At 43.4% G+C, this 72089-nt stretch overlaps 1 protein-coding gene across 1 annotated transcript; it reads right to left on the bottom strand.

Moving 5' to 3' along the window:
- Positions 1-27047: 27047 nt before the first annotated feature.
- On the bottom strand, positions 27048-31025 carry LOC103646919 (uncharacterized). Its single transcript, XM_020549318.3, has 3 exons — positions 30268-31025; positions 30083-30178; positions 27048-27194 (listed from the first exon to the last, which is right to left on the bottom strand). The coding sequence occupies exons 1-3, from the start codon at positions 30893-30895 to the stop codon at positions 27097-27099; spliced, it is 822 nt and encodes a 273-aa protein (XP_020404907.1). The 5' UTR covers positions 30896-31025; the 3' UTR covers positions 27048-27096.
- Between the last annotated feature and the right edge of the window lie 41064 nt (positions 31026-72089).

Genomic DNA, 72089 nt, shown 5'->3' with positions numbered 1-72089 from the left:
AGCTGAACTATCCCCGCCACCGGAGCCGTACGATCCCCTAGCTGATCCAGAAATGAAGGAAGCACTGGATATTAAAAGCATGGCAGACTCCACTATCGACGAAGTCTTCGATAAACTTTTGAACGAAGTTGCAGAAAAAGTCCTTAGAGAAGAATATATTTTTATTGTAATAATATTTTGAAATGCTTTATGTACGGAACAATTTAATGAAGATTAGGCTTCTATTGTAACAAAACTATGTAACATTTGATGTATGTAACATTGAATCGAATATGTAAATTGTTGTAATTTATTTCTTTGCGAAGCATGAAACATACACACATACTGGTTTTTGAGCCTTCGGCAAAAAACACCTTCCCTTCTTTTCATACTTCGTAAAGAAAGGAACCCCTCCTAGGGTAGATCTGATAGAACTGTCACCTGAAGCTTGTCTCGTGCCTTAGCACATTTTCATTCAACGAAGTATTCCCAAAGATTTGCTTCATGTTCGATTTTTCTGTTGATGCGGTATGATGTATGATGTGATGCTATACTAAATGATGCGATGATATGATGCAATATGATGATGTGTTAACACCCACACATACACCCATGCCCACACAGGTACACTAAAGACTCTGCATCCCCTTAGGAACGTCTTTTGAGTCTAAGCTCTGCATCCCCTTAGGAACGACTTTTGAGCTTCTTCACCTTCTATTTCGGTGGTATAAGTTCTGCATCCCCTTATGAATGACTTTTGAACTTCTTCGCCTTATATTTCGGCGGTATTTGGCTCTGCATTCCCTTTGGAACGACTTTTGAGCAGAAAACTTACACTGCGCTCCCTTAGGAATGACTTCTTTGTAGCTTCATCAATCTTGGCTCTGCATTCCCTTAGGAACGACTTTTGAGCAGAAAACTTACACTGCGCTCCCTTAGGAACGACTTTTGTAACTTCGTCAATTTTGGCTCTGCATTCCCTTAGGAAAGACTTTCGAGCTTCGAAAGTTTACTCCATTTTCTTAGAGCTTCGTAAAGGTATGAAGAAGATATATTTCACTCTGGTGCGAGCATGATTATTACAAAAATTGAAATTAAGCTCTTCATTATTTGTTTCTCACACAGAAAATAAAATGGCATAAAAGATAAAAATGCTTCAAAAGTAGGATATTCCTCAGTATATGTGCTTTGACTCTGGTACAGTGCTATTTACTTTACGAGCTTCAGACTCCTCCCTGAAGTCACGTTGTTGTTGAGGGTGTTAGGGCCCTTCTGGCTGCTGGCTTCGGGTATGAATAGGTTGCAATGGTGGTGGCGGTGGGAGCTGAGGCCAGGAAGCTTGTGAATGGCTTGCCGAAGCAACAGAAGCTGCAGGTTGATTGCCCACATATTCTGGTATGTAAGGGGAGTAACACGAAGCAGTATGTAAAATCTGCTTCGGCTGATTCTGCCGGGCTTCTGCTTCGGCAATCTCTTTTTGCTTCTGAATGGTAATCTGGCTCGTTCTTGTAGTGTGGCCCTTGTCCGCACCACAGAATAAGCAATAGATTTTCCTAGGCTGATTCCCATATCTTCCTCCGAAGCTCCTGCCGCCTCTGCCCCTTGGAGCTGGTGGTCTGAAGGAGCTTTGCTGCTGCCCTGAAGACTGTGAGCTGTGATGTGGCCTCTGGAACTGGCTTCCTTTGTCATCACTCTGATTGGAGCTGTGAATTGATCTGACGTGCCTAGGGTGGATTCTTCCTCCGAAGCCCCTAGTCATCTCAGAAAACCTATAAGCTTCTTCCCTTCTTTGGCAGAAATCTTTATCAGCCCCAATGTACTCTGCCATTTTTTGAAACAGCTTCTCCAGAGTCTGAAGGGGTTTCCTGGCGAAGTATTGAGCCGTAGGTCCTGGTCGAAGATGTAACACCTCAGGTGTTACCATGGCTAGAGCACACCTTGGTACTAAGGACTATGATCACATGTGGTAGAAACTTAAGGAGAACATAAGAACCTTGGAGACCATGTGTTAATCAAGATTGTTAATGACCTAAGAGCATCACTCAAGCTTTTGTGCACTTACTACCTTGGGCAAGAGGAGGGAAAACCCTAGACCCCTCTTGAACCCTATCTCCCAAAGCCATGGTTCAGAGGGGGGAGAGAATAAGCAAATGTGCAAACCATGAGTTAATCTTTAACCAAACTTTAAGTAACTTTATAACCAGCAATTGTGGGAAGGAAATATTGCAAAAAGACCCCTGGAGAAACCCCAAATCCATTCCCTAAGTAGAGAGAGAGCTAGAGCTCTCTAATTCTCTCTAAGTCAAAAACTACAACTACACTAAAGATCAACCGTGTTCACCTTGAAGATGGCACCAAAACCACCTATGTTCTATACCAAAAATGTGGCATACCACCTAGGGCACCCACTGGAAAAAGCTGAGCCCGAGACCTTGAAGTTTGACATGCCTTGGCATGGCTTTTGTCGCGAGGTGGGCAGAGTGACATACCTGATTTGGCGACCGAAGATCTCCCTACCTAGGCCATATCTGCAATGGCAACTCACGGATGAGAGACAACCCTAGGTGCCTAGAAAAGACTCGCGCCGGATTTTTGCCAAGATTCACACGTTTGCGACTTGGACGAGCTGTGGAACACGGGCAGAAGAAAAGCTCCACGTGTTCGACGAGCTCTGTGCACGCCAGAGCACGCCCGCGCGCGCCCCGCGTCGCGCCAACGGCCAGCCGACGCCATGACCCGCGCCCGCGCCTATAAAGCCCACTCAGGCGTCGATCACACTCTTCCGCGCACACTCAAACCTCACCGGAGCTCAACTCACCGCCGTTTGCCCGGGCACGGCGTATCCGCGGCCACCCGCGCCCCTGCCGCCGTAGACCGGCCAGCCCAGCCCTTCCCAACCCCGTCCAACCCTCGGAGACGAGTGAGCACACCTCGGTGAAGCTCCCCGAGCGAGGAATCCAAGTATGCTTCGCCGGAGAAGCCAGTCCATGGTCGCCGGAGTTCGCAACCCCGCCGGAATGCGTGGACCGGGTAATCCACTGAACCATTTTCCGATTCCTTGTGCACACAGTCTCTACGTCACCCCGTGAAGCTCACCGTGCCATTGGATTGAACCAGATCGTCCTGTTTTGGCCGGCACACCCGCCGCCGACGAGGACCCTCGCCTGCGCACGTGGACCGAGCGATTCCGGCCATCCCCGCCGTCGAGCCGTATATCGCTGTGACCGCCAGAGCCTCCCCGAGCCAACCCCGCCCCTTGCCGGACCTATCTCGCCGTCGGTAAGCCGCGCCACCCTTTTCTTTCTTGCGGGTACTGTTTAAACCTAGGGAAGGACCGCGGGGGAGAAGGAAAGAAGTCTGGGGGTTTTGTGAAATGTCAGAGACTCAAATGAATAGTAATGCGGGGGTATAACTGAGAGAGTTAGTTTGGAAATAACCCAGGGTCCTCGGTGTAAACTGCTTTTCCTGAAAACCTTTACTAAATCTGATTTTAAATTTGAACAGAAACTTTAATAATTCATAACTTCTGTTTAGTTCATCCAAATTTGGTCAAACCAATTTTGTCAGACTTTAAATATAGTAAACTGCTTAGGAAAAATATAAAACCCTTAAGTACTAAAGAAAACTATAAGGTTCTGATTTAATTATTGTTTTGGCCAAAAGCTAAATAATAGGGCTAAAAATAGTTGCATTATTTAACTAGGGTTAGAAAAATTTGGAGAAGTTTATATCCACCTACTGACCTGTTTAAAAATGCTAAACATCTCTGTCCAACCCATTAAGTTAGCTTTTGCCATTTAATTTACAATATGCTTAAGGTTAAGGAAAATAGAAAAGGTGATTTAAATAATGAACCAGAGGGCACCCCTATTTTTGTTAGAATATTTGTTCAATGTAGTTCCCTAGAAAAATCTATTATACCCTGGTTTAGTATGAAATAAGTAGGATCCCTTTTATTTTAAGAAAACAAGGAAAACTTAGAAAAACCCTACAAAAATAACCCCAAGGTGAAAGCACCCCAACCCTTGGGATAATTAAAGTTTTGTTATTAAGAACTTAGAAAAAATATGAAATATGTTGTTTGACATTTTTCAAATGATAATGTAGTAGAAAGTGCCTTTTTGGCATTTAACTTTAGAAAATCATAACTAAATGACCACCCCGTAGCTTTCTGTGATTTTTGGCACAGAAGCCTATTATTACTGTTAGATACCAACAAAAATAACCCTTAGGGCAGAACTCACCTCTAATTAAGAGATGTAGTGCAAAGTGGCCCATTTTACACAACTTTTGTTATTTTTGTCTAAAGCATAGTATTTTTATTTTAAACCTCAAATTTCTAGAACAGGTTATAATGACCAATGGCAACCCACTGTAATTTTTACAGAATTTTTGGAAAATATTTAACCACTGTCGTAGTTCAAACATACACTAGAAACCATAAATAGAAAATAAAGAAAGGGAAATATGAATAATAGAAAATTAGTGTCATCCTAAAACTCTTTATAACTTGTCCACTGAAATATATAAAGGCAATACCAATTACCTATGCTTATCCCTAGCAAAACCTAAACTTAGAAGTGATAAGCATAAACCATTAAAAGCCACGTATGACCCGGAAATCCTAAGTTACTCATTAACTTAGTTTTTCTTCTCTTAACATAATGTTATTAAATCCTGCATAATCATGACATACATGTTCATTGCATTCCGATAGACTGTAACCTTGCTGACGGAGAGAACGTCCTCGTGCCGGAGCAAGGAGCTGCTCAGTAGGTAGCCCCGGATCCAGCACCCGAGCTTGCACCAGAGGATCTACCTGCCACAGCCTTGGAAGGCAAGCCCCGGTTTATGCATAACCTGTTATTTATGCTATTTTACTATACTTAATGATTGTAGGATTGAATGTGCACTTAGGTGTAGGAGTTGTTTGAAACCCTAGTTGCATGATCTCAGGAATCCTTTTGAGATGGATACTAGTATGCTAGGTCGAGTAGTTGCTTTATTTAATTAGGATCTCGGTAGAAGACGAGTGCTTTTTCTAGCACTCGCGCGAGGTCAGGAATTGGATGTACCCACTTTCATATCATAATGATGTTGGTCTGTGGACAACAATCCATGGCGATTGGTTGTCTACGAGATGGAAAATTTGAATAAGGATTAACGTGCGGATACCTGTGTCAAGCGTTTGAACGTACTAAACACATACCGAGAAATATGGTAAATCGGTAAGCCTAGTACCTGAGTGAACCTGCCCGCAGACATATCCCCTCACGCGACCTGAGACGTGGTCTCCCATTCCGGTTATGGTGGGTACAAGTGCGGTCGCTGCACGACAGCAGTCGGGGTCAGTGAGGCATTGTATGCCAAGGCGGTGAGCCCTGATCTATTGCCAGGGAATCGATGGGGACGGTTGATGTGTGTGGGGACGGAGTGCCCCTGCATGTCGTGTGTTTAGGTTTTCCTTGCAAGGATAAAAACTCGATTCGAATCGTCTGCTTCTCGCAGCTAATGAGACTGCTTGATCCATTGTACTGCATTGAGTAACAAGTGGAAATATGACGAGTTGATATAAGACGTTGATTGCTAAAAATGTTTGCTACTATGTATGAGTAGATAGTACACATTTAGCCTTAAGAGAGTCACACTTAAATTGGCAAAGTTAAAACTTGACTTGGAAACTCAGCTAGTGCTTTTGGCAACCAAACCCCACAGCCAAATAGCTGCATATCTAGAGGTAGAGGAGTAGACTCCTCACACCGGGTAAGTCTAGCTGAGTATTAGTATACTCAGCCTTGCTTGTGGCATAATTTTACAGGTTCTCTGGAGGACATGGTTGCTGGAGTGACTTGGCCGTCCATCTTGCCACCGGGTTGGACTGTCGAGTGGGACCCCACCTCGGCTGAGGAGGAGCATGAGGAGTGATGGGACAGGCTTCCCCATCTCTCTGTTTATTTACCGTTAGTTTTATTCCGCTGCACTTCAAACAATGATGGTTACTTTTGCAAAAACTCCGATGATGATGTAATAATTTAATACTCTTACATGCATGGTTTTATGCTTTATTGTATTTGCTCTGTGACTCACCATCGAGTGAGATTGTGGTACTTGATCCTGTCAGTGGCTGTGTCGGACTAGATCCGAGGGATTGACGGGTTATTCCCATTTAAGTGTGGTCTAGCCTCCACGGCAGGGCTTAGGCACTTAAATTGGAATAATTTAGGCAGTTCCGCCACAGCTGGTATCAGAGCTTGTACCACCATAGAGGACTCAATAAAATATAAATACCATCCTTTTCCGAAGTAAAACTTGATAGAAACAATGTTGGATAGATAGTAGGACGAGCAGGATAGACCTAGGACGTGAAGCCTTAGGATGATAGAAGGGTAGCTAGGTGGCTAAGTGATTAGGCCCTACAGGCCACTTTAAAGGATGGGAGTTCTTCCTTATTCCCTTTACCTTAATGTGAGGTCGTTTAGGACGAGCATGCATGCATTCTTAATTAAGCAAATGGAGAATTTAGTAAGGACTTAAATTATGACCAACTAAGTTCCCCAGTACCATTTTGTTTTGATTGGAGAGAAGCAGAGTTTTATTTTTCTTGTTCTTTTTATAATTCTTTTTCTTTTACTTACGCTTAACCGTACACAGATGACTTCCCACGGATCTTCAGATGACGGGAATGCACTGTCCCACACTGACGGGCTTGCACGAGAGGGCTTTCCCCGCATTTTGTGGGAGGTACTTCAGGGGGCCGGATACACGACGCCTCCTCAGTACGCAGTGCAGCAGTTCGAGAAGCACCGAGTGCCCCGCTGTAGGGTGAGGATGACCTTGGAGCCTCATCCCCTACAGCCAGGCTGGCGTTCATTGGACTCTGAGTCTTTTGGATACCGGGCTAAGGACACAATAGAGGCGATTGCTCTGCACGGATTGACCACTTTCTGCGGATTCCATCCCTTGGAGCTGGCTACCCACCCCATTGGCTTGTTCCCCGCCGAAAGGGAGGACGACCCAATGTGGAAGGATCGGGTGGAGCATGCCAAGGACATCTGGGCTATCTACCCAAGTCAGACTGCGCACTTGACCGTACGGTGCATGAATGCTCTGTACCGTCTGCAAGTGATGCGCGGTGAGGCGATGTCCCATCTGATGGCACTATTGGAGGCGACAAAGATCACTTTGGACAACAGAGAGGAGCTGGTGGTTGATTTGTCCACTGAGATGGTGGAAAAGGATTTGTAGGTGGAGCAGCTATCCAATGAGATCCAAGAGTTGGAGGAATTAGTGGGGACCAGGGAGAACACCATCGAGGTTCTCAAGGATCAGCTCCTTAACACTCAGCAGCAGCTGGCTGAGGCTAATGAGCACCTGGATATGCATCACCAGGAGATCCAGGACATGGAGGCCAACGAGGACGTTGACATTGAGGGAGGAGAGGAGCCTGCCTCCAGCGTGGACACTGCTGGCTCAGGGAGACCACCTTCCCCCTAGTCGAGTGTTGCCTCGTTCGCTCACTAGGTGTCAGGGATAGAGTTAGAAGTTGGTGATGGTAGGACTCCTCGCCGCCAGCTTAGCTTTTGCACCCATAGGGTACTAGGCTAGGTAGAGTTGTCTTTTTTGGGACCATTGATGTAACCGTGATAAACTCTTTTGGAAGTTTGGTTGATGGATGATGTCAGTTTTAAATTTGGACAGAAAGTTATGCTTTTTGGTTTATGTCGGAATCTATCAATTTGCTTTTGACTCTTTCGCCGCGATTAAACCTTGAACTTGGGGATATGGTGTTAAGTATATATGTGATTTTTCAGATGGCCAGGAGACAGCGTCGTGGCCAGAATGAGCGCGTTCCTCCACCGCCGCCACCGCCTCCCACTCTGCAGGAGCTAATGGCTCAGCAGAATGAGATCTTGAGGCAGCTAGCTCAGCGTCAGCCACCACCTCAGCATTATGGTGGTGGGGACCATCAGCGTCACCCCGCGGCAGCTACCTACCAGGAGTTCCTCAGTACCCAGCCTCCATTGTTCACAAGGGCAGAGGACCCTCTTGATGCAGATGTGTGGTTGAGAGTAGTGGAATCCAAATTCCCGCTACTCCATGGAGATTGTTCAGAGGTCACTAAAGTCAGGTTCGCCACCCAGCAGCTTCGCGGACCTGCAAGGACTTGGTGGGACCATTTCCTTGCCATGCAGCCAGAGGACCGGGAGGTGGAATGGAGAGAGTTCAAGGCAGCTTTTAGGGGACACCACATCCCAGCCGGGATTATGGACCGAAAGCTCAACGAGTTTCTGGCACTCACTCAGGGCAACAGGACCGTGTTGTAGTATGCTCAGGCTTTTAATGACTTGTGCCAGTATGCTGGATATCATGCAGATACGGATGAGAAGAAGAGAGACAGGCTCAGGAGGGGGCTCAGCACTAAGCTCCGTGACCGTCTCAACACCGTCAGGGCCAACAGCTACAATGAGTTGGTCAACATGGCTATCTCCCAGGAGGACTGCATTACAGCTCAACAGGCAGAAAAGAAGAGGAAGACCCCTGTGGCAGGACCCTCAGCTCAGCCACAGCGCTTCAGGATTGTGTCCGACACTCATAACAGGGGACCCCAGCAGCAGCAAGGGAGATGGGTGATCCGACCGCAGCAGCAGCAGCAGGCACCCAACCACACCCAGTTTCCAGCTCAAAGGAACAATCAGCAGCAACAGCAGTATCGCCAGGCAAATGACAACAGGTGTTTCACATGCGACAACACCGAACATTATGCCAAGAATTGCCCCAGGAACCAGCAGAGGGAGGGGCAGAATGTTAATCAGAATCAAGGCAAGAGACAGAAGGTGCAAGTGAGGCAGGGCAGGCTGAACTTCACCACCATGACTGATATTCCAGAGGGAGCACCCGTCATGACTGATATCTTTATAGTTTTGAATTATCCTGCCATTATTCTTTTTGATTCCGGTGCATTGCATAGTTTTATCAGTGCCAAGTTTAGTGCCAAGTGCCAATTACCTTTTCACCACACCAATGGGGGTATCACAATTTCAACACCAGGAGGCAGGTTTGCCACTTACCAAATTAACAAGAATGTGCCTATAAAGTTTGGTAGTCTGGTAATTAAAACCAACCTCCTCATTTTGGGTTTAGATAGTGTGGATATTATATCAGGAACTGACTGGTTAACCAGGCACCAAGCAGTTATTGATATTGCAGCTAGGGCCATTGAGGTGCACTCACCAACTTGTGGTGAAACTACACTATATTTGCCTGACCAAGGTTGTACCCGTTCCTGTGCCTTCGTCATGCTAGAATCCCCGGTAGAAAAGATCCCAGTGGTCTGTGACTACCCAGATGTTTTTCCAAATGAATTGCCATGGATGCCACCTGACCGAGACATCGAGTTCGCCATTGAATTGCAACCCGGGACTGCTCCTATCTCCAAGAGACCCTATAGGATGCCTCCCGTGGAATTGGCAGAACTGAAAAAGCAATTGCAAGAGTTGTTGGACAAGGGGTTTATTCGCCCAAGTACTTCACCATGGGGATGCCCAACCTTATTTGTGAAGAAAAAGGATGAGAGTTTGAGAATGTGTGTTGACTACCGCCCTCTCAATGCGGTGACTATCAAGAACAAATACCCACTGCCCCGCATTGATGTTCTGTTCGATGATTTGGTAGGAGCCAAGGTATTCTCCAAAATAGACCTTCGCTCAGGTTACCATCAGATCAAGATCCGTGCCAGTGATATTCCCAAGACGGCTTTCTCTACCAGATATGGGCTCTATGAATTTTTGGTGATGTCTTTTGGGCTAACCAATGCCCCGGCTTATTTTATGTACTTGATGAACTCAGTGTTCATGCCAGAGTTAGACAAATTCGTGGTCGTTTTCATTGATGATATTCTGGTTTATTCTAAGAATGAGGCCGAGCACACCAAGCATTTGCATACTGTACTTCAGAGACTGCGTGACCATCAGTTGTATGCCAAGTTGTCTAAATGTGAATTCTGGCTGAAGGAGATTACGTTCTTGGGTCACACAATTTCTCAGGATGGGATATCAGTTGATCCTGAGAAGGTACAAGAGGTGATGGATTGGAAACCCCCGACTACAATGAGGCAAATTCGGAGTTTTCTGGGATTGGCAGGGTACTATCGACGATTTATTCCGGACTTCTCCAGAATTGCCAAACCAATGACTGAACTGTTGAAGAAGGGAGTCAAGTATGATTGGAGCCAAAAGTGCGAAGATGCCTTTCATACTTTGAGGCAGCATTTGACAACAGCCCCAGTACTGGCTCAACCTGATAACACCAAGCCATTTGAAGTTTATTGTGATGCTTCTAGCACTGGTTTGGGATGTGTCTTGATGCAAGATAACAGAGTGATTGCTTATGCTTCCCGAGCACTCAGACCTCATGAGCAGAACTACCCTACACATGATCTAGAGCTGGCAGCTGTGGTTCACGCTCTTAAGATATGGAGACACTACTTGATGGGAGCCCACTGTAACATTTACACTGATCACAAGAGCCACAAATACATCTTCACTCAGGCAGATCTGAACATGAGGCAGAGGAGATGGTTGGAGTTAATCAAGGATTATGATTTAGAGGTGCATTGCCATCCTGGTAAAGCCAATGTTGTGGCAGATGCCTTGAACAGAAAGGCCCAGTGCAATTGTATGAGCATGGATACAAGAGTTACCACTCTGTGCGATGAACTGTGCAAGCTGAATATGGAAGTTGTGTCTTCGGGTGACTTAGGCTACATCTCGGTAGAGCCCACATTGCAAGAGCAAATAGTCAGGGCACAGATTGAGGATAAGGGTGTTCAGGTTATCAAGGAAATGATCAAGCAGAAGGCAGATAAATACAAGTGCTTTAGTCAGGACAGCAAGGGAATTCTATGGTTTGGAGATCGATTGGTTGTTCCCAAGGACCCTGAGCTCAGAAAGAAGATATTGGATGAAGCTCACCTTTCCAAATTCTACATGCACCCTGGTAGGAACAAAATGTATCATGATCTCAGATCTTTATATTGGTGGACCAGAATGAAGAGGGAAATTGCCAAGTATATATCCGAGTGTGACACCTGCCAGAGAATCAAAGCCAGTCATTTGAAGGCAGCAGGCCCTTTGCAACCCCTTCCCATACCATCTTGGAAATGGGAGGACATTTGCATGGACTTTATCGTAGGATTGCCCAATACCTCCAGGCACCATGATTCCATTTGGGTTATTGTGGACAGATTGACCAAGACTGCTCATTTATTGCCAGTGCATACCACCCACAAGACAGAGAAGTATGCGGAAATTTATGTTGATCAAATAGTGCGATTGCATGGTATTCCAAAGACCATTATATCTGACAGAGGAGCACTGTTTGTGGCACGCTTTTGGGAGCAGCTCCAAGAATCACTTGGGACCCATGTCATACGAAGCTCAGCATACCATCCCCAAACAGATGGCCAGACAGAAAGGGTAAACCAGATTTTGGAAGATATGTTAAGGGCATGTGCACTACACTATGGAAAGGATTGGGACAAGTGTCTTTCCTTGGCAGAGTTTTCTTACAATAACAGCTATCAGTCGAGTCTAAAGATGGCACCTTTTGAAGCTTTGTATGGGAGAAGATGTAGAACCCCGCTGAATTGGTCTCAAGCAGGAGAAAGGGAAATATTTGGGCCAGATTTGGTACTTGAGGCAGAGGAAAAGGTCAGAGTTATTACAAAGAACCTAGAAGCTGCTCAGGCCAGGCAAAAGAGCTATCATGACAAGAGGCGGAAGCCTCTACAGTTTGAAGTGGGAGATCATGTTTATCTTAAGGTATCACCCACCAAGGGTGTCCAGAGATTCGGAATTAAGGGCAAGTTAGCTCCTCGCTACATTGGACCCTACGAGATAAAAGCAAGTTGTGGACCCGTAGCCTATCAATTGGAATTGCCACCTCACATGTCAGCAGTTCACAATGTGTTCCATGTATCTCAGCTGCGGAAATGTGTTCGCCTACCCACTGAAGTGCTACCGGAACCAGACATTGAGATAGAACCAGACTTGTCCTATCAAGAGCACCCCGTCAAGGTATTGGATCAGAAGGAGAGATCAACGCGGGCAAGGTCAATCAGAATGTATAAAGTTCAGTGGAGCCACCATTCAGCAGAAGAAGCTACATGGGAGACGAAGGATTTTCTACGCTCTCGCTTCCCCGACTTTCTACCCAAAGGAGTCGGTATGTAGCCCAAAACCCCACCCCCACCTGCCCTTTGAATGCAATTATAAGAAAAACTTAGATAACAAGGATAGTCTAAGTTGTGATTTTAACTTAAAAAGGGCTTCCTTCTGAAGTTGCAAAGAGAATGACATTCGAAGAGCAGTTAACAAGAGAAACTCGAGTTTAAGGAAGAGTAGCACACCATCGTGCCTTAGTAGCACCCCTCTAGAGGACTCTGCCTAAAATCTCGGGACAAGATTCCTTTAAGGGGGGAGGGCTATAACACCTTAGGTGTTACCATGGCTAGAGCACACCTTGGTACTAAGGACTATGATCACATGTGGTAGAAACTTAAGGAGAACATAAGAACCTTAGAGACCATGTGTTAATCAAGATTGTTAATGACCTAAGAGCATCACTCAAGCTTTTGTGCACTTACTACCTTGGGCAAGAGGAGGGAAAACCCTAGACCCCTCTTGAACCCTATCTCCCAAAGCCATGGTTGAGAGGGGGGAGAGAATAAGCAAATGTGCAAACCATGAGTTAATCTTTAACCAAACTTTATGTAACTTTATAACCAGCAATTGTGGGAAGGAAATATTGCAAAAAGACCCCTGGAGAAACCCCAAATCCATTCCCTAAGTAGAGAGAGAGCTAGAGCTCTCTAATTCTCTCTAAGTCAAAAACTACACCTACATTAAAGATCAACCGTGTTCACCTTGAAGATGGCACCAAAACCACCTATGTTCTATACCAAAAATGTGGCATACCACCTAGGGCACCCACTGGAAAAAGCTGAGCCCGAGACCTTGACGTTTGACATGCCTTGGCATGGCTTTTGTCGCGAGGTGGGCAGAGTGACATACCTGATTTGGCGACCGAAGATCTCCCTACCTAGGCCATATCTGCCATGGCAACTCACAGATGAGAGACAACCCTAGGTGCCAGGAAAAGACTCGCGCCGGATTTTTGCCAAGATTCGCACGTTTGCGACTTGGGCGAGCTGTGGAACACGGGCAGAAGAAAAGCTCCACGTGTTCGACGTGCTCTGTGCACGCCAGAGCACGCCCACGCGCGCCCCGCGTCGCGCCAACGGCCAGCCGACGCCATGACCTGCGCCTATAAAGCCCACTTAGGCGTCGACCACACTCTTCCGCGCACGCTCAAACCTCACCGGAGCTCAACTCACCGCCGTTTGCCCGTGCACGGCGTGTCCGCGGCCACCCGAGCCCCTGCCGCCGTAGACCGGCCAGCCCAGCCCTTCCCAACCCCGTCCAACCCTCCGAGACGAGTGAGCACACCTCGGTGAAGCTCCCCGAGCGAGGAATCGAATTCTGCTTCGCCGGAGAAGCCAGTCCACGGTCGCCGGAGTTCGCAACCCCGTCAGAGTGCATGGACCGGGTAATCCACCGAACCATTTTCCGATTCCTTGTGCACACAGTCTCTACGTCACCCCGTGAAGCTCACCGTGCCATTGGATTGAACCAGATCACCTTGTTTTGGCCGGCACACCCGCCGCCGACGAGGACCCCCGCCTGCGCACGTGGACCGAGCGATTCCGGCCATCCCCACCGTCGAGCCGAATATCGCTATGACCGCCAGAGCCTCCCCGAGCCAACCCCGCCCCTCGCCGGACCTATCTCGCCGCCGGTAAGCCGCGCCACCCTTTTCTTTCTTGCGGGTACTGTTTAAACCTAGGGAAGGACCGGGGGAAGAAGGAAAGATGTCTGGGGGGTTTTGTGAAATGTCAGAGACTCAAATGAATAGTAATGCGGGGGTATAACTGAGAGAGTTAGTTTGGAAATAACCCAGGGTCCTCGGTGTAAACTGCTTTTCCAGAAAACCTTTATTAAATCTGATTTTAAATTTGAACAGAAACTTTAATAATTCATAACTTCTGTTTAGTTCATCCAAATTTGGTCAAACCAATTTTGTCAGACTTTAAATAATGTAAACTGCTTAGGAAAAATATAAAACCGTTAAGTACTACAGAAAACTATAAGGTTCTGATTTAATTATTGTTTTGGCCAAAAGCTAAATAATAGGGCTAAAAATAGTTGCATTATTTAACTAGGGTTAGAAAATTTTGGAGAAGTTTACATCCACCTACTGACCTGTTTAAAAATGCTAAACATCTCTGTCCAACCCATTAAGTTAGCTTTTGCCATTAAATTTACAATATGCTTAAGGTTAAGGAAAATAGAAAAGATGATTTAAATAATGAACCAGAGGGCACCCCTATTTGTGTTAGAATATTTGTTCAATGTAGTTCCCTAGAAAAATCTATTATACCCTGGTTTAGTATGAAATAAGTAGGATCCCTTTTATTTTAAGAAAACAAGGAAAACTTAGAAAAACCCTACAAAAATAACCCCAAGGTGAAAGCACCCCAACCCTTGGGATAATTAATGTTTTGTTATTAATAACTTAGGAAAAATATGAAATCTGCTATTTGACATTTTTCAAATGATAATGTAGTAGAAAGTGCCTTTTCGACATTTAACTTTAGAAAATCATAACTAAATGACCACCCCTTAGCTTTCTGTGATTTTTGGCATAGAAGCCTATATTACTGTTAGATGCCAACAAAAATAACCTTTAGGGCAGAACTCACCTCTAATTAAGAGATGTAATGCAAAGTGGCCCATTTTACACAACTTTTGTTATTTTTCTCTAAAGCATAGCCTTTTTATTTTAAACCTCAAATTCCTAGAACAGGCTATAATGACCAATGGCAACCCACTATAATTTTTACAGAATTTTTGGAAAATATTTAACCACTGTCGTAGTTCAAACCTACACTAGAAACCATAAATAGAAAATAAAGAAAGGGAAATATGAATAATAGAAAATTAGTGTCATCCTAAAACTCTTTATAACTTGTCCACTGAAATATATAAAGGCAATACCAATTACCTATGCCTATCCCTAGCAAAACCTAAACCTAGAAGTGATAAGCACAAACCATTAAAAGCCACGTATGACCCGGAAATCCTAAGTTACTCATTAACTTAGTTTTTCTTCTCTTAACATAATGTTATTAAATCCTGCATAATCATGACATACATGTTCATTGCATTCCGATAGACTGTAACTTTGCTGATAGAGAGTACGTCCTCGTGCCGGAGCAAGGAGCTGCTCAGGAGGTAGCCCCGGATCCAGCACCCGAGCCTGCACCAGAGGATCTACCTGCCACAGCCTTGGAAGGCAAGCCCCGGTTTATGCATAACCTGTTTATTATGCTATTTTACTATACTTAATGATTGTAGGATTGAATGTGCACTTAGGTGTAGGAGTTGTTTGAAACCCTAGTTGCATGATCTCAGGAATCCTTTTGAGATGGATACTAGTATGCTACGTCGAGTAGTTGCTTTATTTAATTAGGATATCGGTAGAAGACGAGTGATTTTTCTAGCACTCGCGCGAGGTCAGAAATTGGTTGTACTCACTTTCATATCATAATGATGCTGGTCTGTGGACAACAATCCATGGGGATTGGTTGTCTACGAGATGGAAAATTTGAATAAGGATTAACGTGCGGATACCTGTGTCAAGCGTTTGAACGTACTAAACACATACCGAGAAATATGGTAAATCGGTAAGCCTAGTACCTGAGTGAACCTGCCCGTAGACATATCCCCTCACGCGACCTGAGACGTGGTCTCCCATTCCGGTTATGGTGGGTACAAGTGTGGTCGCTGCACGACGGCAGTCGGGGTCAGTGAGGCATTGTACGCCAAGGCGGTGAGCCCTGATCTGTTGCCAGGGAATCGATGAGGACGGTTGATGTGTGTGGGGACGGAGTGCATCTGCATGTCGTGTGTTTAGGTTTACCTTGCAAGGATAAAAACTCGATTCGAATTGTCCGCTTCTCGCAGCTAATGAGACTGCTTGATCCATTGTACTGCATTGAGTAACAAGTGGAAATATGACGAGTTGATATAAGACGTTGATTGCTAAAAATGTTTGCTACTATGTATGAGTAGATAGTACACATTTAGCCTTAAGAGAGTCACACTTAAATTGGCAAAGTTAAAACTTGACTTGGAAACTCAGCTAGTGCTTTTGGCAACCAAACCCCACAGCCAAATAGCTGCATATCTAGAGGTAGAGGAGTAGACTCCTCACACCAGGTAAGTCTAGCTGAGTATTAGTATACTCAGCCTTGCTTGTGGCATAATTTTATAGATTCTCTGGAGGACATGGTTGCTGGAGTGACTTGGCCGTCCATCTTGCCACCGGGTTAGACTGTCGAGTGGGACCCCACCTCGGCTGAGGAGGAGCATGAGGAGTGATGGGACAGGCTTCCCCATCTCTATGTTTATTTACCGTTAGTTTTATTCCGCTGCACTTCAAACAATGATGGTTACTTTTGCAAAAACTCCGATGATGATGTAATAATTTAATACTCTTACATGCATGGTTTTATGCTTTATTGTATTTGCTCTGTGACTCACCATCGAGTGAGATTGTGGTACTTGATCCTGTCAGTGGCCGTGTCGGACTAGATCCGAGGGATTGACGGGTTATTCCCATTTAAGTGTGGTCTAGCCTCCACGGCAGGGCTTAGGCACTTAAATTGGAATAATTCGGGCAGTTCCGCCACAGAAGACCCTTGATCATGGCCTTAATGACGATTTCATTGGGCACCGTTGGCGCTTGTGCTCTCAAACGCAAGAACCTTCGGACATACGCCTGAAGGCACTCGTTATGGTCTTGTGTGCACTGGAACAAGGCCTGAGCGGTAACTGGCTTCATCTAAAACCCTTGAAAACTGGTGACCAACATGTCCTTAAGCTTCTACTATGACGTGATTGTCCCTAGCCGAAGAGAAGAGTACCATGTCTGGGCCACACTTCAGACTACCATGATGAATGACTTTGCCAGGACAGCGGCATTGCCTCCATATGAGGATATTGTTGCTTCATAGCTCATCAAGAATTGCTTTGGGTCTGAGTGCCCATCGTACATGGCAACTGGGGTGGCTTGTAGGATTGTGGCCATGGAATAGCCTGCAATTCTGCTGCCAGGGGAGAAGCATCATCAAAAGTAAAGTTACCATGATGAAAGTCATCATACCATTCATCTTCGTTGAATGAGCCATCTTGATGAAGCTCCCTGTGCTGAGGCCTTTGGTCCTGGTCATCTTGAGTGAGATGACGCATTTCTTCAGCGGCCTCATCGATCTTCTTCTAAAGATCGGCAAGACGAAGCATCTTCTCCTATTTCCTCTGGACCTGTTGATGAATGGCTTCGAGGTCCCTGATCTCTTGGTCCAACTATTCCTCCTGAGGTGTCGGACTAGTAGCCTTCCTTTTCTGAGTTTTCGCTTCGCGCAGTGTGTCCTGGTTGACGTCTACTGGCTGCAGTGCAGCCCCTAGTCCTGACGAAGTTTTCTTCGGCGGCATGACAAAGGTCACGGCATGCCGAAGGTGGTCAAATGAGTTCACCGGAGGTGGGTGCCAATGTTGGGGACCTGTTCTCAAATGCTATGAATTAAGAACAAGGCAACAAAAAATGTTAATGGTTAAAGACCTTCGTCCTTCGAAGCATTATCTCCCTTAGGATATAATGATCCTCAGACGAAGGTTATGAAGGACGTACCTTCATCATCTCAGTATATAATAATGAAAGTAGAAATCATATGAAACATGAGAAATAACATGAATGATCACAAGATATAATCAATATATCTCTTTTATATCATCATGAATAATATTGAGTTACATTTATACCTTCGGTTTGACAGAAGGCAAAAATCCGGGCGTGACATGCGAGTGAATACAAGTCAGCGTGAACAGTACGGTGTCACTGTTCATCTATTTATAGGCACAGGACGTAGCCTATGTAGAATTACATTCATGCCCTTGACATTTACTATTGACTTTGGGATAATCTATCGAGGACTAGACATCCTTTTCCCCTTTAAGTCGGTTTCACTTTCCATCGCTAAGCCGAAGCTTTTTCACGGGTAGCTTCGGCACTGGTTTATCCTTCTCCCGAACCGCGCCCTTCATATCTTGTACAATTTCATCCCATGTCCGAAGGTTCCTGTACACATATTATACTTGGAAAACATGTTAGTCGTGTTTTTGAGGACCTTCGGAAAATGAAGGCCCCCAACAATAACCATGACAGGTTCCACGTTTTACCCATGAGTGCACATGGCTACAAATGCAATAATGACTTCTGTCTTCATACCTCTAAGGATATGAAGCTGCATCATACCCCTCCTCGGGCAACATATGATGCTTATTGTACCGGTACGGTCGGACCATATGATCGCGACGAAACTTCCATGCAAAGGATGATGGATGCACTATGCATGACACCAACATGAGACCGCCCCATCTAACATGTGCTAAATATATACTTCCACTACTTCAAAATAATAATCAACACGTGTAACATACTCGAACAACACCCTCAACATATGTAAATAGTAGATCATGAATAACTTCAACTAACAATTCTCAAAATGGAATATGAGGATGAGCACATTTGACATGGATATGAATCAAGTACAGGACACATAAATCGACCAACGGTATAAACCATCACTATTTTACTTGCCTTCACCAGGAAATTGGACAAAGCCCTAAGTACGATCTGGAAGTCCACCACCTGCTTTTGACACACATCTTAGTACACAAATCCACGTAACAAACGCACATAAATAACGCTGCACCTAGCACGATTCCAAACCCGTCGCGAGCGACAATTCTCCCCATCATCCACCAAACTGCAGCGGCGCTGCTTCACAATTTCATATCTTTAAAATTATGACAGCAGTGATATCAAACAAAAACTCCAGAAGCATCTACATAAAATTACCAACAAGTTTTGTATTCAAATGATAATTAAATTCCAACATCTAAATGGCCCCAAACAGCCCACAAGATACACCCTGCGTTCAGTTTTTGGACAGCAACCTAGCTGGGTTCAAACAGCGATATCTCCTAAAATATACCTCTGAATCAAGCGCATAAGTACTCGTTGGAAAAATATGTCAAATCTCTACATGATTTTCATAATGTTTACCACTAACTACCCCCGAAAAATCCCCAGAAACTAATAATACTACTACTGTTCGTCCACCAACAAAATTATGGACAACACCTCTACCGAATCGCATAGGTGAACGTATAACCAAATGAATTGCAACACAAATACATAGATAACCACAAGATCACCTTGAGTTCTTCCTTTCCTCCTTCCTTCTTCCTCCCACCAAAACTCCAATTGAAGGCTTGCACCAACACGGAGAAGATCCAAATGGGAAGGGGCTGCACCTTGGAGTGGAGGAGATGGGAGGTGGCGGCTAGGGTTGTGTGGGGCAGCTACAAGAACTTGGGGGGGGGCTGCAAGAACTTGGGGAAGGAGGAGAGGGAGGGGGGCGGCGGCCAAAGGGAACAAGAGAGAGGGGGGGGCTGCAAACAAAAGAGGGAAACGGGAGGTGGGCTAGGGTTGGAGGTGGGGGGGAGATAGTGGGCTCCCATCCAACGGACCAAGATCTATGGCCCAAACCCGCTCTCACATCCGCTCCCGACCCCAGTGTAAAAGTCAAGAAAGTTCTACTGCTTCACTGAGGTTATGCCTCCTAAAACTCCAAGCCCCAATAGCACAGAACACGGAAGAGAAAAAAAGAAATATAAACTTTAATTTTTTTTGTAAAATTGCGTATCACACTGTACCCCCTTAAAAAGAATTTGACCTCGAATTCCAACGCTTCTGTCGGAACGACAAAAGAAAGATTAACGAAGACCAAAAACTCACCCATAACGAAAAGTTCGGGATACTTCTGCCGCATCAGCTCCTCAAGTTCCCAAGTAGCCTCGCGCTCAGACTGATTAGTCCACAAAACTTTAACATACTTAATTGATCTCCTTCTCATGACACGCTCCGAGGACTCCAATATACGCACCGGACGACACTCCAGAGTCAGATCCTACTGCGCAGCAATCGGTTCCAACTCGATTTGATGGTTTGGATCCCGCAAAAACTTCCTCAACATAGAAACATGAAATATTGGGTGTACCCCTACCATGGAATCTGGCAATTGCAAGTGATAAGCCAAGCTGCCAACCCGGGCCAGGATAGTGAATGGTCCAATGTATCTCGGGCTAAGCTTTCTGGAGACACCAAACCGAACAACTCCTTTAGTGGTGATACCCTGAGGAGGACTTGATCACCCACTGCAAATTCTAAGTCCCTCCTCCTCACATCAGCATAACTCTTCTTATGGCTCTGAGCGGCCAAAATATTCTGATGAATTTCCCGAACCTTCTCAGATGTCTGCTGAACCCAATCAGGACCAACTAGAGATCTCTCTCCCAAAGTCTCCCAGCACAAAGGGGAGATACACCGCCTGCCATATAAGGCCTCATATGGTGCCATCTTCATGCTAGCCTGGTAGCTGTTGTTATAAGCGAACTCGGCCAAGGCGAGATGATCCTCCTAGCTACCCTTCCAAGACAAAACACAAGCGCGCAACATATCTTCCAAGGTTTGGATAGTTCGCTCCGACTGACCATCACTCTGAGGGTGAAAAGCGACACTAAGAGAGAGCTTGGTACCCAATGCACGGTGAAGACTCTCCTAGAATTTGGATACAAATTTGGAGTCTCGATCTGAAACAATGGACATAGGCACCTGTGAAGCCTGATTACTTCTTTCATATACATGGGAACCAACTCTGAAGCTGAGTTTTTGGTCTTCATGGGAATAAAGTGTGTTGACTTAGTCAAGCGATCCACTACCACCCAAATAGCATCCCTATCTCAAGGAGAACGAGGTAAGCCCACCACAAAATCCATGGTGATATACTCCCACTTCCACTCTGGAATTTCCAATGGCTTCAATAAACTCGCGGGCCTCTTATGCTCGGCCTTCACACGCTGACAAACTTCACAGGCGGCCACATATTTAGAAACATCAACCTTCATCCTCTTCCACCAGAAGTTTTGCTTCAAATCTCTGTACATTTTGGTTTCGCTAGGGTGAACAGTGTAAGTCGTTTTATGAGCTTCTCTCACGATATCCATCTTCACCTCTGATTTCTGAGGCACACAAAGACAGCCCCTGAAACAAACCAAATCATTTTCATCAATGGTAAACTGACGGGGTTTACCATCTCCGACCCTCTTTCGAGCTTCCTGCAACAAACGATCCTGCTGCTGAGCCACGCACACCCTCTCCTGAAGGGAGGCTTGAATGAGCATCCGAGTCTCCTCTCTTGCGGTGCCGACATAGCACAAAGCGACCCCCATAAGGTCCAGATCTGCGATCAAAGGCAAGGCCACATTAGGAACCCTGGACCTGCTAAGGGCATCAACCACCACATTTGCCTTCCCCGGGTGATAATGAATGGATAGATCATAATACTTTATCAATTCGAGCCACCGACGCCGCCTCAAATAAAGCTCCTTCTGAGTGAAAATATACTTGAGACTCTTATGGTCGGTGTAGATGTCGCAAGATTCGCCATAAAGATAATGCCTCCATGATTTTAGGGCAAAGACCACCGCGACCAATTCGAGGTCATGAGTCGGATAATTCCCCTCATGCTTCCTCATATGCCTTGAGCCATAAGCAATCACTCTGCCTTCCTGCATCAACACACAGCCAAGACCAATACGAGAAGCATCCGTAAAAACTGTGAAACACTTACCACTCTCAGGCAAAGCTAAGATAGGGGCGTTCACCAACTTGTTCTTCAATGTCTGATAACTGACCTCGCAATCACTGGACCAGACGAAAAGAACACCCTTCTCCAAGAGCCTAGTCAAAGGCTTAGCAATGCTGGAAAAATTTGGCATGAAACACCGATAATATCCGGCAAGCCCCAAGAAACTTCTGATTTCTGAGACACTAGAGGGTCTCTTCCACTCAACCACAGCAGCGACATTCTTGGGATCAACCGCAATGCCCTACTGATTAATCACATGACCCAGGAAAGCCACTTCAGACAGCCAAAAAGCACACTTCTTCAATTTGCCATAAAACTGATTCTTCCTAAGAGCACCCAGAACGAGACGGAGATGCCGCTCATGCTCTTCCTCCATTTTTAAATAAATCAAAATATCATCCAAAAACACGACCACAAAGTCATCCAAGAACTCATGTAACACCCTATTCATTGCTTCCATAAAAGCAGCAGGGGCATTAGTTAAGCCAAAAGACATGACTATGAACTCGAAATGTCCATACCTGGTGCAAAAAGTTGTCTTCTCAATATCCTCCTCGCGAATCCTCAACTGATGATAACCAGAGTTCAAATCCATTTTAGAGAACACCTGGGCACCCCTCAACTGCTCAAAGAGAACCTCAATACGAGGTAGCAGATATTTATTCTTGATGTCAATTGATTCAAAGCACGATAATCCACACATAACCTCTTGCTTTTATCCTTCTTCTCAACAAACAATACTGGGGAAGACCATGTTGACCTGCTAGGCCTAATGAAACCCTTAGCCAACAGATCATTCAATTGCCGCTTCAATTCCACCTACTCCTTTGGAGCCATCCGATACGTGGCTTTATGAATAGGCTGCGTACCCGGAATCAGTTTGATTTCAAAAGCCGCATCGCGCTCCGGTGGAATGCTTGGAAGCTCTGTTGGAAACACGTCGGCATAGTCACACACCACATGGATGTCTTGCACCCGCAAGGCAACCTCACTCTCCACCACCATGGAGAAAAAGATTCCCGACTTCCTTGACCGACGATCTGGAAGCAATTGGGACAACAAGGATAACGAGAACTTTGGAGAACTTCCCAAGAATACCACCTCCCTACCCGACGGCACCTACAATAACACTGTCTTCCAAAAATAGGATATATCTGCGCGATAATGAGTTAACCAATCCATACCCAAGATAACATCAAATGCCTCCAAGGAAATCACCACAAGATTAGCTGAAAAGACCTCATCAGCAGGAATGACGGAACAACCCTGACATACTAAATAGCTACTAATGGAGCCATTAGCAGAACTGACCACAATTGGGTGACCCATCCTCTGCACCGAAAGACCAGCACACGACACAAAGTTCTCCAAAACAAACGAATAGCTAGCGCCAGAGTAAAAAAGAGCATGAGCAACAAACGAATCAATTGAGACCGTATCTATCACCATGTCTCCTTGGTCTCTGCCATCCGCAGAGGGTAGCACATATGCTCAGGAAATACCCGCAGAAGAGGAAGCTCCCAGAGTGAAGTTAACAGAAGAAACCCACAGAGTCGCCGAACGAGGCAGACGCGGAGCTCCAAACTGGGATGGTACAGGAGTGGTCGGTGCAAGAGTAGGTGTGGCCAGATACTGAGGAAAACCCTACATAGGCACGAACTGAGAAGTCCCGGGCACATAAAACTGCTGCGGAGGGGGTGGTACTGAAAATTGCTGCTCAGTGCTTGACATCATGTTGACAGTGCCCTGAGAAGAGGAAGAAGTCACTGGCTCCCATCTGAGATTCCCATTGGGATTCCTCCTACACACCACATCCTTGTGATCTTGGCTGTAGATAGAGCACCTGCCACTCCCCTGACACTCGGCACGACGATGCACTTCACCACAACAGAAACACACTAGCCCCAGCCTGGGCTTAGGAACAGCCCGATACCTCTGAGTACTCCGTCCTGAAGTACTCGATTCAGAAGGTTTGCCATGGTAGGGATGGTGGCGCTGGTGCTGTGACTTTCCCCTCTTGTGGGCTGGACCCCCAGTGTTGCCCCTCCTCGCATCCTGGCCATGAGGTTGATCAACACCCGAAGACTTCTAAGACTCCATGGTGTACTGATGTTGCATCCCCACACCCAAGGCCTACTCCACTGTAGTACGAAAATCCACCAACAGAAAGGCGCCTAGAGCATGCTTGATAGAAGGTTTCAGACCCTGATGGAACTGGCTCGCCTTCTCCAACTCATTGTAAGCCACATGAGGAACAAAGCAGACCATTTTGTTAAAGCCCACTTCATACTCTGTGACGGACTTCTTCTCTTGCTTGAAAGACTGCAAATCAATCTTCATTTTCTCCAGGAAGGTGACTGGGTAGAATCTCCTCTCAAACTACCTGATGAAAGTGTCCCAGGTCAGGACTCCTGGTGAGGAGGAGTGAGCTGCCTCCATGCCTCTCCACCAAATTTGAGCCTCCCCCTTCAATAGTTGCGTGCCAAAACGAACCCGATCTCCATACACAATCTCGAAGACATCCATCTTATCCTCCACATAAGTCAGCCAATCCGCTGCCTAAACCGGAGTACCACTGTCATCAAAGGTGTCTAGCTTCATGCCCATCCATTGCATCAGAGAGAGACCACTGACGGGAAGGGCACCTCAGCCCCACTACCTGGAGCAGCACCCGCAGGGACAGCGCCCCCGAGCACTCCTCCACCTCCGGCACACTGAGAAGCACCAGCAGGGGCAACAGGAATAGCTTGTCTCAGAATGGCCAACTCCTCCTGCATGGCCTGCATCGCGGCTAACAATGCCGCCGGACTCATAGAATCCCCACTAGGACCTTGCGGGCTGCCACGAGCCCTACGAGGCGGCATAACTGCAGCCACATGAGTAAGTAAATGAGTAATAAAATTGGCATAGCACCTCATCAAATAATGTCAAACTAGCACTGACAGTTTCATCATATATCAATAGTAAAGCAGGAAACCCATCCTATATGTGTAGTGTGTCAGTTTATCATTATTTCTCTTGCTAGGACCTACAGCTTATTGCTCCGATACCAACTGTAACACCCCATTGCTCCCACACAATGGGTGTTACCAAAAACCCTTCCCACAAATTAGAAAGCATACAAAAAACATGGAGACAAAAAAAATCGGCAGCATCTCCTTTAATAGTTGCATAACGAGGGAAACACAGAGTTTATACATGATGTAAAAGAAAGGTAATCCACAGTGTATAATCAAGATGCAAAGGAGGAAATAAACATTCCGGACAAAAAGGTTAATTCAGCGAACCAAAATACGACCACCATAAAGACTAGAACATAGTAGACCCCTGGCACACACTACATCAGAATAATCAACATCTCTCACCCGAAATCCATGTTTAAAATAAATCATTACTAAGCGGTGGTATAATTATTTATAGGTGTGGTGACCGTGCTGCTACATCTCAGCAAGTAAAATGATCAATCAACAATTGGACAACGTAAACAAACCATGTTTTACCAACCACGAAGTTCACAACTCCCTTCTTAAATATTAAAATGCAGCAAGTATATTAGGCATCAAATACCCAGTTCCGCAAAAGAATCATAAAGAAGAGATCCACAATATCAATATAACCATGATAGGTTCCACGTTTTACCCATGAGTGCACATGGCTACAAATGCAATAATGACTTCTGCCTTCATACCTCTAAGGATATGAAACTGCATCATACCCCTCCTCGGGCAACGTATGATGCTTATTGTACCGGTACGGTCAGACCATATGATCACTGTGGCGGAACCGCCCGAATTATTCCAGCTTAAGTGCCCAAGTCGCACCCTCAAGGGCAGCAACACACTTAAACAGGAATAACCCGTCAGTCCCTCGGATCTAGTCCGATAAAGCCACTTATCCAGGATCGAATACCACTAGCTCACACGAAGGTGAGGCACAGAGAAATACAATAAAACATAATACCACAATTTAATAAGTATCGTTAGTGATTACATTATCGGAGTTTCAGAAATAATAACCATAAATTTTAATGCAGCGGAAATAACTAACGGAGAAGAACCGAGTAACATGGCGAAGCCTGGCCACACTACTCCTCCTGGTCCTCTCCTGCGGAAGCAGTAACCCACTCGACCATCTATCCCGGTGGCAGGGATGGAGGCCAAGTCACACGAGCAACAAATCATCCTAAGGAGTACTTGCAAAAATTATGCCACAAGCAAGGCTGAGTATACTAATACTCAGCTAGACTTACCCGGTGTGAGGAGTCTACTCCTCTACCTCTAGACATGCAGCTGTTTGGCTGAGGGGTTTGGTTTGCCAAAAGCACTAGCTGAGTTTCTAAGTTAAGTTTTAACTTTGTCAATTTAAGTGTGACTCTCTTAAGGCTAAATGTGTACTATCTACTCATACATGGTATCAAACATTATTAGCAATCAACATCTTATATCAACTCATCATATTTCCACTTGTTACTCAATGCAGTACAATGGATCAAGCAGTCTCATTAGCTGCGAGAAGCAGACGATTCGAATCGAGTTTTTATCCTTGCAAGGTAAACCTAAACACACGACATGCAGGGGCACTCCGTCCCCACACACATCAACCGTCCCCATCGATTCCCCGTCAGCAGATCAGGGCTCACCGCCTTGGCGTACAATGCCTCACTGACCCCGACTGCCGTCGTGCAGTGACCGCACTTGTACCCACCATAACCGGAATGGGAGACCACGTCTCAGGTCGCGTGAGGGGTAAAGTCCACTGCCAGGTTCAATCAGGTACTAGGCTTACCGATTTACCATATTTCTCGGCATGTGCTTAGTACGTTCAAACGCTTGACACAGGTATCCGCACGTTAATCCTTATTCCAATTTCCGTCTCATAGACCACGCGTCCCCATGGACCCGTGTCCACAGACCATCATAATTCTGTTATCAAAATGGATACAACCAATTCCTGACCTCGCGCGAGTGCTAGAAAAATCACTCGTCTTCTACCGAGATCCCTAATTAGCAAAGCAGCTACTCTACCTAGCATACTAGTATCCATCTCAATAGGATTCCTGAGATCATGCAACTAGGGTTTCAAACAACTCCTACACTTAAGTGCACAGTACAAGCCTACAAACATTAAGTGCAGTAAAATAGCATATATAACGGTTATGCATAAAACCGGGGCTTGCCTTTATTTTGACACTTAGATAGTGTTTGCTGGGGTGGGTACTCGCTTGGCTAGCATCCAGTGGTTAAGTCCATCCTTCCTTGGGTCGTCCACCAACGGCATCCTGTGGTTGGCACCATATCACGTGCACGATCACCATCTCTCGGTCCTAAATGAGATGCAAGATGCATATGTATGAATATAATGAAAAGTTATCACAAGATATACAATACACGGTAGCGAACTAAACAGCAAGTAGTAAGACACCGCAACGACTATACACAAGCGCTAGCTATTCGTACGTTATCAGCGTTCATCATTAACACCATTAACAAGACGACCATATCTTATTTATTTACGCAACACAAATACGATATCACAGGTACACGCATTTATTTAATTGCTATGACTTTGCATTAGTTCTATTGATCACACAAAAGCATCACAAACAAGTTTAACAGAGGACCGATGCATCCAAGTCGACGGACTCATCTATCACAATCAACTACAGCAAGCAAGCACCTTAATCATGGAACACATGTTAGTCTATGTTTAGCCATTACGAGTCTATGCCCGCTAAGTGCTAACTAAGCATTTTTAGCCAAACGGGTGAACTCAATCATCAAATGGGCACTTGCAGATTTTTGGACAGCAATACAGCAGTCACTTGTTTTAATCATAACTTTTAAAATATGAATCCAAAAATAGCAAACTAGGACTTTTTGGAAAGCTTAAAAAGTGCTCTACAACTTTGGTATTTTTACCTCCACAGGATTCAGCACTTAGCAAGGTCAAACAGTGCTAACACAACAGTTCTGTCCAGATTTGGACAGATTCAGACTTGCAACTTCAAAAATTCACAACTACAGATTCAGACATCCAAACAAGGTAATCCTAGACTTTCTGGAAAGCTAATTAAATGTTCTACAAATTATTTATAAACATCACTGGCTGATTTAACATGTATCAAGGGTAAAATACACTATGAAGGCTGTGCTGTCCAAAACTGGACAGATTCAGTCTTCACACTTTAAACATCCATAACTTAATCTTCAGATCACCAAAAATAGTGATCCAAGACTTTTTGGAAAGCTTGGGAAAAGTACTACATAACTTTTATAATCACCAAGAAGTGATTCCAGGTTTAACTAAACCAATTATTACAGTTTTCGAAATCTGTTCTGACGGTGGACAGAACACAGTAACCAGTTTGAAAAATTCATAACTCTTAAACTATCAGGCCTGTAGTTATGAAATTTTAACACAAGCAAGATTAGAAAAGCCTCTACAACTTTCTTATAATCGACAAGGACTTATTCTAACATTAACTTAAGCAAACAATGCAGCTTCTGAAATCTGTACAGAATTTGGACAGATTCAGTCACTGAATTTATAAAAAGCATAACTCCTAAACTGTCAGACCTATGGCTGTCAAATTTTAACACCAGCAAGATAATAAAGTTATCTACCACTTTTCTATAGCACATATCTACAGAAAACATAATTCAGTTCATCAAACATACAGCACAACTAAAACAGTACGTGCAGTCCAAAACAGCGATTAATAAATTTCAGCTCCTATACAATTCAAGAATTGTCGCGTTCTAGAGACTTAAATCATTCTAACACTTTGACAATTGTTAGAGTTAAAATAACTAAGTGAGAACTAACATGTGGACTTACTAATTTTTATACAAGTTATTTTGCGCACTAAAAGTACCATACTCAATTAACAATGCATTATCTATAACAATCAATATCGAAGCGCTTTTCACCAATAGTTTGCATTTTAATTTAGACATCACCTGAGCACTACTACTTTTCATTCGCAACCATAACCATACACATTTAGACCACAACAAGCAATTCATCGCGACTACAAACTTAACCAAAGCCATCTAACAAGTCGGCTAGCCAGAGTAACAATCTAGGCCGCTACACATCCTACACGTCGGCTTGCATATTATTATCGCAATACGAGACAACACATATATAACAATCACTTAACGAATTTGACTCCTCAACATTAGTTGGCTAATCACAGCATAAGACTTAGCAACCCATTTAGATATCGTAACTCAAGAACATGGGTTGGAGCCGATTGATCACTGTTTCTCAACCATTGCTCAACTTGAATTAGTTAACACACAAGTCACTTAAAACACCATATTTTAGGAGGTCTAACATAGAGACATTAAAACATGGTATAAAACTATATAAGACTTACACTGGCTATTGAATGACCTAAAGCACATATGTGTATATCTTAGCGGATTGTTCTTCAATTTTAACAAGGACCGACTTGTGCACGCTACTTGCCTTCAATAGTTATTGGGTTGTGATAACACTCGTATAAGACCTCTAATCGATCAACAAGACATTTATTTATCCAAAGGGGCATGGAATGCAATATTTGACAAGGCAAGGCATCGACCCGTCATACAACAGAAAGCATGACGACACCGACAGATGCTATCAACTAATCGTTTTTAAAAATATTAAACTTACTTCTCGCTTGCCACTACATCACTCCTTAATCACACAACCATTATGAGCATACTTCGCACGACTATATATTAGCGATCTAAGCGTCGTGTTACACAATACATACATCTTTCCTCGTCGCGAGTATAACCATATTACGGCATATACCCGCACACCTCCATTAAATATCTCACGCCACCACTACTATATCACACCACGGCACACACACACATACGTGCACTAATTCAATCCTCACATCACATATATTTCCAAACTTACTCATCACATAAAACAAGCACGACACACGTGTTTACCAAAACGTGAATGCGACTCGGCCACGGCATATAATCCAAACATTTTATACCCACATCTAATCAAACACCACTATACATCACATCGACCAAAACGTAATTAGACAAACTACAAATCGCACACATCAACAACCTCTTGTTCTCTTATTCGCAAATGCGATCCTACCAACGTGTATAGCCGAAACATATTACACACATCCGCATATATACATGCACTGGCCGATATCAAACAAAGCATATGTATTATTATAAATCGATCAACCTGAACGGGATCGGAGTTGACTTGTGCAAGCACGTGGTGCACCCGACCGGTCTTGTATCGAACACGCGTGCGCGACGAATGGCGATTGACGGCTAGCTGCGATTAGACACACACAACCTTTAAACAATTTCACCGAGACCAAAAATAAAAATATAACAGCAGCAAGGGCAGCGGGGGTTTCTCACCACGGGTTTCGACGGCGTCGCGGATGGGGCTGCGCAAAACAGCGAACACACGGCATGCTGCTGCAGCGCGCAGCTTGCTGCGCAGGTCGGCGGTGGAGCTCGCTGCTGGGATTTCTGGGCGCCCTGGACAGTGTGCTAGGCGGCCGGGGAGGAAGGGGGCTCGGCCATGGGCGACGGCGACTCGCTGCGGGTGCTGTTTGGTGGGGAATATGGGGAGGAGATGGAGCAGCGGCGCTGCGCAGGGATGCTGCTGGGCGCGGACAGAGGTAGAAGAAATGGGGCTTGTGCTCGCGCGCAGGGAATCCTCGGCGCCATGGCTGCTGGCCGGAGCTGGAGCTCGGCAGCAACAGAGGGGTGGCTGCTGGTTTTTCCATGGAAGGAATGGGGGCGCCATGGGAAGGAGAGGAATGGAGCTGCTGCACTTGAAGGGGAGAGGCGTCGAGCACCATGGTGGCCGCGAGGAGGAGCTGCGCAGGGGCCGTCGGGACCTGGGCGTCCCTGCTGGAATGGAGCTCGGCCAGGGGAACTGCTCCCTGCGCCATGGAGAGAGGAGAGCTGGGGGCTGCTGCTCGGCCACACCATTGAGCCGAGGAGGAAGGGCGCCATGGGCAGGAAAGCTGCTCGCCATGGGAGCCCACAACCATGGCGTGGAGGAGCTTCCTGGTGGCTGTTGCCGCCGTGAGGGAGGAGACAGGAGAGAGTGCGTGCGTGGGAGAGAAAAGGAGAAGAGAGAGTGGCGGCTAGGGAAAAATGGAGGGGTGGGAGTGGAAAATGACCAAGTGAGCACCCCTATTTATAGACATGGGCTAGGGTTAGGGTTTCTTAGTGGGCCTAATGGGCTGGAATGGGCTTGGCCCAAAACGAAATCGGGCTGGGTTAAATTATTTCCGGAATAAAAATGCTTCTGCGAAATCCGTTTCTACGGAGAACAGAGCGAATTAGAGTTTCGGCGAATGGACAATTGAGCGATTAATTCGGCCGAGAGTTGGATTTGATTTCGCTCGGAAATAATTCCTCGCGCACTATTTTAGAAATAAATGTGTCTCTCAGATTTCTGATCGGCTTTGGATTTTTAGTCGGAGAAATCGAATCGTGACAATTTAAAATCGCTGTCGATACGGGGTTTTAAATTCGGTTCGAACATGGGATATTTAGCTGAAACAGATAAAATTGATTTAGAGGACGACATATTGAGTATTCCGTTTGAGAGTACGGATCCGAATAAAATAGTTGAACATAGATCAAGGTTCGAAAAAATTAGACTCGGGCTCAGACCAAATAACAGCCGTCGAGAGTTTGATTAAATGAGCTTCATATGAGATTTATAATTCGAGAACGATTTTTGAGTTCGCATTCGTCGAGAATAAAAGTTTTTAACAGGCTCCAAATTGGCCTTCTTTGAGATTGAATAATTCCGAATTCGGCGAAATGTGAATGAATAATCTGGATAATCAGAGACATGCGCGAGTGAGAAAGAGAAATTTTTATTGAGCATCCGAGATTAGGATTAATCTCCTGTCATAACACGAAACTGACACCTGGGGTATCACAATCACGACGAAACTTCCATGCAAAAGATAATGGATGCACTATGCATGACACCAACATGAGACCGTCTCATCTAACATGTGTTAAATATATACTTCCACTACTTCAAAATAATAATCAACACGTGTAACATACTCGAATAACACCCTCAACATATGTAAATAGTAGATCATGAATAACTTCAAGCAACAATTCTCAAAATGAAATACGAGGATGAACACATTTGACATGGATATGAATCAAGTACAGGACACATAAATCGACCAACGGTATAAACCATCACTATTTTACTTGCCTTCACCGAGAATTTGGACAAAGCCCTAAGTACGATCCGGAAGTCCACCACCTGCTTTTCACATACATCTTAGTACACATACTACATAACAAACCACATAAACAATGCCGCACCTATGCACAATTCCAAATCCGTCGCGAGCGACAATTCTCCCCATCACCCACCAAACTGCAGCGGCGCTGCTTGACAATTTCATATCTTGAAAATTATGACAGCAGTGATATCAAACAAAAACTTCAAAACCATCTACATAAAATTCCCCACAAGTTTTGTATTCAAACGATAATTAAATTCCAAAATCTAAATGGCCCAAACAGCTCACAAGATACACCCTACGTTCAGTTTTTGGACAGCAACCTAGCTGGGTTCAAACAACGATATCTCCTTATATATATCTCCGAATCGAGCACATAAGTACTCGTTAGAAAGATATGACAAAGCTCTACATGATTTTCACAACGTTTACCACTATTTACCTCCGAAAAATACCCAGAAACTAATAATACTACTGCTGTTCCCCACTAACATAATTTTGGACAGCACCTCTACCGAATCGCATAGGTGAACGTATAACCAAATGATTTGCAGCACAAATACATAGATAACCACAAGATCACCTTGAGTTTATCTTTCCCTCCTTCCTTCTTCCTCCCACCAAAACTCCAATTGAAGGCTTGCACCAACACGAAGAAGATCCAAATGGGAAGGGGCTGCACCTTGGAGAGGAGGAGATGGGGGGTGGCGGCTAGGGTTGTGTGGGGCAGCTGCAAGAACTTGGGGTGGGGCAACTGCAAGAACTTGGGGAAGGAGGAGAGGGAGGGGGGCGGCAGCCAAAGGGAACAAGAGAGAGGGGGCGGCTGCAAACAAAAGGAGGAAAGGGGAGGTTGGCTAGGGTTGGAGGGGGGAGATAGTGGGCTCCCATCCAACGGATCAAGATCTATGGCCCAAACCGCTCTCACATCCGCTCCCGATCCCAGCGTAAAAGTCAAGAAAGTTCTATTGCTTCACTGAGGTTATGCCTCCTAAAACTCCAAGCCCCCAATAGCACAGAACACGGAAGAGAAAAAAAAGAAAAATAAACTTTAATTTTTTTTGTAAAATTGGGTATCACACCAATGCAGTCAGCGGCTCGAGGGTGAGGGCAGGCTGACTAGTCGGACCCAGCGCCAGGAGCGCAGGTGACCGACGAGTGGGACCTAGGGGCAGGGGGCGCTCATGCAAACCACTATCCAGAGATCTGGATCTCTAGATCAGGGCTGGACGGCTGAGATCAAACACAAGGGGAGGTTGATGGCTTCGGGCGTCGCTGCTCCCGTCCACGGCGGTGAAGTCGCCGAAGGCGAGGCAAGTGCGGGCTCCATGGGGTCTGAGGTCGCCGGAGTTGGCCAAGACTGGTGAGGGCAACCCGGCGAACTTGATGGCGGGGTTTTGGCTAGTGAGAGTGAGGATGGGAGCGGGTGAACGATGGAGGGGACGCTCTGGGCGGGTCAGAGTCACTCCGGTGAGCAATCCCTGGTCCCTGCCATGGGGAGGACCAATCAAATGTGCCGAGGTTGGCATAGGCTCCAGTGTGGGATGTGGGACATCTAAGGCCGAACAACGGGCACGGGGCCGGGCTAAATCGGCCAGACACCATGCGGGTGCGACGAACCAGCGTGGCAAAGCTCCAATGATCGCTAATTCACTACGGCGAGGTGGCATCGGGGCAAACAGAGCATGGGGAATGGTTCCTTACCTCGGGACGATGCTCGGGAGGGCTTGGCGTGGCGTCTCGATTTCTAGACAGTCGGCACGGTGGGCATGGGTCACCGGCGAGCTCGAGCGGCGGCGACTGTGCACGAGAGAGGCTGGGAGCGAGTCAAATGAGGCTGGGTGAAAGATCGAGTGCGTGCGGGGCTAAAAAAGGAGTTGGGTGACGTGGAGCACACCGCGGGTCAGCAGCGGTTGCGGGGAGGTCGGAGCGGACAGGGCGGGTCCACGGTGCAGCGACTCAGGCGCGTGGGGGCGAATGGGTAACGACGCTTACGGGGCGGCCCTGGGCACAGAGAGAGAGCAGGGGCGCGCGCGAGAAGGTAGCGGCGCCGACAGATCGGCCCCACCAGGCAGAGTGAGAGAGGGGGCGGGCGCGCGGGCGCATGAAGCTGGGCTTAATGGGCTGAAAGACTAGGAGGGGAGGAGGTTTGGGCTACTATGGCTTTTCTTTTTAAATCTAAATTTCAAATCCGTTTTCTTATTATTTTCTCTTTTGAATTCAAATCCAACCAAACCACAAATTCAAATTTGCATATTTCAAACATATACATCAAACAAAAAGTAAAGTCTAAGCTTAGCATGACACAACATTTCATGTCTCCCCTAGGGTTTAATCCACTAAAGTAATAATACATCTCCAAATAAATAAACCAAACTCTATTAAAAGGAAGAGAAAAGAAATCTATAGAGAGCAAAAAAGGAGGTAACACCTGAATTTGGTAGATATTAGAGAAGAAATTTTATACCCCCAAATTCAGGGTGCTACAAACATATCCCCCTTAAAAAGAATCTCACCCTCGAGATTTAGGGATGGCTAGGAAAGAGCTCGGGATACTTGGCTTTCATATCATCCTCTCTATCCCAGGTTGCTTCTTCCTCTGAATGGTGACCCCATCTGACTTTGCACATTCTAATGGTGCTTCTTCGAGTGACTCTGTCTACTGTCTCCAAAATCTGGGTTGGCTTCTCGATATATGTCAAGTCTTCCTGGACTTTGAGATCCTCGGTTGGCAATTGCTCTTTTGTCACTCGCAAACATTTCTTCAGTTGAGATACGTGGAAAACATCATGCACTGCTAACGGACTCTCTGGTAGGCTGAGATGGTATGCCACTTCTCCACGTCTTGCCTGAATCTGGTACGGTCCGATGTATCGGGGCGCTATCTTGCCCTTGACTCCGAACCTTCTGGCAACTCTGATTACTAACAGCTTTAGATAAACATAGTCTCCCGCTTCAAAACTTAGCTCTCTTCTTCTGGTGTCGGCATAACTCCGATGTCTAGACTGCGTTGTCTTCAGGTTCTCCCGAACCATACTGATATTCTCTTCGGCTTCAAGCAAAATATCTGGACCGAACACCTGCCTTTCGCCAGGTTGGTCCCTGTGCAATGGAGTTCAACAATTCCTCCCATAGAGTTCTTGGAACGATGACATCTTCAAGCTAGCCTGATGGCTATTATTGTAGGAGAACTCTGCATAACTCAGCCTCTTATCCCAACCTGAGTTGTCCTGCAAAGCACATGCTCTCAACATATCTTCTAGGATTTGGTTAGTTCTTTCAGTCTGACCATCCGTCTGCGGGTGACAAGCTGAACTGAAATTCAGATGTGTGCTCAAGGCTTCATGCAAATTCTGCCAAAAGTGAGAGGTGAATTGCATTTCCCGATCTGATGCTATCTTCTTCGGAACACCATCCAAGCATACAATCCGAGACATGTATAACTCTGCCAACACGGCACTGCGGTAGCTGGTCATGACTGGTATGAAATGAGCCGCCATTGTTAAGCAGGCCACTACTACCCAAATGGATTCATAACTAGCTCGAGTGCGAGGCAAACCGACTATAAAGTCCATCACAATCTCATCCCACTTTCATTGACGAATTTGCAAAGGCTGCAACAAACCTGCGGGCCTTTGATATTCTGCCTTAATTCTCTGGCAACTGTTGCATATGGCAACATACTCCATGATCTCCCTTTTCATATCGTACCACTAGAATCTTTTCTTCAGGTCTTGTTACATCTTCTCGCTGCTAGGGTGTATGGAATAGGTTGTCTCATGGGCTTCCTTGAGAATCAGCTCCCAAATCGACTTGATGTCGGGAACACATAGCTTATATTTGAACCATACCACGCCTTCCTCGTCTTCCCGGAAGTCTTTGCCTTTTCAGTCTAGGATTAGCTACCGAATCTCATTGATCTTCTCATCATTTTTATGCCCATCTTTGATATCTTGTTCTGGAGTGGGTTCCAGCTCAACTTTCACTCCCTGTGTGCTGTTTAGAAATCTGAGATTTAGCCTGTAGAATTACTTCGCTAGCTCATATAGCATATGGCAAGCGACCATCATGTTGACTTGGCTCTTCCTTCTCAAAGCATCTGCAACCACATTAGCTTTGCCTGGGTGATAATGTATCTCCAGCTCATAGTCTTTGATCAACTCCATCCATCTTCGCTAACTCATGTTTAGTTCTGACTGGGGGAATATATACTTAAGACTCTTGTGGTCTGTGTAAACATCACACTTCTTCCCATATAAATAGTGTCTTCAGGTCTTCAATGCATGAACTACTACTGCCAATTCTAGGTCGTGTGTGAGATAATTTCTCTAATGAATCTTCAACTGTCGGGACAAGTATGCCACCACTCTCCCTTCTTGCATCAGCACACACCCCAGACCAGTGTAAGAAGCATCGCAATACACTGAGAATGCCTTGTCAACATCACGTAGGATCAACACCTGTGTTGTAGTCAACTTCTTTTCCAATGCTTCAAAGGACTCATGGCACTCTGGGGTCCACTTGAACTCAATTTTCTTCGCTAGCAAGGTTGTCATCGCTATGGCAATCTTGTAGAAACCTTTAATGAAACGCCAATAATATCCGGCCATTCCCATGAAACTCTTGATCCATCAGACATCTCTCGGTGCTTTCCAGTCTAGAATATCTGCCACTTTTTTTGGATCCACAACTAACATGTCTCGGTTTATAATATGACCCAAGAATAGGACTTTGCTGATCTAGAACTCACATTTGCTCAGTTTGGCATACAAATGATGATCATGTAACTGTTGCAATGCCATTCTCAAATTCTCTTCGTCCTCATTATTTTGAGAATATATTAGGATATCATTGATGAACACCACTACAAACTTGTCGAGATAGTCCAGGAACACGTTGTTCATTAAGTACATGAAGAAAGCTAGTGCATTCGTCAGACCGAAGGACATAACTATGTACTCATAAAGCCCATACTTGGTGATAAATGACGTCTTTGGTACGTCCGTAGGCTGAATCCTAAGATGATGATAACCTAATCTAAGATTTATCTTCAAGAACACACTAACTCTTCTCAGCTTTTCAAATAGAACTTCTATTATGTGCATGGGGTACTTGTTCTTGATGGTGACTTCATTCAGAGCTCGGTAATCTATACACATCCTCTTCATACCATCCTTCTTCTCCACAAACAAAACTAGGGCGGCCCAAGGCGAGGTGTTGGGTCTGATGTAACCCTTCTCTAACAGCTCGTCTATCTGCTTCTTGAGTTCCACCAATTCCAGTCCGGACACTCTATAAGCACTCTTAGAAATAGGGGTGGTGCCCGGGATAAGCTCTATGGCAAATTCAACTTTTCTCTTAGGTGTCATGCCTGATAACTCCTCGGGGAACAGATCTGGAAATTCTGATACTACTTTGATGACTTCGAGCGGATTGACTGCCTCGCTATGAGAAGCTATCTGGTGACAGTTTCCTTTCCTTGGTTTAGACAAGACCAACTCCACCAATACTTCTTCTCCTGACAAGGACACCAACCTCACATTCCTCTTGTCATAGCTAAGGCCTGCTTAGTACTTGGTCAACCAATTCATCCCTAGGATGGCATCTATGTTTACATCCAAGTACCCATTACTATCAGATCAGCGAGGAATTCTATCCGCCTTATTTGAACTCTTTCACTTGGGCAAAATTTATCTGTTTGGATCCTCCCACCAACTGAACTAACCCTCTTAGGCTGGAACATGAGTGCTACTGGTATGTTGTGTATTTCTACCCATGATGCAGTCACAAAAAATGTGTGTCCCTAATATCAAACAACACATTTGAATAATGAGATTCGATTGAGAACATACCTAGTGCCACTCCTGCGGTCTCCTGAACTGTGTCGGCCTCTAGGTGGTTCACCTTTCCATACTGAGTACGTGGTTGGCTATGGTTGTTTGCTCCTTGCTGATGTGCATTCTGTCTTGCTGGGACTTTAGGAGCTGACTACTGCTGAGCTGCTTTCTTTGAACAGTGCATTGCCTAGTGGCCTTGCTCTCCATAGTGGAAACATCCTCGACCTCCTCCTAGCTTTGGGGCTATCTGGCTATTCTGATTGGTTGATGGGTGTCACACCCGGTTCTGAGGGCAAAACCGAATGCATAGCATATGTCTGCCAAGATCCATTTTCCACACATATGTTGACGTCACAAGTGTAGTATATCAAAAGACAATGCAGTAAAGGCGTAAAGAGAGTATAGTAGTATTTATTACAATATCCAGACAATAGTATCTTAAATAGTATCATCAAAGTAAAGCGGAAATAACATGGGTAATCTCTCACAGGAAGCTGACTGGTGCATCGTTAGACTCAGTACTCATCAAAATCTCCATCAAGGTATTCTTCATCACCTTCTGATCAAAATATTAGCAAGGGTGAGCTCACTTATGGTCGGGGCTCAGCAAGTGGGGGGAAAATTTGATGCGTGTTTAACAAGGTGAGGCTAAGGTTAAGCAGTAAGCATTTTAGTTGGTCAGTATCCCAAGTATCCAAATTAAACAAAGGTATAAGAGTATATCCAAAAGCACTTAAGTGAAACCACTTAAGCAAACCATTGGCAGATCATCAGATCTCGATTTATTGTCCATCTTTAAGTTCAATTATCATGTGAGGGTCTAGGTTGCTCTTAACTGTGAGCATGACTGACATATCAGTTTTACACTCTATAGATGTGGTACAACTTTACCCACAAACCATGTATCCCATCTAGCCGGACCCGTAAACACTATCGAGATGAATGGCTAGGGATCCATTATGAGGCTTTCACAAAATACGCTTAATACAAAGCAACCTGCTAAGGTTTCCAAGTCGGTGTGGAGGCCCTCTGGGCGAGGTACCTTAGCAAAGAATACGTCCCCATGTTAACGTGAGCTGCCACCACTGCCGCTCCCCCTCTTGCCCATATTTTAGGTAAGGTTGCTAGGTACTAAGCATATAAAGCTAATTACCAAAGCTAGACCCATGATAGCGCTCGTGGTTGCACTGTTATCCTGGATGGTCACTCCATGTTCCAATTAATATGAAATAATCTTGTTTAACCATCGAGTTAACACCATAATACTAATTTCATTACCGAAACATTAACATCAGTAATGAGTGACATCAAAATTATCAAGTTGAGCGGTAGCACAAATTTGCAAAGCATACTATTTTCCCAGGGTAATCAAGGAATACAGTTGGTAAATCTAGGAAATCCTTAATTAGGCAAATCCCATCAAATTATGCAATATATCCAAAAAAGTAAACATTATTATATGCATTAATTGGGTATAAATAGAATATACAGAGGGAGAATCCACATGCCTTGCTCGAAAGTGTCCTGTGGGTCATCCTCGAACGAGTTTGGTCCGTCTACCTCACAGTCAACTTCTAGCATCGATTTGCGTATCGTACATACAAAAAGAATACGTACGCCAAATAAATAAACATACACCATTACAGGGGTAACCATTCACTATTACATTCACATTCATACATCACAGATTTATACTCATAAATACGTCTTAAAGTGTAAATAATTATTAATCCGTTATGACCATTACTGTGAGTCAATATTGGTGAAAATATGAGTAGGTGGCTATAATACTAGTTTTATCTAGTATAATATGTCTTAACATTCTTTATGTAAAATAAATGCTAATTATTTTCTTTATTACTAATAATGGACTAATAAATTTTATTCCTTTTATTTCTAAATATAATTTATGTGTATAGCTAAAAATGGTTTATTTATGATTCTTCCAACATTAATATTCTAAGAATTAATGTAAATCACTAATTGGACTTTTAGTAACATATTCATGGTTATTATGACATAAGAGTATTTTACTAATTCTAATTAATTTAATGCTATACTTATGAACACATTTATTATGACTAGTAAAAATCCAAATTCTAACATGCCAAGAAGATAGGGCCTGGTACTTATTTTAATTTCTTATATCATTAAAACTATACTTAAATAGTTACTAACATAATATTGTTTCATGTGCTAAAATGAGAAATTAGTCAAAAAGGGTTCTAGTACTTAGTCACAAATTTAAAGAATCGTGACATAACTTATTTATTTTCCAAATACAAAAATAATACTCATGTCCAAATATTGTGGCAAGGGCTGGTTCACAATTAAGCGTATACATCGGGGCGTAGCAAGAAATAAACATGGATCTCTTTTTAATGGTTTCTGATCTGAACAAAATTTATACAAAAAACCAAGGGCTAAAATGCAAAATGGTCATCTTCTACCTTGGGCCCTTGGCTTCTATGACACAGGAGATGACGGGTGAGGGGTCGGGCTGGTTTCTCCCTGATGGACGGTGCTTGGGGCAGGGAATCGATGGAGGGCACCGGTGAACTTGCGGTCGTCCTCGCCGGTGACGGGGAAAGAGTAGGGAACTCCCACCACGGCGAAGGGCACGGTGGCTGGCTCTACGGGTGGTTCATGGCAAGAAAGGAGGGCACAAGAAAAGAGAGTGAGCTCGGCTGTGGGAGGCCAGTTCCTTGGGCTCGGCATTGGCTTTATAGGAAGGGAGAGGGAGAGAGAGAGCCGGGGAGAGGGAGAAACGGCCGGCCATGGCTCCATTGATGGCCATCAATGGTGGCCTCCGTAATGGGGAGGTAATGGGGAGGGAGAAAGGGGAAACGACCGCCGGTTCAAGTGCTCCAATTACACCCATAGCCGAGGATTCGTGGTCGTCGAAGCAGGGCGCGGGCGAGCACCGATGGTGGTGTGGCGGGCCCCGTCTGGCGGTGAGATGGTGGGCGCGGCAGCTGCTGGGCCGTGGTGGGCCAAATTGGCCGGTCGACTAGGGTTTTAGGGTTTTTTTTCTTTTCTTTTCTATAAATATATTTTTAAAAATTCTAAAAATCATAATAATTATTTCAAAATTATTTATAACTAAAATATTTATTTTTGGACCAATATTTTTATATTAATTAATTAGATCGATATAAAAGAAATTCTACTAAACATCCAAAAATCGAATATAAGCAAACAAAAATTATTCTAGATGCAAATAAAAATCAAACATTAGAAAGAAAATTTATTATCATAATTATCATTAATAAACTAAATGCATTATTTTTAGTTGATGGTTTTTATAGTGTTACAATGGGGCAGGAAGGCGAGGTGCCTCATTGTTCTACCTATGGTACTGACTTCATCCTGTTTGACTGTGCTGGCAGTAATGCTGCTGTTGAGTGAATTGCCTCTAGAATTGCTGTTGATATGGACACTGATTCTGGTGCTGATATCCCTGCGAGTGACTCTGCTTGAACTACTGGGTTGGATTGCCTGAGAAATGGGGACGCCTGCTGGTCCCATCCTGTGGTCCACCAACCTTGTGCTTCTGGTCTTCCATCTCTCGACGCTTCCTCTCTGCCATTATAGCCCTATCAATCAGATGTTGGAAGGTAGGGAAGGTATGGTTCATCAACTGCTAGTGAAGGTGGTCAGCCAAACCTCTCAGGAACCTGTACTGCCTCTTGGCATCAGTGTTGATGTCAGACCCGGTTTTGGAAGGAAAACCGAATACGAACCATGTACGTGCCAGGATCAGAAATTCACATACACAATGATTACATAATTGGACATTATCACACATTGCTCAAAATAATAGCGGAATTAAGTACTTTATTACATCACGATGTCCAAGACATCCACAGAGTCATTAACTTAAGTCATAATCAAAGTGCAAATACAAAATTTAGTACGATAAAGCCTTCATAGATAGCTGACTGGGGGTTTGCCACTAATCTAATATAGAACTCATCGAGGTCTTGGAACTCCTGAAAGTCCTCCATGTTGCCTTCATCTTCTTGTGAGCACAGATTGCAATGGGGACAACCTGGGGTTTGGTGTTTTAAATCACGGGTGAGTACACATCAACGTACTCAACAAATGTCCTGTTTGGCTAAAGTGGACTAGTTGTATGTGGAGTTAAGCTTAAAATAGTTGCTTTTAATTGGTCAAGTATTTATTACTAGTAGAAAGCCAAGTTTTACCAATAATCCCAAGTTATTACCCAAATGGCACTCCCTCCAAGAGGAAAGACCAAAATCCCATAATTATAATCATCATCATTAAGCATCATCATAAAAGTATCCAAAGTAACTACTCAAAGCAGCTCCTAAGGCTACTCATAACCGCGAGCACGACTCATATACCAGTTTCTAATACTTTGTCGAGGTTGCACACTTTACCCACGAGTCGTGATCCCTTCCAATCCTGGGTTGTACAGACCCGATCTTCACTACTGAGGTGAATGGCCAGAGATTCACTATGTAGCCTTTACAAAGATTCTCCCGAAGTCATAGCCACCCGTTAGGTTTCTCTAGTTTGATAAACAAGTACTTCTCCCCATAAGAAGGGTGACTAACAAAAGCATCACAAAAGAACCTCGGCACCCAGCCTCGGTAGAGCAAGTACTGTGCCCGGACCCCATTGACGGCACGACGGCGAAGCCAACTACACCTCAAGTTCCTCTAATTAATCAGCTAAGGGCATCCTATTCCATCCTCATGGTTGTACTATTTTTCCGGGTGGTCATCGACCGAACAGGTCCTTACGAAGAGGTACTTGGGAAACAACCCGAGTCCCCTAAAGTATCACAAGTTAATCATCATATCCAGAATAACATCATCGTATCATAAGTATTCTCATCATGTTCATTGATTAAAGTAAACCAGTAGCATAATACTAATCATAATAGCCAATTCCTAAAGGGTAAACAAGGACAGGAAAATAGAATACTAGTCAATCCTTAGGTTGATCATGGTATGTGGGACAGTGAATTATAAAGTAAATAGGACATAATGGGTCAGAGGACACTTGCCTTCACCAGTTTGTTGCTCAGGAAAGTCTCCTGCAACACACTCAGGGACCACAGGCTACTCGTTGTCTATGCAAAGTAATCATTCATTCAACACACTTGGAGAATAACAAAGAACATTACACCAAACATATGCAACAGATCAAACATAGGTTCAATAGAAAAGTATAGACACACAAGTGAACTCTAGGTTCAAGGGTAGATCATTATGTTTAAGGGTCTACTACTCTCTAACTAAGCCTATCTCAGTAAATTACTTACTTAAATAAAGTTGCTCCAGGGATGGGATTATCCATTAATTGAGATTAGGATTACAAAGTTAAGCACTTTACTATTCATTAGTGTTTTACCCTTTTATTTTATTGCTAATGAAGTTTCCATAATCTTATTCTACCCTAGAGTCTACCATAAAATTGGGACATGAAAACAGTGAATGAACATAATTTAAACAGATCGAGAATAATGATATGAACATTTTGAAATTTGAACCATCCAATTTGGAGTTCATATGCAAAAGATATGAAATTCACAAGTTTTGGAATTCAAAAACCCTAAATTAAACTTAATTTTCTAATTACAAACTGTCACACCCGGATTTAAGGGCCAAACCCGGGCGCGAATCAAATGTGTGCTACGATCAAGTCTGACGCATATGATGACTCGTGGTACAAAATTCGAATGTTACATCTTTAATATATAATGGAGTTCTATACAAAATAGTTAAATAATTACATCATACGAAGACAACGATCCAGCAACCAAAGTTGACTGGGAGACGATGACCTAGACCTCTCATGAACTCATCGCGGCATCCTTCAGGCTCCTCATCCTGTGGTACCAGTTCTTGACCTGGGGGATGTGAGTACAACAAGGGTGAGCTCACATACGTTCATCGCTCAATAAGTTGTGGGGAATAATGTGCATGAGCTCACTTACAATGAGGCTCATGTGAAGCTAAGCATTGCTTTTAAAGTTGGTCAAAGTTTTATTAGCAGTTACTAAGTTTAATTAGATACCAACCCAAATAAATAAGAGATCACAATTGATAATAACACCCATAATGCAATGCAAATGACAAATTAAGTTTAATTCCATAAGTTAATCCTGTGAGGGTCCGAGCTACTCACGACCGTGAGCACGACTAATATAGTAGTTTTACACTCTGCAGAGGCTGTGCATAGTTACCCACAAGTCATGTTACCCATTTGCCACAGGGTTGTATGGACCCCTACACCTCTACCGAGGAAGCGAGAAAGGGTAGCACTATGAGGCCTTTCCAATGTTCCACTAGTTTGAGAAAACCCACTACGGTTTCAGGAAGAAGGAAGCATAGGAATCCCTTGTCTGAAATGCCATCGCAGTAGTTCAACCCGAGAACCTCCCTATACTCTGTAGCAACGCCTTCCCGCTTGCCCTTTTCGGGTAAGGTAATCTCTCCCTAGCTTTCCTAATTACTTGGCCAAGGTCGTCCCATTCCACCTTTATGGTAGCACTGTTTTCCTGGGTGGTCGCTCCATGTTCCAATTAACATAATGATCTTATCATGAACAATAATTAAAACAATACCAAAATTGGAACATGATCATAACATAACATTAATTTCCCAAAACTAGGTAGAGTAGTAGCAAATCTACCCAATAGTTCTTTTGTTTGCAAGGTGTGGGATAAACAATGGTAGGGAAACCTATTGGGTCCCATCGAATTAACCTGAGCATGTCACATTGATTAACAGGAACATTATTAGGTAAAGAAGAGTGATGAAGGGCACAAATTTCCTTAGACTCAAGATTCCCAGGTACTTCTCCAAGTTAATCTTCAAGTTTCTCGTGACCTCACTACTACTCGTAGCAATACATAAAAATAGGCAAGGAGCACATAAACATAACAGCACACCAAACATGAGAACAAACAACATAAGAATATTCTACGTGCTGCTATGAGGTCATAGGTTCTAGAATATTCTACGCGTTGCTAAAATTAGAGTTATAGTTGAAAAGATATGGACGAGGCCAAGCCTCTTTCGATGCCTATGTCCACCACGACGGCGCTTGATGCCGATGAGGAAGGCGAGCCTGTGGACTAGGAGTATAGGAGCATGATTGGCTCCCTCCTGTACTTGACTATGATGAGGCCAGATATACACTTTGAAGTGTGTCTGTGCTCTCATTTCCAGGCTTCCCCATGCAATTCTCATAGATAGGCTGTGAAACGGATTATGAGGTACCTACTCTTCACTCCTGAGTTTGGTTTGTGGTACTCTTCTTCTTTCTGCGGTTATTTCAATGCTTTGATGTTACAGGATGTCGCTTCGAGCGCAAGTCTATTTCTGGGACTTGTCAGTTTTTGGGGACTTTGTTGGTTTCCTAGTCTTCGCGCAAACAGTCTAGCGTGGCTCAGACTACCACATAGGCTGAGTATGTCGCCGCTGCTAGCTGTTGCTCGCAGTTGGTATGGATGATGTCTACTTTGTGGGATTTTGCTTGGATTTTCATCAGGTGCCTCTACTTTGTGATAGCACGATGTTAACAGCACTAGCCTCTCAAACTCAACTAATAACAGCAAGGTACTAGAATGGAAGAGAATCTGGGTATAAGAGAGATAAAGCTGGGGAAGATGAACATCATAGAGAATGGATGAAGATGAACAATAAAGAGGCTCTTTGTTGATTCCTTGATATCCATCGCCTGTGCAGCTTCTCCATTTTATAGCAGAGAATACCCCACTTGCCCCCTTTCAAGGGCCCACATGGCAGTGTACTGACATTCCCCAACGCTTAAAATGCGGCTTGTCCCCAAGCCGCTGACCCTTATCGTCAAGTTGTCGGAGGCCCTGCACAAATCCAATCGCTCAACTCAATAGGTGGAGGCCATGGTTGCTTAATTCCATTCATGATACTAGCTCTTGCAGCTTCCTCATGATTCTCGGGAAAGCCAAAAATAGCATCACTATTAATGGATTTGAAGAGCTAAACCTTCCATGCGTCTCTCTGCTCCAAAATGCTATAGGTGAAAATATTTCTCCTGGTCGTCTGCCACGCTGTCCTCTTCTCATGGAAGAACTCTGTTCACTTGCTTGAACTCATGAACATGTCGACGAGGCCGATGGCGCTCATTAAAACGAGGCCCAAGTCGCTGGAGCCGTCGACGTGCACATCGGGGCCGCGGAATGAGCCACCTGGCTTGGCAAAGATGTTGTCATACTTGTCGATGTTGAGCACCTTGTGGCCACCCATCTTGACCCACAGGCGCTCACTGGACTGTTCTAGCTTAACCGTTGTTTCCATGCTCGTCATCCATGCTGCCATTGTCATCCCCTCACCAATGCGATCATCAGCCTCGTTGTTCTCAACGATGGACATCCATCGCACTTCGGAAAGATTATTCGCTACTGAGTTAGTGCAGAAGTTCTCATGGTCATACACGTCCTTCGCGAAGGAGCAGATCATGATGGGCATCCTAGCTCCCGCGGCTCCATTGCTTCCGACCGTGAGACGGAGCAGGCCTCTTCCGACAAGCTCGTCGAAGCAACGCTCCGCAGCCTTTGTCATCTGCACCTTCTTCCTCGCATCTCCACCTTCTTTAGCGTGGGAAAAGTAGCCCAGGAACATGTCGTGTTCTATGACGCCGGTGATCTGAAGCAGACGATCACTTATGTCGCGCAGGTTGCTGTGGATGCCGTCCTCGATGATGTAGTAGTCGTTGTCGGTGATGAAGAACTGTTTCGAGTCTTCTTTCCCGTTAGTGGCAGCGGCGGGAACAGACCTCTGCCAGGCGTGGGATCCAAGCAAGCCGTCGAAGAGGCCGTGGATGAGTCCCAGCGTGTGGAGCGCGCCGAAGGGGATGACCTCGATGGGGTTGGCGCCCATGCAGCCGAGGCACGACACGAGCTTGGACGTGTCGACGATGACGACGAAGTGAGCGCCAATGCCCACGATCATCTTCTCGTGGAACAGCGAGCTGGCGCGGCCCTTGACGATGGAGACGATGAATCTGGCCCTCTTTCCACTGGTCTTCAGTGAAGCGGCCGTGTTGTGGCCGTAGTTGGCGCCGCAGTTGAGGACCCTCATCGAACACTTGGTGAGCGTGTCAAAGGGTACATCCTCCTCAATGCTTGAGGTAGTTGGTGCTGCACGGCTCGCTCACAGATCGCCTAGCGCTCGTCCTGCCAGAACTGCACCATGAAGTAGCAGATGTAGGGGAAAGGGATATCGGCGACCACCCACCTCTCGAGGATGCCCAGGGTTAGCAGCTCCATCCGCGGAACGCACGCACGGTCGAATGTGAACTCGCACGTGTCCAACGGAAACTATGACAACCGCGGAGCAAGGTGCTCATCCAGCGTGTCTGCCAGCGACAAGCTCGCCACGGTGAGTAGCTGCAAACCCCATGCATGCTCCATCTGAACCCATCATCACCAGGGACGAAGTGGATCGGCATAGGCACCATGGCTGCTGGGTTGCGACCTCTGCTCCGGTCTCATCTCCAGGAAGTTCGTGCGTCGCCACAGCCTCCACCTTGTCGGCAATGGCACCGCCCGATTCCTGCTCGACACCTCCTTCTTCGTCCAGAGTTTAGCGTCGGCGGTGGTCGATGGACGCCATCAACCTATTGTCGGGTGTAGGGGCCCTGTTGGTGGCCTCACGGGTGGGCGTGAGGTAGGATTGCTCGGATCTGTCGTCGGAGGAGGAATTGCGTTCCCTTGTGGGCCGCTCGTTGCAACGGCCAGCAAGCGCTCTATCATCGGCTCCCACCATGGCCTCGTCGTGGTACGACTCGTAGACAACGGAAGGATGCGACGGAGGGTTCGCCACGTCGCGGAACAACTTGTCCACCTCCTCAGCTTGCAGCTGCAGCAGCTTGGCGAAGCGCCAGTCGAGTTGAGCCTCGGCCGCATTGAACCTCCGGTTGAACTCGTCGAGGATGAGCTTGACATTGAGAGTCATGGCGTTGGCAACTTGAAGCGGAGAATTGAATCCTCTGATACCACTTGTTAACAGCACTAGCCTCTCAAACTCAACTAATAACAGCAAGGTACTAGAATGGAAGAGAATCTAGGTATAAGAGAGATAAAGCTGGGGAAGATGAACAACCTAGAGAATGGATGAAGATGAACAATAAAGAGGTTCTCTGTTGATTCATTGATATCCATCGCTTGTGCAGCTTCTCCATTTTATAGCAGAGAATACCCACTTGCCCCCTTTCAAGGGCCCACATGGCACCGCATGACAATGTACTGACACACGAGTGCCATAAGTGTTGAGAAGAATCCTATGCTGCATCCGAGGACCAAGCATATTGATGTTCGCTTTCACTTTCTTTGTGACCATTCTGAGAAAGGTGACATTGATTTGCACCACATTGATATCCATCATCAGCTGGCTATTATTTTTACCAAACCCATTGATCTGTCTACCATTACACATTTGAGAGGTGAATTGGGGGTTTGCTGCCCTTTTTGATCGAGGGCTCCAGTTTGTTTTTTATTTCCGTCTTCTACTTTTTCATATTGATTTTAGTCTTTTATTCACTGATTCCAGTATTCTATCAGCATCTCATGTAGCTTTTTGAGCTTCGGTTGTATAACTGCTAGATTGTGATTATGCTCCTAGTAGTATGTTCTATGTGTACATGATGATGCTATGGCAGGCTTAGACTCTTTTTCTCATATTGATACAATTTTTTTGATCTACGCTTGCTTTGACAATTGTGAACTTAACTATTATTTGTTGAATCCATAACATGTTCACCATTTGAGATCGGCACCTAACATGTGTAGGATGAGTTTGAAATCCTTTGTGTTGTCACTACTATGCTAGGTGGCTATGTCTCATGCTCTGAGTCATTCATTGTCTTGAATCATAAATTATGTGCTTAAAATCAAAATCAAGATAAGTGAAAAAATCCGAAAGATCGACATGGGTTTGCATTTGTCCCACCTCTTTGTATCGAGACTGCTTCCATTTGCACCTTTGGATGAACTTCTTATTGCTTTTCTGCATAGGCTACACTCGGTTGAAACGTTAGACAATGGCAATGCTTACAACCTCTCGTACTCACTTGCTTTTCTCTAAAACTTGTAATCCAATGCAAAATACGATAAAACTAGAGAATTTGATTTGGTATTATTTTCATATATGTTTCTAGCATGATGAGTGACCGTTGTTTGCGGTAGTTCACCTGGTTTACCTTGACTGGCACTTAGTTGATTTGTTGCTTACTATATGCTTAGTGTTGTCTATAGTGGTGAACTTCTCTTTTGAACTGCATAAAACTAAATCAAATTGCTTACACTTCACTTATCTTATGCATATGATCAGTTTGAGCATTTGCTAGCATGTGCATTTATTGCTACATGCATAGCACAACACCACTTAGAGCATTTTTACACTCTGACTAGTATACTCCTGAAACTCCAGCATATTCTCTCTTCTTTAGCATTTCTGCATTTTCTCAGGGCGAGTTCTCGTGTCAAGGGGGAAATTTTGTTTCTACCCTTGTTTATGCTTGTTGAGTCCAGTTATCATCAAGGTTGAGAGACTTTGAGATTTTCGGCCTCCTATCAAGGGGGAGAGATTTTTGCTTTGTGAGAGTGCTTTCCAAGGGGAGAGATTCTCAGGGGGAGAGACTCTAGATTTTGGAGCTTTTGCTAATTGTGTTGAGCCTTTGGCCTCCATCTAGAGGAACTTGCTTTGATTTTAGCTTTTGTGTTGATTTTGTGTTCGGATCTGGTTTTGTCTGATGGCTAGCGGTGTTGAGCCCTACTTTTGCCTCTTCTTGAGGACTAGCTATTTTCTGCTTGGTCATGCTGAGTTGTTGCCCATTTCTTTGGAGACCAAGTTTTGCTTGCTTTGGATGACTTGTTTGGGCTTTTCTGGCTTTTGGTCGTTCGAGTGAGTTTCTTTTCTTCTTCCTCTTTCTGATTTAATATGTTCATGTGGTGGTGTTGAAAATGCACTCATCAAGGGGGAGATTGCGAACACAAGGTTGACTTGTCCCTTATGGTTCGGGTTGATGATGAGTGATTATCAACATGTAGCACTCTGGGGTAGTCAGTGGACTAACCATAGTGTGAGGTTATGTATGTGCAACCATGTCGGTCGGCTTGTGGTGTGTAGGTGTGGAGCATATGGACGGTGGGCGACGACTGAGGTGAAGGTCATGTGGGCTCGTGGTGATGGACCGGGAGCAGTGAAGGACAAGTGATGGGTCTTGGCTGATGGAACGGAGCAGCCGGGTGACAAGTAGTGGTGGCTGACATCAAGGACACGCACTCACGTGACGACATGGTGGACTAGACCGTGTTGCTTGCATGGTCAAAGACTGGTGGGACACGTGTCTTGTCATGGAGGACGCACACGTGGTGCGATACGATGGTTTTGTTGGTTGAGCCTCAAAACCACCCTGCGCTATGGTTGATAGGTTCTGCTGAGTTTGGCCCTCAAACTCGGCGAAGGCAGTTCCAGAGGTAACATGTGGCGGGACATGGATTGATCACGGAGGGTGCTTCAAGGCGAAGCAACTCCATGTGAAGGATGCGGCCATCTGATCGAAAACTTAGGAGTTGGTCCATTTCGCCCCCGATGGAATGGATAGGCTCTTTGTAAATAAAGGTAGTTTTGGAAACTTAAATAATGTAACACACCATGTGTTAATAATGGTTTCAAATCAACACAGTCATAAGCTCTATTATCATATGTGGGTTTAGTTTGAGCAAAAGACACAAAACTTGAGAACCAAGGTCCTAATTAAGTATTAATCATCTTAGAATACCTACCTTAGCCATATCATGCACATAAAAAAGGGGAGAAGTGCTTGAACCCTAAATCCACCCACATTTAGCAAATAGAGCACCAAAAGAGATTAAGTAAGAAGGCTAAGTAAATGACATTATCATGAGTTGGGCCATTTGTAAAAAGTTGAAGCACACAAAAATTTCTACAAGAAATAGTTAGGAATTTACCCTAGAAAAGTTCCACAAAATCCCCCAAAAGGTTACTCAAGTAGGGAGCTTAATGGGAAAAAAATCAGATTTTCTCTATTTCAAATTTAGCCCCCTTGCAAATATCACATATATTCACCTAGTTCCAAAACTCAAAACCACATGCCCCAATTGACAAAGTGGCACCAAAAAACCCTAGGCATACCCTAGTAAAGTTTGAGATAAAACCAAAATCATTTGACATGATTTAGCATTGATTTTTCCTCGAAATTGATCTCTTAGACAAACCCCACTCGAGTGCACCATATCTCTTGTTCCAGTAAGCAAAATCCCTTAACAACACACATAATAGGTAGCTTGAGGGGAGGTTAAGAGGTTTTGAGCACTGGCTAAGGCAAGAGCAGGCTTGAACAAGTGACTACACGCGCGAGAAGAGGGACAGATACAACCGGGTCACGTGTTCGATGAGGGCTAGCATGCCGGAGCGTGCCCAACCCACGTCGCACGTGTCCCCACGTCCGCGGTTACCCATCCCCTGTTTGTCCGTGCCAACACCTATAAGACCGACCCAAGCCCTCGGCCTTGTTCTCCCACATGCCCCTCATTCTCGCCTGAGCTCAATCGCAGGTGATCACCCAGGAACCGAGAGCGCCGTGACCCGCCCATGGTGCCCGAGCTCGGCCACCGTGGTCCGACCGCTCTAGTCCATTTCCACCCGATCAAGCTTCACCCTTAGCCTCCCAGAGCCAAGAGAACCTCCCCAAAGCCAGGAACCGAGCGCTAACTCACCAGAGTGGCCAGTTCGCCCTCGCCGGACTTCACCCACCCATCGGCACATGTGGCCAAGGTAATACGGTGAGACATTCTCCAATTGCTTGTGCACACATACTCTACCATACGTTGTGAAGCTCCCCATGCGGTTTATTGAGCGCTACCGTCGTGGCTAGGCCGCAGCAGGTGCCACCGACGACCACTGCCGCCAGCGCTCGTGGCTAGAGCAACTCCAATCACCACTGACAGCGAGGGACACATCGACGTGACCGCCAGAGCCTCCCTAACCTCGCCAGCAACTTCACCGCAACTCTACCACCATCGATAAAGTCGCTCCGCCGTTTTCCTCGCCACAAGTACTATTTCCTCCAGCCAAGGACCACGGGATAGAGTTTTAGAAATCTAAGGGGTTCTCTGTTAAGCCCAAGACTCATGTGAATAGTACCCCGAGGGCTTACTTGTGAGGAAAGAAAGAAGTCTTTACCAGGGACCCGAGCACTAAACATATTTCATTTCCTTTTTAAATTCAAATTCAATTAATCTGCAGTAGACTTAGAAAAGGCATAACTTGAAGAATATTTATCCAAATTGGAAAATTCAAACAAGACCTAAAAGTATAAAACAACAGACAAACTTATTTTTCCTAGAATACTTAAGTAACATAGTTTGAAGGAAAAAAATATAAAAAGGTCATACTTCATCAATGAAATGTGGTTCCCCTGCCCCATGAGAGATTTAGAAAAAACTTTAGAAAATCGTAGAAACCCTTCCTTGTAGAGAAAAATTCCCAACCTTAGAAATGATTTCCCTTGTCCAAAGAAAAGTTTAAAAAAATTAACATATATGTTGTTTGACATTTCTTAAAAGGAAAGCTAGTTATGAGCACCCTCTAGCCCCAAAACTTTAAAAAACTACCACTAAATATCCACTCCCTATCCTTGAGTAACATTTGGCACAAGACCATGTTATCACACCTAGATACTAGGAAAAATAACCACTAGGGCAGATGCCACTTCTACATACGAGGTGTAGTGTAAAGTGCCCTCTCAGCCCTAATCCTTGCTATTTTTGTCCAAACTAGACCGTAATTTCTCTAGATCCCAAATTCATAGGACAACTTAATCTAATCGGTAGGGAGCTAATGTAATTTTTGTGGAATTTTTTAGAAAACCTAAAATGTAAGTGTAGTTCAAAACACTAACATCTTATTAAAGAAAAGAAGAAAAGGGGAAATAAGACGTAATCATTGAACTTAAAAGAAACCAACGACAAATTTAAAAACACATCAAGATCCTTGTTGCAAGTAACCTAGGTGATGATCCACTTTTATTTAAATCCTCACTAGATGCCACCTCCTAGAAGTTAACCTATAAAAGGGATTCTCAGTTTCATTTTAAAAGGCTTAGTATTACTTACTACACCTCTCATTAAGAAATATAATATCATAATATTTATGTGTATGGATCTTATGCATTGCATTTGTTAGATTGCAACCTTGTGGACGGAGAATACGTGTTGATTCCAGAGCAAGGAACTGAACAAGGAGAAGCCCAGGAGCCAGATCCCGAACCTGTCATCGTGGAACTCCCTGCAGCACCCGCACCTGAAGGCAAGCCCCGATTTTAAGCATAGCCATTATATATGATATTTTACTGCAATTATTGTTTGTAGGCTTGTACTATGCACTTAAGTATAGGAATTGCTTGAAACAATAGTTGCATGAACTTAGAATTTCCTTTTTAAGATGGATACTAGTATGCTAGGTCGAGTAGCTACTTTGCTAATTTAAGGATCTCGGTAGAATTCGAGTGATTTTTCTATCATTTGCTCGAGGTAAGGAATTGATTGTATTCATCTTGATAACGGGAACTATGATTGTCTATGGACATGGGTCCTAGGTGGATGCCCTGTCTATGGTACGGAAATGGAATAAAGGATTAATGCGTGGTAACATGAGTCAAGCATTTGAACGTACTAAACATATGTTGGGAAATATGGTAACCGATAAGCCTAGTACCTGATTGCACCTGCCCTTAGACTTAACTCCTCATTGGACCTAAGATGGAGTCTCCCATGCTAGCTATGGTAGGTACAAGTGCAGTCAATGCACGGATGCAGCTGTAACACCCCTGGTGTTACGTGAACTAAAACTCTGACATGTCATCATAAGCATTTGCATTAACTTGCTTGATACACCTAGAATGCATTCACTATGTCAAAATAAAAATTCAATGAATGTGGTGTTGTGTATTAGAGTACAGGGCTCAAATTAAGAACTTTGCTTAAGACATGGGAAGAAAAGTCGTCTCTTGAGCAAGTAATAAGTTGGCTTGGAATTTAAAGTATTAAAGGTAAGACTTAGAACCTAGAGCTACTTTTTTTTCAAAGGGAGATCAAGTGGAAGGAACACTTGAGCTGAAGGATCAATAGAAACCTTAATGTGAGGGTTGAAAGTTTGTTTGCAATTATGTGTAAGCAAACAACTCCTAAACCAAGGATACTTTGGACCTGAGTTATATATACCAAAGTTGGATTTGAGACTAAGGAGTAACTTTTCTTTAGGAGAATGGAGAAGTTTGCTTTTGATATGTGGATTAGAAGTGGTGAAGCACTTAGGGTGTTTAAGTATCTATAACTTAGTAACCGGGAACTAGGAACTTGGCCACGTTCCTCGTTCCGGAAACGTGGGAACAATCTTTTTTCAGTAGTGTTAAATCCTAGTTTTTGTAGCGTACCGCGTACCACGTTCCCGTTCCTCGATCCCATCGATCCGGGAACCTGGTTACTAAGATCTATAAGACCTGAACTTGCCCAAAGGTGGAATTTAAAATCTAGAAATGATTGGTTAAAAGTTCATATACCAAAGTTGTAGAGCTTCGAAAAGTGAATAACTTTCTGATTTGGAGATTCCCATGTTGTGTGGAAGATTGTGGAGTTAAGTACAAAAATTCAGTTTTGGGTTCATTTTGGAATTGCTGAAAATAATATAAACTAGTCAAATTTGAACCCTTGTAACTTCTGATCTAAAACCATTTAGAAGATGGTAATTATAACAATGTTATAGGGCCACATGAGGAGTATAAGTTTGGTTGAATCACCTAGCCTAAAGCTATTTGGAACATGGAGAAAAACTTGTTCAAAGTTGGACTGGCAGACAGTGTTTCAACTGAACTTAGTTCAGTTTTGAGAACTGAAATTGCAGCAGGATGCCTAGTCTAGAGATCATTTGTGATTAATTCAGTAGGTTTTAGACTATGGTGCTTGTAGAGGAATTAAAGACCATATATTGGTGAACAACGTCCTTAAAGGGTGATGGACATTATCCCATACAAGAATTGGATTAACAACTGCTTAAAGTGGGGCTCTGTTGTGGCTGAAACTGAATTATATTCAGTTATTGAAAACTGAATTTCAGTGAAAGGTGCTGAGTTTGGAGCCCATTTGTGACTGATACATAGATTTAGACTAAGGGTTCCATAGAAAAGTTGTAGACCATAGTAAAGTGAACAAGTTTCCTAAAGGGAGATGGACCTAGTTCCACATAAATTTGGGAGTAAAAGTGGCCAAACGGGTGGACTGTCAGGTATTGGGATTCAGACTTAGAATAATATTTAAGTCTGAATATGTGTGTTTTTACCCAACTTTGGGGCCTTGTGGTAATATATCCAAAGCGATTTGGGTTAAGTGTCTGTAGCAAAATGAGAGAACAGATGTAGGTGAACAGGTTTATGCAAATATTGGGCTTTCTACTGTATGGGATTTAGAGAATAGCCTGCTGCAAAATCCTCTGTCAGACTTATTATGGGCTGTTTCAGTGCATTGAAAATCTGTTTCAGGGTTGTGTTTAACTAACTTTGGAGCTCTGTGGTAATTAGTCCATGGAAATTTTGATCAAGAGCTCTATTGTAAAGTCAAAATTTGAAGGAGAGCAAGTCTTATGCAAAGTATTGGCTTGCTAATGTGAATAATTTGGAGAAAAATGAGTGCCAAAACACTCTGTCAGACTTAGTGTGGTGCCGTTTCAGACTTCTAAAACTGAATTTTCAGTGTCTTTGGTTGTACTTTGAGGTACCATATCTTTTGTTCTATACGTTTTTAGTCAAGGGTTGCTATTCAAAAGTGGTGGATCTATATATAGAGAGGAACTTTGGTTAAAAGAGGGTGATCTGTTACTCTGTGAAATTGTGAGATATTAGAGACTGAATAGAGAAGAGTGAAAAGGGGGCAGTAGGTCTAATGAAGTTGGATTCAGTGGTGGTAAGTAACTGAAGAAGAATTTCTTCTCCTTGTGAATTGCACGTGTGGGTATTGATGGAGATAAGGTTGTAGTGCAGGGTTAAAGATTTAGAAATCTTATCTCTTGTGAAAATATCAAGTTTTGGACTGTTTATGGGTATTGAGTAGTGCAGTCTTAGCTGTTGGCTCTTTAATGGAATAAACCGGATAAACAAAGGATACAGTGGCCTCACTCCTAAAATATCAAACCGTGGACCCCCCCCTTTTTTGTGCTTAGCCATAGGTGGAGTTTCTAGCCACTCCTATTCTTGTCTATGTTCACTGCACATAGGGGATATTTTGAGCTATGGGGCTGATCCAATCCCTTGTTTGAGCTGGGATATAACCTGAGTGAAGCTGATGCATGAAAGCCACGTAGGCTAGTTTATGTGTTGCTGGCACGCTGTGAACACATCTCCACTGCATGTTGAGCTAGTACAGGGATATCTGTCCCATGTTCAGTATGTTTTGGTGCAGCTTTGGAGCTCTTTGTTGCTCTATCCATAGAGTTATAGCTTATGGCCACTATAACAAAGTTGTAGATCTGTTATTGGAGTACAAGTTTGATTAAGCGATCTGACCCAAAAACTATATATAACTGAGTGTAAAGCTTGCTCAAATGTGGGCTATCAACTTCTGGGTTTCAGACTTAGCTAATTGGCGAAGTCTGAATTTCAGTAAACTTTAGCCATGTTTGGACCTTTGTAGTGGCTAACCTGTAGGGAATTAAATTAGGTCTCTTATAGCAGAGCAATAGAGCTATAATAGGAGACCAGGTTTGATTGAAGGCCATACCCTGGAAGCTATTTGGAACTAGGGGAAAAAGTGAGCTAAAGTGGAGCTGGCAGATTTCTGGAGTTTTAAATGGTGAACAGTGGTCTGCAGCTAAAAAATCAGTGTTTGGCTGGTTTTGGACCTTGTTTGTGGCCAATCCATGAAGCTTTTGGTTATGGTGTTTATAGATGAAGTGAAGACCATATGATGGTGAAAAGTCTCATTAAGTAAGTTTGGCCTTTTCCTTTTCTAGAGAACTTGTGAATAGCGCCAAAATAGTAGGAAATTCCAAAAATCATGGGACAAATTTTGTTGGGTGTCTAAAATCAAGAGCTCTCTGGTAAAGCTGGTTTTAGGATTTTTAGAACCATTAGAAAATATTAAGTGAATTAAAGGTGCTTTAGGAAGAACTGTTTGGATTTTAGAAATAAAAGTACAATGCCAAAAATTATCGAATTTTTTGAGTAACCTTGTTTTGGTAAGTGGATGGTGTGGTAAAGGTTTGAGGCTGTTTGGAATCCATTTGTTGTGAAAATGTTGTAAGCCCCAAAATAAAATGGTTAATCCCTAATCAAGTGTGAGTAGTGCTTTGGAAAGGAGATAAGTTTATCTAGGGAAGAAATGCAGTTGCTTAAGAAGTTTTAAGCTTTTGGATGAGATATAAGTTGAATTAGTTCCCTGGTTTACCTAAGTGAATTCAAATTGGTCACTTTTATTAAGTGCTAGGTTGTGTAGATGTATGTGTATACCTGTCATGTACTTATTTAGGCATATTTATGTTCCCCACCTCTCCTTATGAAAGTTTGCATTCCATATCATTACATAAGCATACATGTATTTGTAATTGACTTGTAGAACACCTAGAAGAAGTGGTGTTTGAAGGAGAAGTCTACTCTAGTGGCTACTGATCAAGTGGAGGAGCCATCTAACTGGGTATTTAATAGAGGGATCTGGAACCCTTCTCTGCAACAAAGGCAAGCCCCGGTGCATGCAACTCTTTCCTTGTGTTTTAAATGATTTTTACACACTTTAAGTCTAGTGATATGTGCACTAGGTTTATAGGAGTTGCTTGGAAACCATTTGCTTCATTGACTACCTTGATATCCATTCCTGTTATAGGTACTTCTTTGGAAGTATCAAATATTGTTTACAAAAATGCTTAGCCCTGCTTAGATCTTGTGGATAGAGGTTGTCTTTTGCATTAATGCCTTGCTTAGGGGTTATCCTGAGGAAAGATGGCTTCTACCTGCAAGAATATTTTCATTTGGAGCATGCTGGGATCTTACTGCAAAGTTCCCTATAATGCTATTTTCATCCTTAGGAACAGAAAACAATCCTAAGGGTGGAAGTACTTAACTCGAGACTTGGGTTAGGAACAGGTGATGCTCCACCCAGGTTAATTAAGGATTGGATGCGTATGTAGGCCTGTATATGTAGGCCTGTATGATCAAGGACTATCTTAACTAGCCACATGCCCTGGATAGGGGACAGGGTAAGCTTGAACCCGGCTATTCCATACATAAAAAGACAATCGCGCACTGGGAGTGGAGAGATGGCGAGAGTGGCACGTACCCTCCTGGCAAAGGACCGCCTAAAAGGGGTGGTGTGCTCTCGGGTGGCGCGAACCTGTTCATGCAGTCGAGGATCCGTGGGAATGGTAGACATATGCAAGAGTTACGAGAAACATAGGTCGTGTGGTTAGAGATCCTCAGCTGAGTAAATCGATTCGGATCGCCGTTATATCACTGGATAGTGGAGACTTGATCTCCGACCTACAACATAAGTCAGGATGTAAACATTATGAATAAAAATGATGTTGCATTGATGAGATGGTGAAATTAGACTAGATGCAACTAGAGTCTATTACTATTTAATCTGGCGTTAAAATATTGAAAGTAAGGACTCACTTTAGTAAGCTATTTCTGCAAAAGTATCTAATTTGATTCTTGCTAAAACCTTTTCCTTGATTCCTGTTTAACCAGTATATCCTTGTGAGTCATTTTTCCTTAGTCGGGTAAGACTTGCGAAAGTACACTCCGTACTCAGGGTTTTCGAACCCATGTTGTTGTAGGTGATGAGGAGTACTCTAAGTGTTCCTGTGGCTGGAGGGCATTTCCAGTCCTGCAGGAGGACTAGCTAGGTTTATGTATAAGCTTTGGAGGGTTCCTACCTTCCTGCTATTGTAATAAGTTATACACTTCGAGTATATCAGGACTTGTAATAAATGTAACCTTCGTATGTAATAAACTTTAGTTTTAGAAATGAAAATAATGTTTTATAAAGTCTTCCGCTCTTATCTCCGAAGTGTGTGTGTATCGAATGTAATTACTGTAATATGCATGTATGGTGGGAGATCCTTGGGATGATGAGTTCAAGTTGTTGAACTCGTGATAGCCTTGTTAAGTTACCTGGTAGACGTGCATAACCATCTGAGGCCATCAAGTCAAGGATTGGTGCATGTGGGCCTGATAACTTGGGAGGGCTACCACAACAGCGGGGAACAATAGAGCATTGTATGCCATTGCCATGAGCCCTGTTCTATTGCCATGGAATCGATGGGGACGATTGATGTGTGTGGGGTTAGAGTGCCCTGACATATCATGTGTTTAGGTTAACCTTGCAATGTTAAAACTCGATTCGAATTGTCTGCTTCTCCCAGCTAATGAGATTGATTGATCCATGCTGCTACATCGAGTGAGAAGTGAAATTGGGCTTATTGAGATAAAGTGTTGATTGCATTAATTGCTTGCTATCATTAATGCTTAGAAGGAAGCAAACATAGTTTTAAGAATATTATAGAACCTGAAAAGTTAAAAGTAGACTTAGAACTCAGTAGTGCTTTTGGCAAATCAAACCACTCATCCAAAAAACTTCATGGTCTAGAGGTCGAGGAGTAGATTCCTCACCCGTGTAAGTCTATTTGAGTATTAATATACTTAGCCTTGTTTGGTGCATAATTTTACAGGTTTGTTGCAAGACATGGTTGATGGTGTGACTTGCCCAGCCACCCTGCCATCGGGTTGGACGGTCGAGTGGGATGCCACCTCGGCAGGAGAGGACTAGGTGGAGTAGTGAGCCAGGCTTCACCCTACTCCCCATTTATCGTCGTTAGTTATTATCTGTAATACCCAATTTGTGATTTGTAAGAGATAATATAAAAGGAGAAACAATTTCACTTTATATGTGTGGGTTGAACCTATTTGTCATCACATGTGAACACCATCTTTAAAAAAAATAACTAATAAAAATATATGCTGATAAATTATGCATCATGCTGGATTTCTATTGTGAGTGCATTATTTGTGACAATATAAAAATAACATAAAAAATATGTTAATGTCCAAAGTGGAATTTAAATCCTAAAGGAAAATTCAAGAATCTAGAAAAAGAGAAGAAGGGAAATTACTATGTGAATAAAAATAAATATAAAAAAGTATATATTATGATTCTTACACAGATTTGAGTTTATACATTTGACTCAAAGTTGAATTTCATAACAAGACTTAAATTCAAATTAGAGATTCAAATGAAAATAAAATGAATCAAAAAAGAAAAGGAAAATATGAAAAGAAAAAAAAGAAAATCAATTCAGCCGTGTTGGGTCAAAACACCAGCCAGCCCATCTCCATGCCATTGCATGGCCCAGCTGAGAAGAGATCGCGCACCACGCCGTGGGCTCTGTGGCTGACAAGGCGGGCCCTCTGGCCAGTGGTCCACGCGCGTCGCTAGCCACTGTGATGCGGGACCCACACGTAAGACATCGCCCTGTAGATCTTCTCCCTTCACCGCGCAACAAACCGAGGTCATCACCACGAATTCCGTCGCAGCTCCAGCTAGCCCCAACCACTTTGCCCACTTCACCGGGAGATAAGTAGCGGGTTGACCCCCCCCCCCCCCCCCCCCCCCCCCCCCCCGCCACCTTCTCCTCAACTGTAACCCTCTGCTCATAGCCGATAGGATGCCTACCCATTCAAGCGCGACTCGCCGCCATTGGCGCTCCGTCAGCGTGTGCCCCGGATCGGTGCCGCTCCGTACTCCGACCTGTGCTCTCCCTCCGTCGAGTCGTCGGGGATTGATCTGATGACCTCCCTGCTGTGGGTTGGCGGCCGGAGCCCTCGAAATTGGTCGTCGTGGTACTAACTCCTCCGTGTGTCCGTTGTGTGTCGTGACCAGAGCTGCGCACTGTCGGAAACTGGGTAAGAATTCTCTTCTCGAGATCGCCATCCCCTAAATTTCATTTTGCACCCGAGATACATGGGAATCGTGTACCGATTAGTGCGTCAGGTGTCTCAACCATGGCGAGCCGACGTGGTGTTAGGCGCGGTCGCCGATGTTGGCAGTGAGGTAGGAGAACGCATCCCGATCGTTGATGCGTGGATTAAGGGTTGAGATTATATACTGCGTACCCTTTCTCCAGGTTCGATCTGGTCCGTCGATCTAGATCGGACGGATAGAAATCGATCTAGAGTAATAAAACCCTCACCGTTGAAGTCGGATCCGACGGTTAGATTCGTGTACCGGTTCAAAGTTAATAGAGATCTAATCCGGGCCGTGTATCTGAGAAAGGATGGCTCAGATCTGCCCATACCCGTTCGGTCTAGACAAAATGCAAAACAGCCCCTCGGTTTTATCAAAACCAACCCATCGTCCTGCGCAGTGGGGCTCTGTGTCTTAGGAAAAATTATCCCGAGCCCCTGGGTTTCTCTGGTTTTGTGCGCCTGATCCATGGGAGTAAGAAATCCAGGAAATTAAATAGAAAATAGATTTGTAATATATAAATAAGTGCTAGAACTTGTAAAATTCATAGAAAATTCATTTTTAGTCCAAATTAATCCATTCCAGTTTCTAAAATTTTGTAATATTATTGTCTATCACTTAGAGTCTCTGTTTTGATATGAAAACTGTAAGAAAATTAATTTCCCACTTAATCCTATTTCAAGCACATAAAACATTTGGAAATTCATAACTTAAAATCCATAACTCCAAAATTAATGATTCATGTTCCTAGGATCTTATTTTAATGTGTAGATTATTATTGTGTATTTTGTTTACATGTTTGGTGTGATGTTAATTCTCCTTTATATTGTGCTTGTTTGTATTGTGGCGAGTAGAAGAGCCGGTGACTGAGGATCCTGGTGCCCAGCCGATAGAAGTTGCTGAGCAGGAGCTCATTGAAGGCAAGTTGTGCCCTTGACCACTTTTATTACCCAACAATGTTCTTTATTATCACTTATTCATGCATAGGATTAATTTTGATGGGACCCTATAACACTCCGGGATCCACAAACACCCCGAGATGCTACTGGACTTCACTACCAACAGCCGAACACTAAGCAAAATAAAATTTGGTAGTGCCTCCTTTGTAATTATAAGCATCGCAGAAGCAAAAGAGATATATCAATACAAAATGAATCATAATAGTATGATATAATTCTCATCAAGGACAATTAACCACGAATGAACCAGTTTATGCCTACATCATACTCTAGTATGAACCTTAAAAGTCAATAACTCAAGCTAATTATTTGGTTCTTTAAGCAATGTGTGCAACGTGCCGCTACTTCCCACTCCCCTTGATAAGCATTAAGCAAATTGTTTTGATGAGATATTTAAACCACAATATGAATTAATCAACATTTTACAGGAATCTCAATTAAGAACAAAAATACTTGTAGATATAGAACTCAATAGTCCCAATATAACCAATACCATCTCATATCCTCGAGCAACCACAATAGTTTGTATAATACTTCACTGCGTCAACAATATCTGCAAATATCACTTCAATGAATGCATGTGAATGCAATGCATATGTCTTCTGCCTTCATAGCTCTGAGGGTATGAAGCCGCATCGTACCCCTCCTCGGGCAACATACGATGCTAAGTTGTACCGGTACGGTCGGACCATAGGTCACGACAAAACTTCAGATGCAAATAAATCATGCAATGCATATGGCATGCTGCATTTATCAATATACTTCACTTCCTTCACATACAATACAAACCTCAAACAATACTTCATCTTCCTTCAGATACAATACAAACCTCAAATATAATACTTTACCTTCCTTCAGATACAATACAAACCTTAAATAATACTTCATCTTCCTTTAGATACGTGAATTGATCTCATGGGTCATACTCGAACCATAATCATCATCAATATATGATTGAGCATCAATATAATACAATCAAGTACAGCATCATCATAGAGTTCAATTATGAAAGAATTCAATAATTTTGAATATTAGAGTGTAGGCGATAAAAATAACAAGTCAAAACGGTAGCAACCACCGCGACATTCACTTGCCTTCATCCAAGAAGAAGAATGTACTAGGCATGATCCGGAGTGTAGCCACCAATTCTTGGAGAGGAACGACGACGATGGGCGATGGTATGCCCTCATCTCCCCTCTCTTCTCTCCCTTTTTCTCCCTCTCTTCTCTTGGGGCAAGGCACAAAAGGGTGATGGCTGCTAGGGGTGGGAGGATGTGGCTTCTAGGGTTAGGGAGGTATAAATAGAAGAAAACTTCCACAATCGTAATATCCAATGGCTCAGATCAACTGGCACTCGAAAAGACTCATCCGGACTCCAAACAAGGCAAACTAGTGATTGATCGGAATCATCTTGATGAGATCTATAAATCTACGGCCTCCGATCATCCATAGAACACACCATATTTGGATTATAAATATGGTTTATTTTTTAGGGCGTTACATTCTACCCCCCTTAAAAGAATTCGTCCTTGAATTCAGCCATTTCTACAATTCAAGACATTCACCAACGATAAAACTCAGTCAAACTCCCTAAATAGACTCATATAATATACTAGTAGCATTGATGCCATCTTGAAAAAAAGTTTTTTCCGAAACAACCTCTAACTCAGACTAATTTATCAAAGAAAACAATACACCTTGACAACAATCATAAAACAATATAAAATGAAACCCAAGGCATTATCATAGGTGCAATCAACACTAGGATTTCCCATCATCAAATTAGGATGCAACTCCCTAGTCTTTAAACAACACTTCACCAAGTATGTTAGAACACTAAGCACAATAATCATCGAATTCAACAACCTCGTCTGTTAATGCCAATAAGGCCAAACATCTATATATCGTCAATGTATGAAACACCTCACATACCACTCTCAAGCACTATAAAACATGGTTGTTATTACATTAGAATCCAACTACTAGAGACCTCCAAACTATTCTGTTGACATGAAGCAAATGGTATTCATGTCATATAACATCTTTTGCTCCTCTCAAAAGAGATAAAATTTGCAAGACTCATAAAGCAATGAAGGGATAATAACAAGAAAAACTAATGTACTTCTTGACACAGACTGATGCAAAAGCTTCTTAAATATTACTTTCAACTAATAACACGATACTATGCTTAACATGAGTAATTGGACTTCAATAAGACAATCCACATAACCAAACTACCTTGATTAACCCCACATACAACAAAACCTCCTATTACTACACTTGAACAATTTGTACCTCGTGATATCACATGATGCATTCAAAGTAGTAGACATACATGATCTATCAAACCATCATTCATATGAAAAAAATCTCAATATGATGCAACAACCACATCATTATAGAGATAGATGACTAACAAACATAAGCAACTCCCAGTTAAGCATTGACTTCGTTTAAGATAAAGTGGTCCAAATAATGATTCAACAAGCATGCATAGAGAAAGTGATCATAAAAAAATCAAACTACCATATATCGTCGCGAATAAAAAATATAAAACGGGTTGTCAATATCGTCCACATGACTAGCCTGCAACAACTAAAAATTATGCATAGCCTTTATGGCTATTGAAACAAACCATAGAAGGAAAACATGCACGCCTCTTCAACTATAATATAGACATAAAATCCACTTGAAACCACCCTATTTATTGTTAAAAATAAGGTTGCACACAATAAGAAAACATATCAGGTAAACATGGTTAGACTTATCTATCCACGTCATCTTACAAATTCACTTGAGTTGTACCAGTCTCAAGATTTCATAGACATTACAACATTGCCTTTGCTCTATAGAGACAAAGCAATTGTATACTAAGATCAAGTTAGCAAGTAGCCACACTAGCCAAAAAGGGGTGAGGCACAAAGCATTGCATCCATGGAAATATTACATTGATAAGTTGGGTTGTAACCCAACAATCAATCAAACTCAACAACACCATAAAACTACATTATATAGTGTTTTCACACCACACCAAGTCAGATTAGACCCACTATACACAAGCTCAATAAACAATCGGTCCTACAAGTACTAGAACCCAAAAATCCTTTTGAAAAAAAAACATCCACAATCAAGCATATAGAAATATATGATAGTAATAGCTCAGAGAATTCAAAACATTGCATCCAAAAAACATCATGACGATATGTATGTAAAACAAGTACATTGGTAGCTTCACTTGCATAATAACTTCAATAACAACCACATCAAGAAACCAATATTAAATAATAGTAACATATCATATCAAGCATTAATTCGTTAACCACGTACCCCATAAACCATAAAGGAATTTGGAGTAAAGAAATTCTAGTCATCTATATATTAAAATACTAATATGAAAGATATACGAATCCATACCCTTCTTATATGTGCAAGTGTGTCAAATTTATCTTCAAATTGCCCTAGAATCTAAAGCCTATGCTCTGATACCAATTGTAACACCCCGGGATCCACAAACACCCCGAGATGCTACTGGACTTCACTACCAACAGCCGAACACTAAGCAAAATAAAATTTGGCAGTGCCTCCTTTGTAATTATAAGCATCACAGAAGCAAAAGAGATATATCAATACAAAATGAATCATACTAGTATGATATAATTTTCATCAAGGACAATTAACCACGAATGAACCAGTTTATGCCTACATCATACTCTAAAGTATGAACCTTAAAAGTCAATAACTCAAGCTAATATTTGGTTCTTTAAGCAATGTGTGCAACGTGCCACTACTTCCCACTCCCCTTGATAAGCATCAAGCACCTGCATTGAGTAATGCAAGAGTGAGATGAAACATCTTAGCAAGCAAATTGTTTTGACGAGATATTTAAACCACAAGATGAATTAATCAACATTTTACAGGAATCTCAATTAAGAACAGAAATACTTGTAGATATAGAACTCAATAGTCCCAATATAACCAATACAATCTCATTTCCTTGAGCAACCACAATAGTTTGTATAACACTTCACTGCATCAACAATATCTGCAAATATCACTTCAATGAATGCAATGCATATGTCCTCTGCCTTCATACCTCTGAGGGTATAAAGCCGCATCGTACCCCTCCTCGGGCAACGTATGATGCTAAGTTGTACTGGTACGGTCAGACCTTAGGTCACAACAAAACTTCAGATGCAAATGAATCATGCAATGCATATGGCATGCTGCATTTATCAATATACTTCACTTCCTTCACATACAATACAAACCTCAAACAATACTTCATCTTCCTTCACATACAATACAAACCTCAAATAATACTTTACCTTCCTTCAGATACAATACAAACCTCAAATAATACTTCATCTTCCTTCAGATACGTGAATTGATCTCATGGGTCATACTCGAACCATAATCATCCTCAATATATGATTGAGCATCAATATAATACAATCAAGTACAACATCATCATAGAGTTCAATTATGAAAGAATTCAATAATTTTGAATATTAGAGTGTAGGCGATAAAAATAACAAGTCAAAATGGTAGCAACCACCGCTACATTCACTTGCCTTCATCGAAGAAGAAGAATGTACTAGGCATGATCCGGAGTGTAGCCACCAATTCTTGGAGAGGAACGACGACGATGGGCGACGGTATGCCCTCATCTCCCCTCTCTTCTCTCCCTTTTTCTTCCTCTCTTCTCTTGTGGCAAGGCACAAAAGGGTGATGGCTGCTAGGGGTGGGAGGACGTGGCTTCTAGGGTTAGGGAGGTATAAATAGAAGAAAACATCCACAATCCTAATATCCAATGGCTCAGATCAACCGGCACTCGAAAAGACTCATTCGGACTCCAAACAAGGCAAACTAGTGATTGATCGGAATCATCTTGATGAGATCTATACATCTACGACCTCTGATCATCCATAGGACACACCATATTTGGATAATAAATATGGTTTAATTTTTATGGTGTTACAGACCCAATAGGTCACCCTAGACTGTTTATCACTTTACATTGTTATCTCTAAATCACTTGGGTAGTTTTGCTATTGCTTTACATGGTTTTGGGATAATATTTCATTATATCCATGTTCCAATTATTTTGTTATTCTATTTATGTTCATGTCAAGATCATTAATGTTAATTGGAACATGGAGCTTAACATGAGAAACACGTGCCACCACAAGGGTGGAATGGGACACCCTTGGCTAACTAATTAGGAAAGCTAGTGGAAGACTACCTTACCCGAAAGGGGAAAGGGCAATAGGGGAGTTGCATGCAGGGAGGTTCTCGGGTTGATTTTGCTGCGATGGCGGTCAGACGAGGGATTCTTGCAAGTGCTCTTCCCATAAACTTTAGCGGGTTTTCGGAAGCTAGTGGAACTTTGTAAAGGCCTCGTAGTGTTGCCCTGCCTCGCTTCCTTGGTAGAGGTGTATGGGAGTCGCGATCCCTTGGCAGATGGGTAACATGACTTGTGGGTACAGGGTACAACCTCTGCAAATTGTAAAACTGGTATACTAGTCAAGCTCACGGTCATGAGCAGCTCAGGACTCTCGCATGATTAATCTATTAAACTTAAATTCAATTTGTCATTTGCATTTCATGGGATTATTTATTAATTTTGTTCTATTACTTTTATTAATGTTTGGTATTTACTTACATCTAGTAACTGCTAATAAAATTTTGACCAACTGATTAAAAGCAATGCTTAGCTTTAACCCCTATTGTTGATTAGCCTTACACATCACATGAACTCCCTCCTTTGGTGAGTTCATGCACACTAGTTTCCCCACAACTTGTTGAGCTATGATCATGTGTGAGCTCACCCTTGCTGTCTCACACCCCCCATAGGAGAAGAACGGGTGGTTCAGGAGGAGCCACACAACGAGGAGTTTGATCTGATCTAGGTGGCATTTCCCAGTTGACTTTATGGCGCCGAGGATGATCCTTAGTTCATTTTATATTTATCTTTTATTTGGTAAGACTTCCTCAATGTAATAAGTACTCTGATGTTATTATGACATTTATCTCTATACACTCTGTTATTGTATATGTTGTCTTATTTGGCACATGTATGAGATGCACCCGACTTGTTCCTTAAATCCGGGTGTGACATTATCCAATGCATTTGGAAACAATGTTTCTTATTATCAAACTCAGATCCATGTAATAACTCAAGTACTTCTTTATTCTATGGTTTCATGTTTTATTGCGATTCTCTGTGTCTCACCATCGTGTGAGAGAATGGTACTCAATCATTATTAAGTGGTTAATCAGACTCGATCCGACAGACTAACAGGTTATTTCGGTTTAAGTGTATGATTGCCTCCAAGGCAATGCTTGAGCACTTAAGCTAGAATAATCTGGGCGGTTTCGCCACAGCTGGTATCGGAGCAAATACCATTACAGAGAAGTCAATAAGTCATGAATTCCAACCTTTTCTAAAGTAAAACTTGTTTAGAAACCCATGTTGGATTGGACGTTAAGACCATAAGGATAGACCTAGGACAAGAAGCCTTAGGAATAGATGGGTAGCTTGGTGGCTATATAAGTAAGTCGTTCATGTTGTTACTATAATAGGTGGGATGCCCTAGGAGCACCCCTATGATTGATGAGAGGACGTTAGTACGAGCATGCATGCGTTCTAATCATAATTATAAAATTTGCAAGTCAAACTAGCAAAAATAGAAAGAGTGTATTAAACCTTGACATCTTAAAGACTAGGATAAATAAACTGCTAAGAAAAAAGTAAACAATGTCAACATAGGATGACCTTTGTGAAACTTTCCAGATTTACCCTCATCACACCTTTTTCCTTTCTCGTGTTTTCCCCTACACTTAGACTCACCCTTCTTGCACAGATGGCTTCACCTACGCCCACTGACGGAGGAGACACTCGCTTTAGCTTCGACTAGCTTTCCTGGGAGGGCTTTCCCTCTATTTTGGGGGTAGTGTTGAGCGCAGCTGGGTACCCCGCACAACGTCTGTACACAATGCAGATGTACGAGGAGCACAGAGTGCCACATTTCAGGGTTTGGATAACCTTGGAGCCTCACCCCCTACAGCCAGGTTGGCATTCGCTAGACTGAGATAGTTGGATTCAGAGCGGAGGACACCACTGAGGCCGCAGCCTTGAATGCTCTGACGACCTTCTACGGATATCACCCACTAGAGATGATGATGCACCCTCTCAGACTCTTCCCCATTGAAAAGAGGGACGATCCGATGTGGTGTGACCGAGTACGCCATGCCAAGGATGTGTGGGATATGCACCCCGACCAGGTTGGGAGAATAATTGTTCAGTGCATGAGTGTGTTGTATCGCCTACAGGCTCTGCAAAGCAATACCATCACTTGACAGGCTTAGCTCAGACTCCTAAGACAACCCTTGACGATAGGGAGGTCTTCCTGGTGGACTTGTCCTTTGAATTGGTGGAGAAGGATCTCCAAATTGAGTAGATGAGTAACCGCACCCGTGAGCTCGAGCAACAAGTGGAAATTAGGGACAATACCATTGAGGTCCTTGTCACACCCGGATTTAAGGGCAAATCCAGGTGCGAATCAAATGTGTGCTTGGATCAAGTCTAACACATATGATGACTCATGGTACCAAAATGAATGTCACATCTTTTTTATAATAAAGGTTCTATACAAAATAGCTAAATAAAAGCATCATACGAAGACAATGATCCTCCACAACAAAAGCTGACTAGGAGACGACGGCCTAGACCTCTCACGAACTTATCGCGACATCCTTCATGCACCTCATCTTGCGCTACCTGTTCTTGACCTAGGGGTGAGTATAGCAAGAGTGAGCTCACATACGTCCATCGCTCAACATGTTGTGGGGAATAATGTGCATGAGCTCACTTACGGTGTGAGCTCATGTGAAGTGTAAGGCTTACCAAAGAAGATGGTTAAAGCTGAGCATTACTTTTAAAGTTGGTCATAGTTTTATTAGCAGTTACTAAGTGTAAGTAGATACTAACCCAATTATATAAGAGATCAAATTAACTTAATATTAAATCTCACAATGCAATGCAAATGACAAATTAAATTTAATTCCATAAATTAATCATGCGAGAGTCCTGAGTCACTCTTGACCGTGAGCACGACTGATATACCAGTTTTACACTCTGTTGAGGTTACACCCTTTACCCACAAGTTGTGTATCCCATCTATACAGGGTTCGCAAGGCCCTTAGACACTTCCAAGGTGAATGGCTAGAGATCTACTACGAGGCCCTTACAAAGTTCCACTAGCTTTAGAAAACCCGCTACGATTTCGTGAGAAGAGTGATACAGGAATTCCTCGTCCGAAAACGCAGCATGATCGACACGAGAACCTCCCTACACTGGCAACTCCTTTATCGCCATTGCCCCTTTCGGGTAAGGTAGTCCTCCACTAGCTTTCCTAATTAGTCAGCCAAGGGGGTCCCATTCCACCCTTGTGGTAGCACTATTATATCAAGTTAAGCTCCATGTTCCAATTAATACAATAGTCTTATCATAATCAATGATTAAACCACAATAATAATGGAACATGATCATAATTCAGATATAATATTAGACCCAAAACCAAGTAGAGCAATAACAAGTCTACCCAATAGTTAATTTGTTTGAAAGGTGTGGGGTAAACAAAACTAGGGTAACCTAATAGGACCCATCAAGTTAACCTGAGCATGTCACAGTGATTAACAGGAACATTATTAGGTAAAGAAGAGTGATCAAGGGAGCAACTTGCCTTTTTCTTGCAACTTTAGGTACTTCTCCAATTTGGTCTTCAGGCCATTGTGACCTCACTTCTACTCATAGCAATACATGCAATCAAGAAAATAATGGATATAGTAACATTACACCAAATCATAAGAACAAAATAGCGTAATGATATTCTACATGTCGCTAAGAGATCGTAGGTTCGAGAACCGTTAAAATCAGAGTTAAAACAAAGAAGTTATGCGTAAAATAATATTTTTAGACACAATAAATCTAATAGATGTTGCATTTAAACTAAGCATGTATTAAATTGAAATATTTGAGTTGATATTAATCACTTTAGCAATTATTTATAATAAGCATAGGTTAAAACTATAAATTAGATTAACTAGATTGCCTAGCTAATTAACATCAATTAAACAATTAATTAATTAACTACTTATTTAAAACATGTGGCATAATTAAAACAATGTTATTATTGTGTACTCAAAATTAATATGATCCTAACATAATTTGAACAAATTAAAACCAATAATTTGACTTAGAAGATATCGTATTTTTAATAAATTAGTAGGGCTGCAGAGAAATACATGACATGATATGATCTGATTGGTTAGATAGGTTTGTTAAAGGTGGAAAAGGTTTGTTTATAAATACATGAACTAGCTGATGCAAACTTATCATACCTACTGTTAAATTCATGCTGCATGACAGTCTTGCTTGTAAAATGTCCTATGGTGGCGGTTATCTATTAGACAAAAAGTGTCACCCTATTTTGCGGGAAAGACCTCTAACTTACCACTAACTTACCTTCCAATCGAGCCCTTCGACCCCAAGTCGTTGTTGGTCATCTTGGTTTTTTTATGATGAACCGGAGATCCGATTGACGAACCGAAAGCGTGATGACGAAGCTCTTGTTGAGGTGGTCACGGCGATATTCTTGGTTGCCCCAAAAGATGAACAAACCAAGAGAAATTCCTCATCGGAGTTGTCGCTAGAGTTTGAGCGAGAGTTAAACTTCGACGAGCTGGTCATGGAGGCTTATGGCCGCGAGCCTAGCTAGCGGCGGGCTGCTCTAGCTTGGATGGCAGCGGCGCTGTTGCGAGGCTATAGAGGAGATGAGTCTATGGTTGATGGCTTGAGGTGTTATGGTGGCATGTATTTATATAGGCTGAGAGGTGAATAGTTACATGACAGATCTAATAAGATACTTATCTGTTAGAATCATATCATATCTGTTAGTAACTCTAACTTATCTCTTTTCTTCCAATAATATTATTGTTAATTTGTACTAGTCATATTAGACCTATAATTTAAATAAATCTTAGAATATATTTTTTATTTAAATTTTAAATTATTTTTTTGTATTACACACGATTTGAAAAG

Source organism: Zea mays, chromosome 2, assembly GCF_902167145.1.
Source record: "Zea mays cultivar B73 chromosome 2, Zm-B73-REFERENCE-NAM-5.0, whole genome shotgun sequence".
Lineage (NCBI taxonomy): Eukaryota > Viridiplantae > Streptophyta > Magnoliopsida > Poales > Poaceae > Zea > Zea mays.
Note: the sequence above shows the minus strand (reverse complement) of the source record. Positions and strands in the feature narration are given on the sequence as shown.

Coding starts and splice junctions, on each gene's coding strand:
- LOC103646919 (XM_020549318.3), bottom strand. CDS start 30,895: ATGGCGAGCAGCTTTCCTGCCCATGGCGCCCTTCCTCCTCGGCTCAAT. Junction 30,179..30,267: donor CGACGCCGTCGAAACCCGTG/GTGAGAAACCCC, acceptor GTCTAATCGCAG/CTAGCCGTCAATCGCCATTC. Junction 27,195..30,082: donor TCAACTCCGATCCCGTTCAG/GTTGATCGATTT, acceptor CATCTCATTTAG/GACCGAGAGATGGTGATCGT.